This window comes from Rhipicephalus sanguineus, chromosome 7 (genome assembly GCF_013339695.2).
Source record: "Rhipicephalus sanguineus isolate Rsan-2018 chromosome 7, BIME_Rsan_1.4, whole genome shotgun sequence".
Lineage (NCBI taxonomy): Eukaryota > Metazoa > Arthropoda > Arachnida > Ixodida > Ixodidae > Rhipicephalus > Rhipicephalus sanguineus.
In genome coordinates, this window is record NC_051182.1 from 38,336,142 (window position 1) to 38,399,972 (window position 63,831).

At 45.5% G+C, this 63,831-nt stretch overlaps 1 protein-coding gene across 1 annotated transcript; it reads left to right on the forward strand.

The window, feature by feature from the left end:
• Positions 1-20,234: 20,234 nt before the first annotated feature.
• LOC125759100 (cytochrome P450 3A29-like) lies at positions 20,235-60,357 on the forward strand. The gene is made up of 6 exons (XM_049417373.1): positions 20,235-20,592; positions 22,190-22,374; positions 26,317-26,506; positions 54,722-54,930; positions 59,208-59,406; positions 59,516-60,357. Exons 1-6 carry the CDS (start codon positions 20,517-20,519, stop codon positions 60,355-60,357), a joined length of 1,701 nt encoding a protein of 566 aa, XP_049273330.1. The 5' UTR covers positions 20,235-20,516.
• The last annotated feature ends 3,474 nt before the right edge of the window (positions 60,358-63,831 follow it).

A 63,831-nucleotide genomic window follows, 5' to 3' on the forward strand; every position in this document is an offset into this window, starting at 1 on the left:
CCAAAAAGTAAAAATGCGGCGTAAAACACCGAAACAAGTATGTTGACTGCAGGAAGGAAGTCGTGTACAAGTTGCCACTCTCTTGTGGACGACCTTACATTGGGCAAACAGGTCGGTGTCTAAACCACCGCCTGCGTGAGCACGCGAACAGGGTGGAACGGGGCAGGGATGGAAATCTGGCCATTCATTGCCATGAGTGTGGATGCAAACCGTTGTATAAACAGTGTACTGCTGTTTTTCATGACGCGGATCAGCGTACACGAGAGATTGTGGAGGCAGCCAAAATGCAAAGGGAGGGCAGCAACTGCGTGAGCATGACGTCAGTGTCATTGACACAGAACGAAATGGCTTTCTTGGAAGGGTCACTGCATTTTGGGGGAGTGAGTAGCTAATGCGCGCTGACACACTGCACACCTGTGGCATTGGTGTTATTTGTTTTGTTTTGTCATAGTCATATTTGTATATATGTAGGGCACATGTTAATAATAAATTCAGTTGGAAGTTTGCGCCCGTCCGTGTCTGTTTCGTCCGTCGTCTTAGAAAATAATTTTGCGCAAGAAGTAGTGATCATGGAGTACCAACTAGCTCGAACCCACACCTTGTTAAAATATATTTGTTCAACGAGACCTCCTATGTGTTTGACACTGCATCCTGCAGTTTTAATCACTCTCATTGCCATAACAGTGTGCAAGTCGCGTACGTTTTCATATTGCCTTCGCCGGAGACAACTACCGCTGGAAGTGTGTGACCTGTTCGGAGGCGTTAGGCCCTCCGTCAACCATGGCAGCGCTATGTGCAAGATCCTACGCTCAGAATGGGAAAAGCAGGGTCGGTTCTACCGCGACGTACTCTTACACCAGCTGCAACTTCAGCAGGAGGAGCGTTCCCATGTTAAGAAGAGAAGGTGGCGTGAGTGCAACGCGCAAATTGGATCCGTAGCGGAACAGCTCTGGCGGAAGACGCTCTTTGAGCTCCGATCGTGTGGTTCCAGGACTACAACCGCCTCAGCGGACAATGTGTACACTGACGGCCGCATGGTCCTCCCGGAATACGTGCGACAGACGCTTAGCCTCGGACCGAAGTGTGCCGTGCAGCCAAAGGCATCCGCTCCAAGACTTCTGTCATATATAAGGCAAGTGTCAAACCTAGCGCCGGACAACGAAAAAGAAAGGTGTCTTTCAGAGGGCGTCGATGTTTTGATGCGATGTGGGCCTCCTAAGGTGGGACTACCCGTAAAGAAGGTCGCATCCTTCCTGAAAGATTAAGACCTGTGCCTGGTACAATCGGATAAGGAGGGCGGGTTTGGCGTTTTTCCGCGTACTGTGTTTTCTTCGAAGGCGCAGAATGCTATTGACTCGGTTTTTCGCGCATGTCAACAGGTATCGCTAACTAAAGTAAAAAAGGAGGCGAAAGATCTGTGCAAGAAACTTAAACTAGACACCGTGGCTAAACAGATTGAGAGTAGCGCTAAGTTGGGACTAGAAATGTTCTTCAGTGCTAAGACCCATAAAGAAGGGGTGCCCTTTCGAGTAATCGTGACCGAAAGGAATACTTGGCAGAAATCTGTTTCGCGGTTCTTGCAGTCTAACTTGAAGGTGTTGAAAGTGGAAGACCCGTTCGGTAACCGGAATTCCGAACAAGTGGTTGAATTTTTGGTTCAGCATGCCGGGGTGGGATTCAATGCCTTCTCTGTAGATATTAAAGAGTTATATTATTCCCTACCGCATAATCTAGTGTTGACATGTGTCGAAGAATCAATTTCGCTTTTTGGTGCAGTTCGGTTTCAGAATGAATGTGGAATATCTGTTCAGCATTTTCTGGAACTATTGGCGCTCTACCTTAATTCAACCTACGTTCAATGGAACGGTAGTCTGTACATACAGAAGACAGGAATATGTATAGGTTCCTGCGTCGCGCCTGTACTAAGCAACATTGTCATGGCACATTTGGACAGAGCTCTCGTCGACAAGTTAAGAGGCACAAGCGTGGTGAAGGTGTTTCGTATGTTGACGATTTTTTGGTTTTGCTAAAGAGTGCTGATGATGTTTTTTCCTGTGATGTGGCTCAGGCGGTGGCAATATTCGAGGAATCCTTAACACCCCTAGTGGTCACGCACGAGTTGCCCCATCAGAGCCGTCTCAGGTTTTTAGACCTCGGCCTCACGTTTTAAAGAGCTCACGTGTGTTGGATGTATGAACCGCGTAGCCAGAAACCTTTGCTGCCCTTTAGGTCCGCCCACACCAAATTGGTGAAGAGAGCCATAATCAGCTCCTGTCTGAACAATGCGCTCAGTAAGACGTGCCAGCACGCTATGAACCGAAGCTTCAACGCGCAGGTGTCTCGCCTGACGTCAGCCGGTTACCCGCAGGAGATGATAGTGGCTGTGGCTGACGCTATCAGGAGGACGCAGAAGAAAGCTGCGGCTGCTTCGCATGAAGACAATCAGGGTGACAATCAGGAGACCATGCGGCCTAAAAAGATGGCGGTGATTCCTTACTTGCACGGCATCTCGCACAATCTTAAAAAGATTGGTGCAAAATCCGGCGTACAGGTGGTCATGTCTGCGCCTAAAAACCTGTCTAAACTCTGCATTGCCACAAGCCCATTTATAGCCAAAAAGTAAAAATGCGGCGTAAAACACCGAAACAAGTATGTTGACTGCAGGAAGGAAGTCGTGTACAAGTTGCCACTCTCTTGTGGACGACCTTACATTGGGCAAACAGGTCGGTGTCTAAACCACCGCCTGCGTGAGCACGCGAACAGGGTGGAACGGGGCAGGGATGGAAATCTGGCCATTCATTGCCACGAGTGTGGATGCAAACGGTTGTATAAACAGTGTACTGCTGTTTTTCATGACGCGGATCAGCGTACACGAGAGATTGTGGAGGCAGCCAAAATGCAAAGGGAGGGCAGCAACTGCGTGAGCATGACGTCAGTGTCATTGACACAGAACGAAATGGCTTTCTTGGAAGGGTCACTACATTTTGGGGGAGTGAGTAGCTAATGCGCGCTGACACACTGCACACCTGTGGCATTGGTGTTTTTTGTTTTGTTTTGTCATAGTCATATTTGTATATATGTAGGGCACATGTTAATAATAAATTCAGTTGGAAGTTAGCGCCCGTCCGTGTCTGTTTCGTCCGTCGTCTTAGAAAAAAATTTGCGCAAGAAGTAGTTCTCGCATTCGTTAAGACACCGTAATAAGAGGTGTTTGATATGGCAAAGAGGAATGAGCTGGTTTGATTCGGTATCTCCGAAAGAATCCTAACAGACGCAGCAAGAAATACACTATGCTTAAGATGTTACGTTTGTATTGGACGCTGTAGCGATGTAGTGATATCAGATAAAGTAAATAGCACGCAACGAAAACGCGCTGATGCTGGTCATTCATGAATAAAATGTGGCCTAATCGCTTTATAGGGCACACTGGATATTTACCAAAGAGTGAAATGTTCTGAAAAACAAAGCTCACTATGCCCAAGAAGTCAGCGACACGATGAAAGAAACTCATATCACAGGCGTGCGATATATTTTTGTCATCTAAATTTTATTATAATAGAGGGTTAGTAAACCACCTGACGTGCTTAGTGAAAAAGCACATACACCGGAAAGCACACGCTGCTGTGAACAGCTCAGACACCTCATGCAGTCTTACGTGGCAAGGAGAGTTCACAATGTCACTTTGTCAAGGGCCCTCCTTCATACAGAGGCCCGCACTCATGCTCTTCGGAGGGCTGTCCTACACATGATCTATCGTCACGCAACAGATTGGTGCTGTTGGTCGGCAAGCGGCATTAATGAAGAGCGCCGCTTCGATCAGATGCGCTTCTTGTCACAAAGTACCAGCACGCGCCGGATGCCGGGCTATTTAGGGTGCTAAAATTACACAGCAGCAACGCCAGCGCGCTAGGGGATCACGCCGGGAGAAAGCGGTCGCGTTTCATGACTCGCGCTCAAGGTCGCGAAGCGCGCGTGACGTAGCTTCCTTCCCCCGCGTCATCCTTCCCTGTGTAGCCTCCAGTGCGCTCGCCGTGTCCAAATAAGGGAGAAAGCGCCTAAAGCGTGGGACAAATTTCTGTAACTCCGCTCGTTCTTGACGAATTCGTAAATTGTTTGCAGCGATCGATTCGTAGGGCAATAAACTCCGACATTGAGGGAAATCAATGATTACTTGAACAAGTGTTTCAGGATCCCTTTAAGGAAAAAGACGATGGAGAACTTTTTAGTTAACGTGAATGCAAAACAGCTAAGATGACAACATTGCTGAACAGTTCGTGTATTAGATATCGCGCTGATTCATTCGTTAGATTTCCTAAAGCCACGGAGTTTAGGTATGCGTTTGAAGGCTCTTTTGTAATCATCCCGACAGCAGCAAATTTAAGAATTGGGCTTTGTTGTCCTCCAACTGCCCAGCACAGTTTCGAGAACGCTGTGTTATATGGAGATTAGGATTTATTACTGCCTAGGCTTTCTTTTTAGGCACCAAAGCTACGCTGGAGCTTTTTGCGGCCCAGGCCTGGGAAGCTGACCGCCACAAAAATTACACCATCAAATAAGGCTTGAATACCACAAGGTAATCACGCAAAAGAAACGGTCGACATGCTTGGCCACCCCTGACGCCTAGCCTGACCGCTTATGGTATCCGTAGTCGGGTTGACATGACCATACAATGCTTCCTGTAGTGAAACCTTGCCGCGGTTACTATTTTCGTGCAGAATACGTATATGTCTACTAGTGATCCTTTTTTAAATGCGAAGCATTTCTTAGCGAACTTCTGCGACTTTGACCCTATCTATCTATCTATCTATCTAGCCGCCTACGACTTTGTGCTCTCCTGGCCGTTTCGTTAATCGGGTGTATACCAAAATTGGTGTGTCATAACATGGCCTTATTACGAACATACATGACAGGTCAGATCATGAAAATCATGAAACGCATGTCATGAACAGCATGATTTACATTCCACGACCTTAGGCTCTTTCGGCCGTTCCGTTTATTTCATATACACCAAAAATTGGTACGGCGTGACAAGAATTCATGACGAACATAATGACAGGTCCTAACATGCAAATCATGACGCGCATGTCATGTGCAGCATGATTTACATGACATGGTCTCTGGGCGCTCGCGGCCGTTTAAATGAAGGGATATATACGAAAACTGGTATGACGAGACATTTATGTATGACGAACATAACTGACACGTGGTAACATGAAAATCATGACATACATGCCATGTATGACATGATTTACATGCCACGCTCATGGCGCACTCGCGGTCGTTTTGCTAGATTGATATACACCAAAATTGGTATTGTGCTATGTGACTGTATGAAAAACATGAATAGCAGGTCGTAGCATGAAAACCATGACATCCATGACATGTATGTCATGATTTACATGCCACGCTCATGGCGCGTTTGCGGCCGTTTCGCTTGCATGATATACACCAAAATTGGTATTGCGCGACACGACCGTATGAGGAACGTAAGTGAGAGGTGGCAACATGAAAATCATGACGTGCAAGTCATGTACAACCCGATTTACATGCCACGCTCATGGTGCGCTAGCGGCCGTTTTAGTAGATTGATATACACCAAAATTGGTATTGCGCGAAGTGACTGTATGAAGAACATGAATAACAGTTGGTAAGATGAAAACCATGATATGCATGTCATGTATGTCATGATTTACATGCCACGCTCATGATGCATACGCGGCCGCTTCGCTAGCTTGATGGACACCAAAATTGGTATTGCGAGCAGCGACTGTATGACGAACGTAAATGAGACGTGGTAACATGCAAATCATGACATGCATGACATGTACGACATGACTTACATGACATGCTCATGGCGGACTCGTGGCCGTTTCGCTTGCTTGATATCCACCAAAATTGGTATTGTGCTATGTGACTGTATGAAGAACATGAATAACAGGTGGTAGCATGAAAACCATGACATCCATGACATGTATGTCATGATTTACATGCCACGCTCATGGTGCATTTGCGGCCGTTTCGCTTGCATGATTTACACCAAAATTGGTACTGCACGACACGACCGTATGACGAACGTAAGTGAGAGGTGGTAAGATGAAAATCATGACATGCAAGTCATGTACAACCTGATTTACATGCCACTCTCATGGTGCGCTAGCGGCCGTTTCAGTAGATTGAAATACACCAAAATTGGTATTGCGCGAAGTGACTGTATGAAGAACATGAATAACAGTTGGAAAGATGAAAACCATGAAATGCACGTCATGTATGTCATGATTTACATGCCACGCTCATGATGCATTCGCGGCCGCTTCGCTAGCTTGATGGACACCAAAATTGGCATTGCGCGCAGCGACTGTATGACGAACGTAAATGAAAGGTGTTACCATGAAAATCATGACATACATGCCATCTATGGCATGATTTACACGCTATACTCGTGGTGCACTCGCGGCCATTTCGCTCGTTTGATATACACCAAAATTGGTATTGCGCGATGTGACTGTGTGACGAACATAAATGAGAGGTCTTAACATGCGAATCATGTTATGCATGTCATGTGCGGTATGATTTACATGCCACTGTCATGGTGTGCTTCCGGCCGTTTTGTTAACTGGATATATACCAAAATTGGTATGGCACGACACGAGTGCGTGATGAACATAAACAACAGGTAATGCATTGTATATACCAGAATATGCGTTTCATTGGCATGGTGTATACTAGATTGTGCATGCATGCGTGCATGGCAAACATGAGATATATGGTGGACTTGATGCCATGGCATGAATGATTTCATTTGGCTCAAAGACAAACAAGGCGATGTATGCAGCTCTTTGCTGGCTGCTTCGCATTACATCGATTCCCACAGTGCGTGGGATCTGCCGAATTTCTTAAGTATAATCAGTATGAGTGCTACGAAAAACACGTAGCCTTGTTCGGCAATAACCAAATTGTGTTTCTAGGCAACCAGCCATTCGAAAGCTTAAAAACATGTATGGAGTTGCACTCAACGTGAACGCTGTAGTACGTGAGAATCAATGATTCGCCTGCCCTTCAGTGACGCTCACGGTCACACCTATAAATTGTAAGCGCAGAATCAGACGAGGACGAAAAACACGCATGACACACAGGCGCTGTGTGTCATACGTGCTTTTTGTCCTCGTCAGTTTCGGCGTTTAGAATTTATTGGTCGTGTCATACCGACACGCCCAAACCGCCATAATTGTCAGGGTCACAGGCAAGCAAGCGCTGGCGTTCAAAACCTGCGGCCTGATCGGCGTTCATGCCGGAAAATGAAACCTTCATTTGTAAAGCAGTGGCACCCTCTCCCCTCCTTCTTTCCCTCCTTCGTATCTTCACTTCCCCTTTTCACCCTCTTGCTGTATTATACTATACATCATCATCATCAGCCTATCTGCGCCCACTGCAGGGCAAAGGCCTCTCCCATGTTCTGCCAGTCAACCCGGTCCTGTGCTTTCTGCTGCCACGTCATACCTACAAACTTCTTAAGCTCATCTACCCACCTAATTTTCTGTCTCCCCCTCACGAGTTTGCCATCTCTTGGAGTCCAGTCAGTTGCCCTTAATGACCACTGGTTATCCTGCCGACGTGCTACGTGCCCGGCCTATATCCATTTCTTCTTCTTGATTTCAACTAGGATATCTTTAACCCCCGTTTGTTCCCTGACCCCCTCTGCTCTCTTCCTGTCTCTTAAGGTTACACCTACCATTTTCCTTTCCAACGCTCGCTGCGTCGTCCTCGTTTTAAGCTGTACCCTCTTTGTAAGTCTCCAGGTTTCTGCTCCGAAGGTAAGTACCGGTAAAATGTAGCTGTTATATACTATACTATACACGGCTATGCTATGCTTTACCGTCCCCTCCTCCTTTCCTTCCTCATCAATCCTCATCAAACTTACAACTCTCCTTCTCACCCGCACTGTCCTTTTCCGCCCCCTGGCTATACTGTACTGCACATGGCTAAGCTATGCTTTACCCTCCCCCTCCCCCCTCCTCAGCCTGACTAACTTTTCGCAACCCCTTGCTATACGGCTATAAAATTTTATGCTATGCTCTACCCACGTCTCGTCCTTTCCCTCCGTCTCATCTCCACATCACTCCTTATCCTGACTTCCCTTTACCACATCTTGCTATACTATAACACACTGCACATGGCAATGCTATACAATTCTGTCTGTGCTATGCTTTATCTTCTCCCTTCCTCATTTCCATCCTTATCACACTCACTTCCCTTTCCCGCCCTATTGCTATACTATACTATATTGTACAAGGTTGTGCTATGCACGGTTTTTCCGACGTGGCGCTAGGCGCCAAGAGATGAGATGACAGCATAAGCCAGCGTACGACAGTCCGGGCCCCTAAAGTGCTGCGCTGTTAAAACTTAGACGACGCTTGAGCTTCGCCTTCATGGGTAGAACGCTTCAGAATTATCGGGCCTCCTTCAGAACGCCTTCTAAATTGCTAGTCTTGCTTCGCGCCTCGAAGGACACCTCAATTGTGCCGCAAGAAAAGGAACGTTCCTGGGTGTAAAATTTAATGTGCACTGGGGGTTCAGTTGCGAATTGCCCACTACGCTATAAATCTTGCTTTTGCGAGTTGGCGAAGTATCCACTACACGTCCGTAAGGCAACATGAGCGCCTGCGCAGTGCACACATTGTTGATGATGTTCCCGATAATGAATATTACTTGCGCCTGTTCACTTTGTAGTTGATGGGCATTTAAACTACCGACTTCTTGCGGAATTCAAATGTTCGGTCGCCTGATGCGATTGTCCGCTTCTGACACGCAATATTACATGGGTTAAGGGCACTTCTCGCGTTACATGGAATTCGTATAAGGTTTATTTCTTTCTTTTCCTCGAAGACTTTTCAGTATCGTGCGTGGCTCTGTGGTAGAACACCTGCTTGTAGGCAGAACACGTGGGTTCGATTCCCAATAGCACCGAATAATTTTATTAGTTCTTTATTTGCATCGATCTCGAGTTTTCGCTCACGGAGAACGCTGATTTTTCTTTCACAAACAACGACGCCGACACTAAAATTTTAGGCGGAACGAGTTCTTTGACGCAATCGCGTTAAAATTTCGAAGGGAGAAGCTTGAACGTTTCAATCATTTTCGTGTAAGCTACGCATGACAGGCGTACCTGAATCAGACGTGTAGCAAAGGTTAAATATGTCGCGTGAATTAACTCACCCATCAGCTCGTAGCCTTGTACATCTGGAGGATACCACGAATTTCAAGCACGGCAACACGATGTGGAGCGCAGTCCTCTTGTTCTTCTTCTCCGTAAATGGATCATGCCCACTACGCAGAAATGGGCGACAGAAAAGCCGTTCTGACATGCCAACAACAATATTTGGGTCCTGAAAAAGTGAGATCTAGCCGAGGCCTTTTGTAAAAACACTTGTTGTATTGTGTTTGGCACACTTACGTTGATTTCCCACTGTAGTATGTAGTCGTCCTAAACGGCTCAAAATTAAATATGACGAGGCCATGTCTCATGATTAGAAGACAGCCTAGCAACTACTACGCAGTCAGATAGGAAGACTCCTTTGCATAAGTATGTTATCGAAGCATTTATTTTGGTGCTCTTATTGTGCCTAATGACATTTTCTGTCGAACGTGGCAATTATGTTGGGAGGTGCACAGAATCACTTTTTTTTTCGTACGTAAGAATGGATTGAACGAAGCTCAGCACTTACAATAAAGAATAAAATGCGAGCAATAACTGTAAGCCAAGTACACGAAGACCTTCGCACAGGCAATCGATATCAAGGCTGCAAAACTGTGAAAGGAAAAGTCACTAATCAAAGACGGACGATTTCCTAGCGCATGATTTTAGCGCCGTGCGCGATACGCAAACCAATTACTTATACACAGACGGGAATTGCCTCGGATCTACTAGCTGCACTTGTTTGATTTCTATACAAACGTGGTCACTGACCCTTTCGCTTAAGCGAACCTGCGTACTTGGTCATAAAGACGTAGTTATAAACTCAATAACAAATATATTTCCGGAATTAGACCTAGTTGTGATGTTCTCTCGATACATCCTGAGACGGCTTACATTGTCGCTGAAAGATTTCCAAGGTATCCTGCTACGATAAAGTAATTTACCTCATGGGTAATAAATTCTTGTAGGTGCTGACTTTTTCTAATTTTGAAGTAGAAATGTCCGCGCGCGCACGAAGAGATAGAGTTCCGTCTACTCGACTGTATATTTTACCACTTTCTTGAAGCCTCTTCCTTCACCAGTCTAGTCTGCCAGCTTATCCATCATCCCTATTATACTGTGACAACGATACTGTAGAACATTTAATATATTACGCAGTATTCATGTCATTTTGCGTGCTGAATATGTGGAACGTATTTTACACTAGGCCAGCAATCTCTCTAATCTTTAAAACTCCTCACTGCTTTCCCATTGTTGGGTTGAGCCATGTTTCGGAGAAAGCCAACCAACCACGCCGATGCCGTCCTTAAGATGCCTAATGGTGAACCACCTTGCAAGGATTCCGGCCTGCCGCTCGGGCAAGATGACGGACGCTCCAAAACACCCATGAACGTTTTATGGGCTCGTGCTCGCAGTTTTATTGCGATAGCAATTATATGGACACTCTCGGCTGGATTTTGCCGTCGCCGTCGCCGCCGTCATGCACCGTATATATATAAATATAAATATATATATATATATATATATATATATATATATATATATATATATATATATATTATATATATATATATATGAAAGTCCCAAAGAAAAATAATTCAGAAAAATGCTTCCGAAGCGCGGAATCGAACCAGCGACCTCTCGTTCCGCAGCGCGTGACGCTAACCACTACGGCAGAAAGCGCAGATCCTTCAGTTAGCTAACGGCGAGCGTTATATACACACCCTTTACCGCTGGCAAGACTCAGAGACGGCAGGCGCTTATAAGCGTTTCTTCATTACCAGCGAGATGGCGCGAAGAGCGCGACGGGCGGATTTAAAAGTCGTCGGCGAGCTCGCTCGCTTCTTCTTATATTTGCGCAGGGAGAACCTTGCCCTTCCGCTGTCTGCTCGCGCGGTTTTCTCGTGGTGAGGGGAAGAGGGATGTTTCGAGCTTTCACCGTGATGTCCGCGCTCATGTTACGGAGCGTACGAAAGTCACTCGAGCTCAAGGGACACCGCTAAACGAACAAACAGAAGATGAGCGCGAACTATCAAGTGTCGCACCTCGACACTTGAAGCACGCTAGTTTCCTTCGCTGCTTCGGCCGCCTTTGCAACAGGAGCGTTGTTCAAACTGAGATTATCCATTTGCGAGCCTCACTTCGTATAGCATTAGTTTCTTGCTATCGCATTCATTGCTTCGCCCTTGCGGCGAAACTGTGAGTTTTTTTAACAGCCAAGCAGTTAAGCCTAGTCGTAATTTGTGCGGCCTACGGGTATGAGCGTGTGGCTTACGCGAAAACTATCATCATCATAAAAGGGTATGTACTACATAAATTGCGTAAATCCCACTACTCACCATTGGTCCACTAAACGTCAAGAGCAAAACTATCATCATCGAACGGGTACACGGACAGACGCCAAGCCAAAGAGTGAACTCGAAGAGCTGTCGGCTCACTCTACCGACGACCTAGCTACAACCAAGTTCTGCCTAGCTACAACTAGAATAAGCCGCCCGTAGGTTTATGTGAGGTGCGAACGCTGGGTTTCAGTGCGAGGTTCTGTCTCTGGAGTATGGGCATACATACCATATCTGCGACTGTGTGTGGTTTAAGTCGAACCTCTATGCGCTAATAATCAACGTAGAAACAAGCTATCATCGCGTAGCTAAAGCCTAGCAACAATCTATAAGCAACCTAGAAACAACCGGCATCACGTTGCTAAGGCCTATAAACAACCTAGAAGCAACCAAATTCTTCAGATTTCGTCCAGTTTCGCTCTTTCAATCCTTGCGCGCCTTAGTGCAAACTTCGCCATTTTTTTTATCAGAGTGCCTACTATAAATTTATTAACTATGAGCTTTGGTAGTGGACGTACAACGAAATATATGTGCCGTTTTATCGGGTTAAAAAAATGTAGCTGCCTTAAAAAGAATGTGGCAACGCATTCGCACGGAAACTGCCAGTGATATGTACGTTGTATTATGGTAAGGCGGGGCAAAAGGCGACAAAAATTTGAAAATAGTGAATATCTTTTTTTCATTTCACGCATTACCATAAAATATCAACACAGGAACTTTCTTTTGGGTACAAGGCATGTGCTACATAAATATGGCCATGCTGTGATGGTTCCAAATATTATTTGAAAAAGCAACAAAAAATGCACCACATGTCTGATTTTGCCCCAACCTGCGGGGCAAAACGAGACGCTGCGTGAGGCAACACGAGACAGCGTGAATTTTTTTTTTTTTACTTTCAGTTATTGCAGTAGAAGCACTTCAAATTCACTTCGTGGGCCACCACGCAGTCTTCATGCGCCCAGTCTTTGCACTCCACGCATTGAATCCACACAGAACCCGGAGCTGTGCTGCTTCGAAACTCCTGAAAAGCATTCAGTGCTTTTTTCATGTCGTTTTTCTCCCAGGAATCTCTAGATGATATTCTCTTGTACGTCCGCACCATTCTTAACAAAAACATATCATATATAATAAGCGTAAATATATGGTTCACTTAATAAGACACTCTCTAAGGCAATTCAATGCGTTTTGTCGCGTTTTGCCTCTCTCACATACCCGAATTCAAAAAAATTTCCCCTTTGGCCGACGGCACCAAATGAACTAAACTTTTGGTGGCATGTAGCTAGTAGTATAAAGAAACAACATAAATAATTATATTGTTGTGCTGATGCCGGAGTAGCTTCATGCACGGATACGACAATTTGGCCGAGCAGAATTTCGCCCCTTTTTGGCGGGTCACGAATACACTGACATCAGCCGCGCAATTGTACCTGGGCGAACGCTGTGAGCAATCGTCAACTTTTACACATAAAATGTAAAAAACTACCGGCAACTATCGCTGAAATAGAGAAACAAAGAAAATGTACTTTTTGTATTAGCTGTAGATGGCGGAAAAGTCAAAATGTCGGAAAAGTCAAAGTTATTCAGCGCCCATCGCAGCCATTGCGGCGAGTGTGGAGCACTCTTTTTCTTCACATTTATATCGTAATCATTACAAATATTATCCCCTGTACTCTTGTTGGCATTTTTGTCTGTTAGTTTTCGTTATTATTGTGTTGAACAAAGAAAAAACAAGCCCTAAAAACACCCCTTCTTTCCTTCATGTACGTTGTATGTTGCATAAATGTGATTGCTTCTTGCATAACAACACTAGCAACACCAATAGTTGTAGAATGTTTTCCCGGGCTTCAAATTATGAAAACATCACAAACACCATGCTAGGCTTATCAACCTAATGTAAAAAAGGAGAGAACCTGCATGCCAAGTACTGTAATCGTACATCCAAGTGAAGGCAGATGAGGAATATGAGCATCTAGAAGTTGGTTAGACTGTTTCGGTTCATTGTATGCACACTACCTTAAATTCTACAGCAACTACAAAACTAACAAAACAATAATTTTTACGAGAGAGGGACATGGCGTTTCTTCTTTCAGCACTTTAACGGCGGTGATCAAAGCACAAATTTGGCATCCTGAGAAAAACAACAATAAGTCTTCGTTTTCCTTCAGGAAATCGCTTCGTTCCAGCCGTCGTTGAGGTTGGACGGCAAAGATGAAGCTGCACAGCTGATGATATTGCGTGAACATGAGAAAGATGCACAAGGAAAGACGTTACGTAGAGATAGTGAACATGGAAATAAGTCATGCGTCGCACTCACATTTTTGATAGCGTACTCTGTGTGTCTCTGGAGTCAGCCGCTGCAAATGGTGTGGTCTGAATTTCTTTGCACATGCATGTCTGGAGTATTCCCTGTTTACCACACAATCTTGTGTGGTGGTCAGTAATTACCTTTGCAGCAGTGGTACAACAAATACATTGGGCAAATCCTTATGGCACAGCACATTTTATTCGCGAACGTTAATGAAATATGCCACTATTCTTGAAAAACTTTCACAATATGAAACACAAAAATATGGCCTTGCTAACTTCTGATAAATTAGCAGATTAATGATTTATATTAAAGCGGCCCTGCAACACTTTTTAACCATGGTCAGAACGCGCTGCTGATCGGTAGTCGAGGTTCCTGAGAACACGCGAGCCAAACAGTATAACGCAGCACGTGACCTGTAATTTACAATTAATTCTCAAGGTAAGCTAGAAATTGTTCCCTCTGATCTCGTTAAATGATGCCATAAACCCAAATGACCACACCATAAACCAAACGTCCACGGCCATTGGCTGATTTGAACATCGGGAGCTGCATAATTACCGCGGCTGCAGTGGAATTCTGCCACGTGCCCGTGCACGCGCTCGCGACCACACTGAAAGTACGCCGCGTGTTGAAAGAAAAAAAAAATGTCCAAAAGATCATGACGCGTGCTGACGAACGCGCGTATCTTCTTGGCCCCTTGTCATCGCACCGCCCCCCCCCCCTCCCCGCGTAGGTACGGAAGGAGAGAGAAATCACTTGAGACGCGCGGCAAATCCCTGTGACTCCGCTCGTACTTGACGGATTCTAAAAATTGTTTTGGCAGTCGATTAATTAGGCAATAAGCTCCTCTAATGAAGCCATTCGATGATTACTTGGACAGCGTTGCAGGCCCCTTTAAGCGAAAACCTCTTTTCATTCTCGGGTTGTTTTAGAACGAGCGCATACTGAAGCCCTCTAATCACGATACGCAAGCTTTAACGGATGTGAAGCAGGATCTGTATAAAAAACGTCTTATACTAAAAAGTTTGGTAAAATAATATTCCAGCCTATCCTGACTAGGGACATGGCATCGCGGAAACCGCCGAGCCAATGAGAAGAAACACTCTTGTAATAGTTTTGTGAATTGAGCATATGAACATAGCCTACTGAAACAAATAGACAATAAAGGCAGGGAAAGTATAGGGGCCATTCATCTGGCGCCTCGGGGCTTGCCTGACACCACTGGGAGTTCATAATGCCATGGGAGACAACCTCGATAGCCCATTGCGTTGAGACGTCGAAGTGCCCTGTACGGCCCGAAGTATCGTCGAAGAAGTTTTTTTGCTGAGCACGCATCGGCCTATCGGCATCGATCCAGACGCAGACACGGTCGCCGGGTTGGCACTCTGCGCAGCACCGTCGAAGGTTCTAAAGACGGCTGTCTGTAGCCTGCCGGTTCTTTATGCGCATGCGGGCGAGCTGACTTGATTTTTCGCTACGTTGAAGGTAGCCGACAACATCCACATTTTCTTCGTCAGTGACCATCGGCAACATGCCGTCAAGCGTTGTTGCCGGACTCCTCGCGTAGACCAGCTTTAATGGTGCCATCTCTGTTTCTTGCACGGCCGTGTTGTAAGCGAAGCTCACATTCGCAAGAATAACATCCCACTTCTTGTGTTCGACGCCGACCAGCATGTCGGCGAGTGTTTTATTTAGATACTCGGTGAGGCCATTCGTGTGCGGATGATAGACGGATGGCTGGAGATCACTAGGCCAGCTGCATTGGAGAGTCTTTTCTGTTTGGTCAGTCGTGAAAGCCGTACCGCTATCGGTGATGAGAACTTCCGGTGCACCTTCACATAACAGGATCTTCTCGACGAAGGATTTCGCCACCATGGCAGCAGAAAATTTCGGCAGGACCGTCGTTTCGGCGTAGCGAGTGGGGTAGCTCGTGGCCACGACGATCCATTTATTGCCTGACGTATAAGTTATAAATGGCCCCAGTAAGCCCATTTCGATCTGCTCGAATGGTATATGCGGCTTTTCGATCGCTTGTAATAACCCGGATGGCTTAGTAGGCGGGGTCTCTTGTTGCTGGCAGTCTCCGCATGTCCTTACGCAATGACATACGTCGATAGTGAAGCGCGGCCAGTTATGATTTTCTTGTATCCTCGCTTCCGTGCACGCGAAAGAGCTGTCCAGCCATCGGGTCGTCATGGAGATCTCGCGAAATGTCTGGCAGCATTGTTAAGGGCACAAGAAGGTATGAACTTCAGTAACATTTGTTGGCAGGCTACTTGGTGATGCATAACTTCGTAGGTATAACAGCACGAACAAGAGGCACGAAGACCAGGGCGAAAACAGGACAGAGTGCTGCACTCCGTCCCGTTTTCTGCCTGGTGTTCATGTCTATTGGTCGTGCTGTTATACCTGCGAAGTTATAAAAGAAAGTAGTTGGCTCGAACTGGTGAAAAGTTATTCTTTCCGAAAACATCGTTTTTCAAGCAAAACGATGCCACTCCTCGGCTAAATACTTTAGGGCCGTAATGTCACGTAAAGCGAGACTCAGAGGCGTAAAATAAAAACCAGAAAACTGCCGGAGTTGTTTACTTTTAGAGTACCAATCACTCTAATTCCCAATTTCAAATCCGAGATGCTAGCTATGCAATACCCTATTACACCCCTCAGAGAGAAATGTAAGATCTTACTGTCCAGCCCATCCCTGGAAGACCAGCTGCGGCTCGTTACCAGGGACCAGGCGGCGAGAGGAGCATATGGATTGCCATGAAGAGGACAACACTATCATCCGGCGTTTGTGCCGTAAAGCTCATTTATGAAATTTTTCATTAGTACATTCATTTGCAACACCAACTTGAACAAATAATTTTAAGAGTTCTCAGCATAAAAACAGATGTGCAAAGCATACATTGGCGAATATTTCGTGATACTGCGACGTGTAACAAATCTCTATATGTCACAGTGTATGCGCGTAAACACTCTCCGCTGCGAATCAACATGCATGCCTCCGGAAGCGCATTTCACTTGAGTGAACGAATGACCGTTCGCAGCTTAATTTTGAGACTACCTGGTAGTGATTGCTATTGCCATTTTTAACTAAACTGCACAGCACAGATAGGTGATATGCACTAATTTGTGAGAAAAGGAGATCGCGACTTCTAAGTGGAGCCCGAAGAAAGCGACGATACAGGACGCAATGGCGGCACACCAGCCCGGAGTTTCTAACCGGAAGCTGATGAAGACGGCCGCGCAGCCCGCAATCATTTGAGAAAGTCAGGTTCTTGGTCTGCGCCTATACTAAGTGTGCTATCTTCGTGCCCATTTTCAGGTGTTTGTACTCGTTGCAGAAGTTCGTATACATGGCCGTTCTATAGTGCTTTTTTAGGGCAAGAAAGGACACCACAAGAAAGAAGACAGAACACAGCGCTACTCTCAACTGACATGATTTATTGCGTCACTCCGCTCTATATACCGACCAGATACCGGTAGCACATGCGTCGTGCACACTATGCGCACAACCACCACAACTTTGTCGCCTGAGCGCATTCATGATAGTGAATCCAAAAAACAAAATTCAGTGGTAAAGAAGGTTATGGAAGGCACACTAATGCACTGCGAACCCAATGACTGAATGTCATCAACTAGCCCGCCAACGCATTCTGACGACCATTCCATTCCCTCCGTGCAGAAATTTTACCGTCAAGCACAGATGTTGGTCACTCTCGATAACGCCTTCTCTATCGGCATGTTCTTCGGCTCAGACTATTATTATGACGCAGGAGCGAGGTGGAATGGCGATGCTATCTTCGAGCACATTCAAGGCACGGTAACCGAAGCTCGAGGTGGAATGGCGATGCTATCTTCGAGCACATTCAAGGCACGGTAACCGAAGCTCGTATTTGACGCTGTCGCTTCGTGCGTGGACAGCGTTATCAACTTAGATTTTAAGAGACAAAGACTGTCATGTTTGCTTAAGAAGCCAATGCCGTAGATGAGCCTTCTCCGCAGTCATTCTTGACGGGTGCAAATAGACGTTATTTCTCTCCCTCGAAAAATGCATTCAGGTCACAAAGCCATTAATCATGACTCTTGCTGTGCAGATCCTACTAGCCGGCGTTATTGGGTGAATCCAGGTTTCCGGCTTTCAGGGCCTTCACAAGCGGTCTTTACTTTCCTGAGCTTCGAAGCGAGCGGCCCACTGACGACAGAGTAATATGGTCCGGTATCCTCAAAGGCGGTGATATTGTGGTCACCGAAAAGCACGTCGATGTTGCATTTCGGTGTGGTCGTAGCGTCGGATGACAGCTGGCTGTGTCCGCTCGTTCAGCTGCTGACACGTGGAGTCGTCAGGTCTTCTTTCTGCGACGAAGTATGGTTCTCGCAGCTCGGTTTGTAGGGGGACGTGTATTTGAGGTTTCGTCGCAGCGACGCCGTCGGTGGTGGGGGATCTTCGTTTTTTTTGCGACGGACAGCAACCAAATTTCCATCAGTTGATGCTTTCAGCTTTCCGGATATGGATTGCCGACCTGCCCCCAGTTGAGACAAGTTACTATCGACGTTGCGGTGGCAGGTGCTGTTCTGGCAACGGAGAAAGCGACGGATGTCGATGCCTCAATTCAGTTGCAGCTAGGTAGTCAGCGATGTCCCGCGGCCGCTCTCCGCTCTGTGGACGCGGACCGCTGACGGCGTAACCGAGAAGTCCCAGCTCGCGGTACTTGCAACGACGTTAGGTGTAGCCGGCTGCCCGCAGTGGTATCTGAGTAGACGGTTGTCAGAGGCTTCCCTAATGTCGGTCTTCTGCGGACTGTAGCGCGAACCGACAGGCGGTCGGCATTGCGTTGGTCACTGCAGCGTACCTCCCGATGTAAGTGCGGCGGTGCTGCGTCTTCACATGGTCGCGGAGGGAAGCATGACAGCAGACTGTACCAGCGTAGCTCATAGCTTGTTGCTGCGGCTGTGCTGGCTGAGCAGCACCCAGTAACTGCAGGATTTCCTTGCGCACTACTTCAGCCCTTCAAGTTACGGAAACGTGAGAGCTTCCGCAGCTCCTTTAGCACGACGTCTAGGATGATTTCGTGGAGGTTATTACAGCCGTGCCCTTGAATGGTTGAGCTGTCTGTAATGAAGAAACGATCGTGTTGTCGGATGCGCATTTGGAGCGCCTTCTCGATCGTTCTCGCCTTCTCGAAGTAACTCAAAGTACAAGTAATACCAGCTGTGCACAGACAGCCACGATCACAGTCATCGGCCGGCGGTGATCTGATCGTCGGAGGAACACGCTGTCTTTTATGGGTCAGTGGCGGAACCTTCCAGAGTTATCACTGGTGCTCGCGCAAACTGCAGAATAGACTCGACTAGTAATGTCCTCCGCGTAAACGGCGTAGCAGAACAATCTGAAATAGTGGCGAGGCTGCCCGAACATTGCTGCACGGTCTGTGCCGAGTGCTGCTAACAGTTTTTGTGGGTGAAACCCGGTCACGTATAAAATAAAGAGATAAGGGCGCGTGGCATTATGTCTGATTTGTACATTAAGTGATAGAGATGCGGAGATGAATTCTCGTTATTTCTTCCAACTACATTCTCGTTATATATAGCTTGTGTGCTCGCTTTTCTGCATAATACGATCTTTTGTTAACTAAATCGAGCTTGTTGCTCGGTAACATTGTTCATACTCGACTGTTTCAGAAACGAACAGCTTAGTACAGGACACTGAAGTAGGCGCAATTTAAGCGTAGGGCTACAAAATGGGCCAGTTGTTTCATGTTGGTGTGGTGATGCGCTTATCGTAAGGAAACGCTACAAAGAACACACTACAAAGAAACACAGTTTAACAGGACGAGCGCGGACTCCAACTAATTTATATTTCATTCGTAGTTGGCATAAATAAAAATTCAAGGCACGTGCTGCAGAGTTGTCGCCCGTTCTGTTAAACTTTGTCTTGTGTTCTTCGTAGCGTGTTCTTTGTAGCGTTAGCCTACCATAAGCGCATCGCCAAGCCAATATAAGCGATTTTTCTGCGTATGCTGTCACGGTCCTGTTCAAAGTTTCGTGCTGTCAAATGCTGCGAATAGCTTTCGTGCATTGGCTGACCTGCTTTTTTTTTGCGCTCGACGTTTCCAAAGTGACAACGAAGGCTGGCGTGAGTGGAAGGAATTTTCAAGCGAGCCGCTTTCACTTTGAAGCGTTGCATTCCTTGCGCGTGAGCTGTAGGTGCCCGCTAGTTTTGCAATTTATCACCTTGATTCACGTGTGCTATGCTCAGTGTTTTTAAAAGAGTTTGTGGTGGACGCAAAGGCGCACATATGAAGCTGTAGTACCACTTAAATAACCTTAGAACCAATAACCCTCGTGAGAAGTTATTATAACTTCTCACGAAGCATGGTAATGCAAATCATTGTCAAATTCGAAGCGCCGCGTGCGTGGTGAGTGTGAAAATGTAAGCAATTATGAGAGGTCGGTGGTCCGCTATAAAGCTTATTTCGCTATAAACGAACCCGCCATTCCGCAATAGAACATCGTGTTGGTTGCGGGAGAAAATTAGCTTTCTGCAGGAGGGGCTCTACAGGATGTGCCACACACGCTAAGTTGAAAGATATCCCGTACATTTTTATGAACTCCGGTTGAACACCGCCTGTGCGCACTGACGCGTTACTTTATGTGAGGGTTCGGTTGCGTATAGATGATATTACTATTCAAGGTGAAAGGCAAAGCAGAGCATAAAGGGAAGAGCACCCTATTCATCAGCCTCTTCAAAGGTACGTCTCATTTTGCCGCAAATTATTTATTTTTGGCCACACACTTAGAATGACATTGCGATAGTAACAAATAGACACCAGAGAAAAGCATTACCATACACACTGATGTCTTTCAGTTCACGTTGATCTACTCTGTTAGTTTTACGGTAGCGCTCTTAGTCTTAATATTTACAAACGACTGCTCCAAATGTTGTGAAAAAAATATATAGCTTTATAATTGCTCAAAATCAATTATGGTAGTAACGTTACTGAAGTCTATATGCACAATTCTATAAAAGAAGTCCGGCAAAGCCTCTGAATAGACACGTGGTTCTCTACCATTTACCGATGCCAAGACGGTTAGCGATCTATTGCTGTAAAAATTCATGCACATACAAATTTAGCCTAGTATTGGTCCTCCAGCGGTATCTAGATACACTACCTCGCAAGATTATACGGTAAGTGGCATGTACAAATGCTCTTCTGTAAAGGAAAAAGTGGAAGATGCATTTTCACCAAGAACTAAAAGCGACATTAAATTACCTTAGCCTAGGTATATTTGTTGCTGAAAATAATTTTTTTGAAGGTTTATTAGTGTGGGTTTAATATTAGAATATAAAATGAAGCTGAATGTGTGCCCAATTTCGGGCCCTTATTCTTCAGACACACGTGATTTTGACTTCCGTACTTAAAACATTCTGGCATATTTTCGCCACGTTGGCTCAGCGAAAGACCCCAAATCTCGCTATGTCAACTCTGCGGTTCTCTCACAAGACTTTTGCCGGTAATCCGCAGGGTCCGGCAGACACCGTTAACATTCTTACTACACCGCGAGTCACTGCGGTAACTACGAAATAATACCAAAGAGTTATATACCGTTATATGCAGAACGATAGTTTTTTTTGTGTTCCTTTAAATTTCGGCGTACAGAGAGTTTTAATAGAAAAATGCCTTCTGCTGTGGAGCTTGAATGCGATGTGTTTTAACTAGAACGTTTTTTTTAAAATGTTATTGTGGAGTTAGAACCAGAATCGGAAGCTTAACTTGAATTCTAGTTACAAAGTGCCAATTCTACTTATACTACAGGGAGGTTACCTATTTAAAATGTCTCGTGCTACTTTATCAACGCTGATTTGTCCGCATGGGGCTCCTCTTTTAATTTCACGTAACCGTATTTCCGATATCTTACGGTTAGCCCTTGAAAATTAACGTGATGTTCGTTAACCGCTCATGTCTACCGCCGCTCCCCTTCTCAGAGCAGCGTGGTGTGCAGGGAGTGACGGAGGCAAAGACGAAGCAGTTGAATGAGGAAAACTTCTATTGATTTATGTTGTACATTGTTATTTCTGATCGAAAATAATTTTCTCGCTCATGAGTAACAATTGGTTGGCCGACGTTGAATACTACTACGTAGAGCAATCTGTTGTAGTAAACTGCGAAAATTATTTTCAGGTGAGCCGGAGGTAGTTCCAGCTGGCTAACCTGCAAGATGGACGGGGGATTATTTAGGAAGTATTTACTGTTGCTACTGCTACCGCTTGAGTGTCACGCGCTTTAAAAGCATGCGCTGTATTGCACTCCTTGGGGCTGAGACAATCAAAAGGTTATTCTATTTCAGGCTTCATAAGGAAAACACACCCAATGCTTCCACAAGCATCATTTGTTCTAGCAGTGACTGGTGTCCTTATTTGGGTGATACGACGTCGTCACCGGCATGGTCTGTTTGCAAGACTCGGTGTACCTGGGCCTAAACCAGATCTACTCTGGGGAAACTGGAAGCAGCTCAAGAAAGATCGTATACGGGTCATCCTCTTTCTTCTTGCTTGCGTTCGGAAAGCTCAACAGTTATTCTGTATACGCAATGTATATGTGCTTACTAGACATCTTAGTGCGTGCAAAGCTATCACTTATAGGAGCGAGCGCTACCAAAAAGATCACGTGAAATGTTTCACACAATCAATTCCAAAGTTTCAATGTTCAACCATCAGAACTAACTGAGTGGTGTGTTTGTAACATCTGATATAATTTCTCCAAGCCGCATTATTTGCTGCGACCTACAATGGGATATTTAAGAAGAAATAACACAGATATTCATCTGTGTGTTTGTACATGTGAGTTTTTCAAGATATGGAAAAGCACTGTGCATAATTTACAGGAGCTTTCAATTAGACTTCAATAATTTCTGTTTCGGAGATTTTGAGACTTTAAACAGGACGCTTGGTAATTGTATGCGCCACAATAAAAGCAATTTTATTTAGGACACAAAAGTGTTGGTTCCCACTGATCAAGACCTGTCTGGGGGAGCTTGATAGCCAAGGCGCTTAATGAGAAAAAGAGGCAGCGGATGTGACAAAATTCATATTATAAATAAATACAGATATTTCATGCAGAAAACAAAGGCGTACGAGTACAGGTACCGCATGCAACACCGCGCCATCGCGGTGTTGCATTGCACTATCACGGGTAACATTTCAGAATTCTTAAAGCCGGAAAAAAACAGTTGAAGTACTCTTTTATAAATATTACGAAAACGTATTCGTGGGAGCGTTAAACGGGTGAATGGGAAAAAGAAAAAAAAATATTCGACCATTACGATACTGCCAAATCCTACATATGAGCGCAGCTGTTTAGGCATCTTGAATTCGCGATAATTTGAGGCTCGACTGCCTCGCCTACCAGGGGACCGTGGAAGGCTGTGCGTGGGTGCCTTCCACAACAATTGCCGCAGACAGGCCTACGTTCATGCAACGCTCTATTTCCATATGTGTTATCGGTATGTGCCATCGCCGCATACCTTAGTGATGGCATCATCGGCGATCGCACGACGGCGCGCACTACTGTGGCACTGCGGGTGGCCGCCGCCGAGCCTGTCGTCTCGCCACTGTCATTCTCTTCTCTTCGTGCTCTCCTCGCTATCGCCGTCTTTTATCCGCCGCTGCACTCCGCGTTCGCTCTCTTTCATCCTCGCTCGCTGTGCCGGTTTCGACGACGCCGACGCCACTCAACGCAAGGACCAGTGCCTAAGATGCTCTAAAACTTGTTCATTATGGGGGAACTTGTGCCCGGAGAACCACATAAAAACCAAAGAGTCCGCTAGGGAGGATGAGGTAAAACATTATTTGACCAAGAGATTTGGACACGTCCGTCCCAGGGTCCCCGCACGACCCCAGCGCGCTACGCATTCATGAGTTCATGCAGTTCCATGACGTGGGTGGCCCAGTCAGTGGCGATCTTCTGCTTGGTGAGGTCCGTCGAGCGCAGCAGGGTCTTTCATTGCTCCCATGTGGTCAGTGGCTCCGGGCACCGCGGGGGAGGGTCCGCCGGGCATTCCATGAGAATGTCGGTAAGGATAGCATGGGGGTGAGCGCATTGAGCACAGGACTGGTGTGTGCTCCCGGGTAAATGCCGGAAAGGGAATAGGGGGAGGGAAGCGCGCTAGGGCGTTGCACACACAAAGTGTCCTTTCGGCTAACGCACGTCTTTTTCTCCCAAGCCTCGCAGGTCAACTCACTTTCTTGTGCCCGTGCGCCGGAGGTATGCGTTGCGCTGCTACAAGAAGCGCGAGCAGGCATGAGCCATTGCAGACGCTAACACAGCGGCTCGCTGCGCTCTGCATTCGCTCTCTTTCGTCCTAGTTCGCTCTATCGGTTACGCCGACGGCGGCGGCGCCGCTCAATGCAGGAACGAGCGCCTAGGAGCTGCGGTTTAAAAGAACTGAATGTTGTAAAAAATTGTAGTGGCTTAACTCGGCTATGCCAGGATAAACGTAGCGTGAGCTAAGGTTCAGCTGATTATCCTTAGCTCTCCTGGATGTCTAGGAATAGCCTGGTTATCATGCTTAATGCTGCTTCAATGATACACAGATGGTGTGCCCATTACGTAACACATATATATTTATTTTTTGCTCAACGCCATTACTCTATTGCCACAAAGACGGCTCGGTGGTCAGTGTATTAACACGCTGCCGTCTCTATGGCCCTTAGGCACGGCGCAGCGCCGGCGTTGGGGCCATAGAGATGGCAGCGTCTCTATGGCAGCGTCTCGTGCCCGGTCCCAACGCTCGACCCGCGGCTATGACGTCACTCCCCTGGAGTGCGCAGATCGGCGAGACGCGCGCGACGGCGGCGGCTCTGGTGCGCCAGCTGTGCGCCGTGTGGCGTCACTGCTCCTCGCGCATACGCAGCATGGCTCTTGTACGTGCACGCGAAACGGCTCCGGCTCGGCCAGTGTAGCTAACGCTACAAAAATGTTCGTAGTTTCCCCAGGTAGCATGATACATTCTACTTCAACGTGCTGTGCGAGGCATATAAATTGCTTCTTGTACCTATTGAATTGTGCGATTGTCTTATGTGATGTTTACAAGACCTATCGTAATTTGTGCTTGCGCCTGCCGGTGGTATCAGCCGCTTCGGTATGCTATAGACATGCAGGGTACGTTTCGATTCTCTCGTAAAAATATCTCTATATTAGTGAAAAGATACTATAAAATTGTAATATATAGAAGTATTCAGCATATTATACTTATTACATACAGGAAGAGTTAGTAGTCGGCTCGCGTGTCATCAAAACTTGTAACACCTTCTTTTGTTACCAGTCCAATTTGCAGCAGATTGTGGCGATCGCACTGCCGAATAAAACGGTAATTCAAGTAGCAGTGACTGAAAAGAGAAAAGTACGCTTATTTCTGCAGCCCATAAGGAAAAACATGCGCATCGTCGCATGGGAAGGGTTAAGGCGAGTTAGAGAAATGAGAGAGAAAATGAAAAAAAAAAAAAACAAAGAAGCGTTCGGTGGTGGCACAGTGTGACAATGACATGAGGCGGAGCGAGGCCGATGTTCAAGGGTGGCTGCCGGTCCGGGTCGTCCCCTCCAACTGAAGCAGGCTGAGCATCGCAGGAGGGTGTGGCGAGCCGTGCGCATCTATTGTGTGAGGGTTGCAGCAGGAAAGCCGTCTTGCCTGCAAGCAGTAGCCATCTGAGAGCCTTCATGGGCCAGGGCTGGCCACGCAAAGGAAGCGCTCAAAGATCCCTGGGTCTGTGTTAAAGTTTTCAGGAAAAAGTTAGCGTGACATATGTCTCCGTTTAGCCGAACTGCAAGTAATTCTGTCTGTTTGTAGAGGCAACCAGCATCTCGCGTAAATAAAGCATGAGCTTTCCAACTTGCGCGTCACAAAGCGTTCCAAAACATGCTATCTGGAGGTCGTGTTTTCGTACTGGCACTTGTATTCTGCAGCAAAGTAATACCTGCAGGTGAAAAAATCTACGTCATTAAATGTGAAAATTTGCCTGTTAATAAAGTAAGCTTCCAGCATACATCAGTCGCCGAAACATGGGCTCCCGTATGTGGCTTCCTTTGCTCAGTTTTTGTTGATGCTAACTCGGTCTCTTGCATCTGGCTCTATGCACATACACAAATAAAAATTAATATTTTTAGGCAGTGGAAGAGGCCGTAACTTTTTCACAGTTACAAAAGGTTGTAGTTTGCTTATACGAAACATATTCTCATGTGTGGATGGGGTAGCCCCACCTAGGTTCCCAAAACAGTATATTTATGCAAAAGTTCGCTTGAGGCTGTGGTCAGTTCTGATCGCAGATGCGCATGTATTTGCCATGACACGCACATTGTAAGAGACGTTTTGCATTCAACTAACCAGCTTACTGAAAAAGAGTAAGCTGATCTTTTTGAGCATGCATTGAATGTTCCTGCAATGGTACAAGCCGATGTTGATAGCAATACTGATTTCAGGTAATGGAACAGTGGATTCAGTGCTACGGCAAGGTCTTTGGGATATACTTGGGTGACAAGCCCTTCATGGTCATCACTGATGAGGAGATTGTTAAAGAATGCCTCATCAAATCTACAAAGATATTCCAGGACCGTCCAATGTATTCTGTTGAAGTGGAACCAATTATCAGCGCACTACTTTTATTGCGTGGTCAGTATTGTCACTTGAAAGTCTTAATACACCCATCTTCGTGTTTTTCAAATTTTTTTGTGGTAGTATTGCGCATTCACATTTAAGACTTCGACACTGGCAACGACAGACAAAGCGGTTTGAGAAGGGCTATATTTGAATTTTAGGAAGCTCCCTTTTGTGCATTTGCAAAAGTTAACCTGAAGTTTTTCAACGTTAAGAAAAAACAGCGATCGCGAATGGCAGACAGGTTGCCATGTGTGAGTACCGATAGGCGGTTCTGCGCTAAGGAAGGTGGTAACGGAAAAAAAGTCGGCAGATCCCACGCAGTGTGGGAATCGATGTAATGCGAAGCAGCCAGCAAAGAGCTGCATACATCGCCTTGTTTGTCTTTGAGCCAAATGAAATCATTCATGCCATGGTTTCTAGTCCACCATATATCGCATGTTTGAGATGCACGCATGCATGCACAATCTAGTGTACACCATGCCAATGAAACGCATATTCTGGTATATAAATGCATGACCTGTCGCTTATGTTCATCACGCACTCGTGTCATGCCATACTAATTTTGGTATATATCACGTTAACAAAACGGCCGGAAGCGCACCATGACAGTGGCACGTAAATCATACCGTACATGACATGCATAACATGATTCACATGTTAAGACCTCTCATTTATGTTCGTCATACAGTCACATCGCGCCATACCAATTTTAGTGTATATCAATCTACTGAAACTCCCGCTAGCGCATCATGAGCGTGGCATGTAAATCAGGCCGTACATGACTTGCATGTCATGATTTTCATGTTACCACGTCTCACTTACGTTCGTCATACAGTCGTGTCGCGTAACACAAATTTTGGTGTATATCACGCAAGCGAAACGGACGCGAATGCACCATGAGCGCGGCATGTAAGTCATGACACACATTGCATGCATGCCATAGTTTTCATGTTAGCAACCTGTTATTCATGTTCGTCATGCAGTCGCGTCGCGCAATACCAATTTTGATGTGTCAAGCAAGCGAAACGGCACGAGTGCGTCACGAGCATGACATGTAAATCGTGTCGTGCATCTCATGCATGTCATGAGTTTCATGTTACCACGTCTCATTTACCGTCGTCGTACAGTCGCTTCGCGCAATAGCAATTTTGGTGAACATCGAGCTAGCGAAGCGGCCGCGAATGCATCATGAGCGTGGCAATTAAATCATGACATAGATGACATGCATGTCATGGTTTTCATCTTACCAATTGTCATTCATGTTCTTCATACAGTCACATCGCGCAATACCAATTTTGGTGTATATCAATCTACTGAAACTGCCGCTAGCGCATCATGAGCGTGGCATGTAAATCAGGCCGTACATGACTTGCATGTCATGATTTTCATGTTACCACGTCTCACGTTCGTCATACAGTCGTGTCGCATAACACCAATTTTCGTGTATATCACGCAAGCGAAACGCACGCGAATGCACCATGAGCGTGGCATGTAAATCATGACATACATGACATGCATGTCATGGTTTTCGTGCCACCACCTATTATTCATGTTTTTCATAAAGTCACATCGCACAATACCAATTTTGGTGCATATCAATCTAGCGAAACGGCCGCGAGTGCGCCATGAGCGTGGCATGTAAATCATGTCATACATGATATGCATATCATGATTTTCATGTTACCACGTGTCAGTTATGTTCGTCAAACAGAAATGTCTCGTCATACCAGTTTTCGTATGTATCCCTTCATTTAAACGGCCGCGAGCGCCCCGAGACCATGTCATGTAAATCATGCTGCACATGACATGCGCGTCATGATTTGTATGTTAGGACGTGTCATTATGTTCGTCATGAACTTTTGTCACGCCGTACCAATTTTGGTATATACGAAATTAACGGAACGGCCGCAAGAGCCCAAAGGCCGTGGAATGTAAATCATGCTGTTCATGACATGTTGTCATGATTTTGATTATATGACCTGTCATTTATGTTCGTGATAAGGCCATGTTATGACACACCAATTTTGGTATACATCCGATCAACGGAACGGCCAGGGAGCCCAAAGGCCGTGGAATGTAAATCGTGCTGTTCATGACATGCGTGTCATGATTTTCATGATATGACCTGTCATTTATGTTCGTAATAAGGCCATGCTATGACACACCAATATTGGTATACATCCGATTAACGGAACGGCCAGGGAGCCGAAAGGCTGTGGAATGTAAATCATGCTGTTCATGACATGCGTGTCATGATTTTCATGATATGACCTGTCATTTATGTTCGTAATAAGGCCATGTTATGACACACCAATTTTGGTATACATCCGATTAACGAAACGGCCAGGAGAGCACAAAGTCGTAGGCGGCTAGATAGATAGATAGATAGATAGATAGATAGATAGATAGATAGATAGATAGATAGATAGATAGATAGATAGATAGATAGATAGATAGATAGATAGATAGATAGATACGCTCAAAGTAGCAGAAGTTCGCTAAGAAATGCTTCGCATTTAATAAGAAGTGACCAAGAGAGCTTCTACAGAGCAGAGAAAATGCAGACTAATGGGACGCAGCTTGCATAGCCTGTCACACAGACTGTGAGTCCTAAGATAACTTGCCCTTCCGTAACAGAAAGTATATGTCGGCACGCACAGTCTACCAATAACCTTACTAAGTATTTTGAACTGAACCTTGCTGGAAGTCTCGTCTCGGACAAACACCACCCACGCCGCGCCGGACGCTGCTGGTGCGGTCACGCAGTGACGCGCCATCTCTCAAGAGAGCGGCGCAATACCAGCCCCGCGAAACTGACGAACCAATGACGTTGACGAGAGAGTAGGCGACCATGCCTCAGCACCAAAAGATGACAACCAAGTGATTGGTAGCTTGTATCTGCATCTTAAGCGTCAGTTTCGGAAATGACAAATGAAACATCAGCACGCTACAAGTTACAGGTTTATGTACATTGAGCGCAAACGTTAACTCAGAAATAATATTTCGTAGCCTGTTTGGGCAGTAACCAATGTATGTAATGCGATGCTGAACTAATGGTTGGGGGCCAGAGACCGCCGTTTCTTAATTTCTGGCTGGTTGCCCGGATGATGTGGTTCTGTTCTCGCAATGATGCCCGGACGTTTCTGTTTGAGGCCACGGATAATAGCTCTCTCTTTTCAAGTCACTTGAAGGTCACCAACAATTGGACCTTCAAGATTTGCGTGATTATTATTGCAGTAGAGCGTTTGAAGTCTCAAGCTACCAACCAGGGTTATGTGAGCACACTGGCCTCTCTTTTGTTGCTGTGGGCACTATCGGCTGCACTATATGGACACTATCGGCTGCCTTTTGCCGTCGGCGTCACCGTCGCCGTCATGTTTCATATATATATATATATATATATATATATATATATATAAAACAGCCGAAAAGAAGAATAATTCATAAACATACTTTCTGAAGTGCGGATTCGAACGGACGGTGCCTCGCTATGCAGCGTTCGGCGTTACACGGCTCGGCCATAAACTGTACGTCGCTCCACACACTAACGGCGAGCTATTTATATACACAATTTACCCCTGGCGGTACGCCGATCTTGGTGGCGTTTCGGCGTGTTTGCTGCATTACCAGCGAGATGGCGCGAAGGGCGCGCTTTAGAGGTTGTCGCGCCGCTCGCTCGATGCGATGCGCGTGCTCCGGTACCTTTTGTACTTTTCCCTCAAGGGCGTAGTCGCCCGTGCGCCCGTCCTTATCTGTTGATGGGAGCGGTTTGTTCGTCTTGTGATTTCACTGGAAAGTTGGCGTTGGTGTTACAGAGCGCACGAATATCACTTCGCTTACTGCAGCGGCCGCGTATGCGAATGAAGCGCGCTGCTCAAATACAAGAAAGTAAAAACTGTGACAGTTGATAGTTTGCGCTCGTCCTGTATGTACCTATACGTTCGTTTCATGCGTCTTTCATGGTGTCTGAGCAGCGCGCATTAGGTGTCGAGCTGTGGACGTTGTTAGTTCGCGCTCGTTCTGTTTGTGTTCTTTTCATGCGCCATTTGTGTTTCATCTGCGCACTGCACGTTTCGGGCTGCTGCCGTTCTTCGTGTGTCATTCTAATTTGTTGCTATCGCATTCATTGCTTCGTCCTAGTGGCGAAACCGTCACTTTTTTTTCTTTTGATTGCCACAGCCGCAGCCTCTGAAAGGATGGTTGAATGTTACGTGGCGAATGCGTGTCTTGCGTTCGATGCTCCCAGCCATCGCTGTGCGAAGCGCATAGGCATTAGTGAATGCCACGCCGTGTCACAGGTTACACAGAACTGTTTCTGCTTTGCTTCTGCTATATCTGTTGCAAGACAGAGTTTCAGATATGCATTTAAAATAAGGACTGAAATCTTGGGGCTACATCGGTTCTCTACGGTTGTCATGGAATAGAGTGGATGCCTTTACAAGCCGATAGGGCACCCTCATTCGTTCTGTAACTACACATAGTGCCCCCATCTCTGAAAATCGACTGATAATTGTAGAATTTCTTGTCGATTGCTTGCTGAAGTAGTCCCATGTCCGCGATTACGTGTTCAGTTTGTCTTTGGCGTCATGGTCACAAGAGACTCCGATGAGAGCTAGGGGGGAATAGCGTCGGACGAACCCACGACACAAGGAAAATGTACAGACTCATGGCGCAAGACACGCTAGCCACGAATATAATGCACTAACAATGCTGTCTTTGAACGCAGCTTTCATTGGCGTTTGCGATGAGCGTAGCTGTTGGTTAGGAACTGTTTTCACGAAATACTATATAGTGCACGGCAGACTGAGGGGAAGTAAACACGCACGGAAAACACTGACAAAAAAAGGCACACATGTACCGGCTGTCCCACCTAACTTGGACCAAGACTTTAAAACATTCCATGAGCTCTAGGAAAGTTCTAATTGTTGCATATTAGTTGTAGTCGTGTATGCATACAACCTGTATTTTTTCATATCCGTTATTAACGCGAAACTTAGCCGACTCCTGAGTGACGACGCCACTTCCCGGGCTCTCCCTCCGTACAGCAAGCGCCCAAAGTATTCACCCTACAGCGGTGTGCACAGCCCGCGTCATGATTAAGGATGCTCTGTACGCCGTCGAATTGATCATAATTCCAGCATGCTCTCACGACGTCATCATAGGATGGGATTTTCTGTCCCACCACGACGCCGTTATTCATTGCGCACCAGCCTAAACAGAGCTCTCACCATTCTCTGATCTGACGCCGGCTGACAGTCCATCGTCTGTGAGCAAGGTACTAGTCAAAGACGACACCAAACTGCCTGCATACTCGTCAGCGGCGGTGTCCGTCTACTGCGCCAGTCTCTCCGACACCTTCGCACTCCTCTCGCCATCCGACCGTGTTTGCACGAGGAAAGGCTTGCTGGTGCCCTTCGCGACCGTGCAAGTCACTCAGGGCAGCACGTCAATTTTTGTTATCAACCCATCTCCGTACAGTGTTACGTTGGTGCGAGGAGAATATCTCGGCAGCGTGGAATCCCTCGAAGACGCACAAGTTATGGACGAACCAGATGGCACGCACTGCCCCAGTTCTGGCACGCTCAGTTCTGTTACCACGTCTGGTTCATCGCCCGCTGATGTATTTGCTTCTTCCATTGCTGACAACCTTACGCCGTTCCAGCGTTCCCAGCTTCTGGACCTCTCGGAAGAATTTCGCGCTTCTTTCGATGTTGCTCAAACTTCTCTCGGCCGCACGTCCACCGTTACGCATCGCATCGACACTGGCGCCCAACCACCACTGCAGCAACGTCCATATCGCGTATCTCCCACAGAACGCCGCGTAATCAACGAGCAAGTCGACGACATACTTCGACGCGATGTTATTCGACCATCTAACAGCCCCTGGGCGTCTCCTGTCGTTCTTGTTGCGAAGAAGGACGGTTCTGTGCGGTTCTGTGTGGACTACCGACGACTCAATAAGATGACTCGTAAGGACGTGTATCCACTACCGCGAATAGACGACGCGATTGACAGCCTACAAGGAGCCGAATTCTTTTCATCTATCGATTTGCGCTAAGGATACTGGCAGGTACCTATGGCTGATGACGCTCGACCGAAGACCGCCTTTGTCACGCCCGACGGCTTGTACGAATTCAACGTCATGCCGTTTGGCCTGTGTAATGCGGCCGCCACCTTCGAGCGCATGATGGATACTGTTCTCCGCAACCTGAAATGGCAGACATGCTTGTGCTACCTCGACGACGTCGTCGTTTTCGCTCCAGACTTCTCCACGCATCTTCAACGCCTCCGGCATGTGTTGACGCGTTTGAGCGACGCTGGTGTGCAACTGAATCTAAAGAAGTGCCGATTTGCAGCACGGCAGCTGACAATACTCGGCTACGTCGTGTCCAAGTTCGGAATTCTCCCCGATCCAGCCAAACTTCGGGCCGTGACCGAGTTCCCGAAACCTACGTCCGTCAAAGAACTGCGCAGTTTCGTAGGACTGTGTTCCTACTTTCGGCGCTTCATTCGAAAATTCGCGACTATCGCATCACCGCTGACGAAGCTCCTCGAAAGTAACGGACCCCTCCATTCGTGGTCGTCGGAGTGCGACGAAGCTTTCGCAAAGCTCCGTCGTTTGTTGACGTCGCCTCCCATAGTACGCCACTACGACCCTACGGCCCCTACAGAGGTACACACAGACGCCAGCGGTGTTGGCCTTGGCTTTTCTTGCTCAGCGCAAACCAGAGTTCCCTGAATATGTCGTGGCATATGCAAGTCGTACGCTTACTAAAGCCGAGACCAATTACACCGTCACCGAAAAGGAATACCTGGCGATCATATGGGCCCTTACAAAGTTCCGACCCTATTTATATAGTCGCCCATTTGATGTCATCACCGACCATCATGGACTATGCTGGTTGTCGTCATTGAAGGTTCCCTCAGGCCGCCTCGCCCGCTGGGCACTTCGCCTACAGGACTACGCTATTCGCGTGCTGTACCGCAACGGACGCCAGCATGCTGACGCCGACGCCCTCTCGCGCTCCCCCTTGCCTGACTACGATGCCGACTGCTCGGTACCTAACAATTTTGTTTCTTCCATCAACGTTCACACCATCGCTACCGAACAGCGCAAGGATAAATGGATCGCCTCGCTGATAGACTTGCTGACTGATCCGTCGGCAACACCAACCAATCGCGCGTTGCGTCGTCAAGCCCACCATTTCACCATTCGTGACGACCTACTGCACCGACGCAATTACAACGCCGACGGCCGCCAGTGGCTACTTGGGATACCCCGCAGTCTGCGTTCTGAAATATGCGAGTCCTTCCACTCTGATCGACAATGCGCGCACTCTGGGGTGTCCAAAACATACCACCGCATTCGACAACGATATTTCTGGCAAGGGATGTACCGCTACGTGCTGAAGTTCGTTCGCTCCTGCCTCGATTGCCAACGCCGAAAACCTTCAACGCACGTGTCACCCGCCGGTCTACAATCATTACCTTGCCCGAACCGTCCGTTCACGTGCGTGGGCATCGACTTGTACGGACCACTTCCTCTGACATCGGCTGGTAACCGCCGGGCCATCGTCGCTGTTGACCATCTAACGCGATACGCCGAAACCGCCGCTCTCCCAGCGGCTACAGCGCGCGATATTGCCTCCTTCCTGCTACACCGATTCATGCTGCGTCACGGTCCACCCCAGGAGCTTCTCAGCGATCGAGGCCGTGTCTTCTTGTCGGAAGTCGTCGAAGTAATTCTAAAAGAGTGCCATGCTGTTCACCGGAAAACTACTCCTTACCACCCGCAGACGAATGGTCTCACCGAACGCTTTAACCGCACGCTCGGCGACATTCTGTCAATGTACGTCGCCGCCGATCACACCAATTGGGATGCTATTCTGCCCTTCGTCACCTACGCTTATAATACCGCCCCTCAGAGCACTACTGGTTTTTCACCCTTCTTCTTACTGTACGGAAGGCACCCGTCGCACACCATCGACATGATACTGCCATACAAGCCGGATCCATCTGCGTGTGCGCCTATTTCTGACACAGCCAGGCTTGCTGAAGAGTGTCGCGAGCTTGCCAAGACATTTACGACGCAGGAACAAGAGCTGCAGAAGAGGATTCGCGATGGCACCACCACTTCTGAGCCCACGTTCCTCCCTGGAGCGCTCGTATGGCTCTCGGTCCCTACCACTGCAACCGGCCTCTCTTCAAAACTACTGCCGAAATACGAAGGCCCCTACCGGGTCGTCGAGCGCACATCCCCGGTCAACTACGTGATCGAACCCATCGAACCATCTTCGGACATGCGCCGTCGAGGGCGCGACATAGTCAACGTGGAGCGCCTCAAGGCCTACTATGACCCACTCATAGTGACGAGCTGTTAGGTCGCCGGACGGCTCCCTTTTCGTACCCGGGGTAATTGTAGCGAAGCCTTTAATGAGTAATGGGTTGCGCTCTCTATAGCCTTCTGTTGGGTCGTCCTCTTTGGCTCTTCGCGCTCGCGCTCTGAGTCCGTGTTTTTGCCTTGACTGTCGCCATTGCATATCGTCGCCGACTACCGTCCAATAAACGCCTCAACAGCTCATTATTTGATTAACTTTATTTAGCCAGCCTTTTTGTTCTTGCTCGAATCGGTATAATATTGGCCTTATGTTGTACGTCGCCTCAAATTACACAAGGATCAAGCATTTATTTTTAGATGAAACCTGCCTGGTTGTTTTCTTCCGAGAAAAAACAAAAACGCGCGAAACACGCCAAATATGCAATAGACGCGCGCTCACGCGCCGCTACTTAGCGATTCCGAGCGTTCCTTAGTTGATGAACACGCATCAAAACACGCTGCTGACGCGTCCATCACATATCATAAAGCCTTTACAATGAACGAACGCAGCCGTGTAACGCTGGACGTAGAATCATTATACACTAACGTACCACATAAGTATGGTATTTATGCTGTTATAAAGGCCTATCAAAGTTCCAGAGAACGGCAGCATGGGCTAGTTGGGGATTGCATTTGCAGAGCGGCCACCCTTGACATTGCAAAACAGGAATTTCTTATAACCAGGCTCACCGTTATAAACGTTTATGCTCTGACCGTACAGATTTCATTGAAAATTGTTTCAGGCTCAAAAGTTCCCCTGATAAAAGTAAATACCCAAAAAAAAATAATTGACGACGCCATAGCCCGAGCCGACCAGCTTAACCACGCTGACATTATTAAAGCCAGTGAAGGGAACGATTGTTCTGCCCAAAGTAATCTTATTCTAACATTTTCATAGTCAACTTCAAAGGTTCCTGCTATATTAAAACGGCACCACAACATCCTAACACAAGGTGATCACCTTAAAAAAAACTTTTCCTGGGCCACCTCGTGTTGTTTACCGATGGTAAAAGAACCTTCGCGACACGTTAGCGTCATCGAAAATTGGTGCCCGTAAAGATAGTGGCCGCGCTCCTTGCAACGAACCACGGTGCAAAGTTTGTTTGCACACGCAAACCACACAGAACGCCGGAAGCACGTCGTCCGACTTTAGTATAAATATTCGTGGCACGTTTGACTGCGACACCTGCAATGTCGAGTACATGTTGGAATGCGGTGCCTGTTCAATATAATATATTGGCCAAACGGAAGCTCCATTCAGAATACGCTTTAATAACCACTGATAGCATATAAATAATTGCCCTAATCTACCATTATTACGACATGTTCGCATGCCAGGCCACTCGTTTGGCCAAATGAAAGCAACCATTCCCGAATCTGGTTTTCGCTCAAATCATGACCGCGAGCTCCAGGAATCATACCTGATGTTCAAGTTCAACACTCTAGCGGATGGTATCAATGAGGATGCAGGCACATCGACGTGTCTTCCTTCCGCGTAATTTATCTTGCTTTACAGTAACAATAAGTGTATGCTAGCCTGCGTCTTTATTACCATCCATTATGATGACAGTGGCATTTGTCTTCCGAGAGTGCGTTCTACTGAGAATGTAGAACATTAAAAAGCAAGAAGTTTTGTAATACTGCTCAATGTCTCCGCTGTATTTCCGTTATTATTACGTTTACTATTTCAGCGATCTCACTATTAATACTTACTTTATTTTTTTAGTTTTGTTATCTTGAACGCGTACTTTTCCCGCACCGACTGTGATTACTGGAAGTTGTAATAAAACGCTTATGCTATTCGTATCGTTGCCGCTATGTACACATGTATCCCGTTAAGCCACCTTACTTAAGTGGCCAATGACTGACACATGGGGATATCACACGGTACTGTCTTTTTGATCAGTGAGAAACTTCTTTAAGCTGATATAGAATTGCTTTGTTCATTATACAAGAACACGTGTTTGGGGGCCCGCGATCCTTGGCACAGGGAACCCAAGCTGAAGTTTGGGCGCGACGATAGCGCGGCTGAGCTATACTTTACTGGGGGCAAACGCTGCCCACGAAGACGGTTTTCGCCATATTTGTCAGCGGTGACGGCAAGGACACGTGCGCGGATGCGCTCGTCATTCGGCCCGAGCACTGCTAGTCAGCAACAGTTATATTGTGACGCACCACAGATGCAATACGAGAGCTTGCGCGTGCGCGGAAGCGGGGGCGGCAGTGTTATGTCCGTGGATGCCTTCAGTTGCGATAAGAGCATTGGCGCCTTTCGACATTGCTTTGGAAGCCTGTACATAAGTGTGCGATTTTTTATGCTATGTATGCCTAGACGAAGGCCGGTCCCACGGCCGAAACGTAGAAATGAACTGTGCTACGAGTCTACGACTCTACTGTGATTCGACTTATGCTGTCGAGCGCTCTCATTTCACCTGTTAATATGTACGTCTCATGAGCTGTAATTCGTCTCCCGCGTTAGTCATCAATGCAATGCCATCAGCGAATCGCAGGTTACTGAGATACTCTCCATTAACTCTTATCCCTAATTCTTCCCAATCTAGGGCCCTGAAAACCTCCTGTAAACATGCGGTGAATAGCATTGGAGAGATCGTGTCTCCCTGCCGTACGCCCTTCTTTATTGGGATTCTGTCGCTTTCTTTATGGAGGACTATAGTGGCTGTGGATCCGCTGTAGATTTCTTCCATTACGTTTACACAGGCTTCGTCGATGCCCTGGTTCTGCAGTGCCTGCATGACTGCTGCTGACTCCACCGAATCAAATGCCTTCTCGTAATCTATGAAGGCTATGTATACACTCTTAGCAAACGACCGCTTAAAACAACGCATATAAGGTGGAAAGTAGGTCAAATTTTCGACGCTTATAAATGGCTCTCTAAGCGGCCTACTTATACGGCTCTCTCATGCGGCCCTTCTTTATATGGCCTCTGGCTAAGCGGCTCTTTGTTATGCGGGCTAAGTTTATGCGCCTCTTCCATATGCGGGGCCATCTCGTTGCCAAAAGGCCGTTTAAAAGTGACCGCTTAAAGTAACGCATACCGTCAATTCGGTTAAGCGGTATTTCAGGTCAAATCAGTCCGGCTTATGTACGGCTCAATATGGGGTAGAAATATATGCGGTACTTTTCGCTAATTTTTAGAAAAAAAAAAGAAATTCTTCTACATTGTAGTTGATCGTGCAGTGTTCCTCTTTTTTTTTCTTTTGTTCTTTTCAGCCTTCCAAATCATGAATATGCGTTTACACATCACAACAACACTGCACAGAGAGTCACAAGCCATGTATCAACACACACACACCACCACGGGGACACGGGGATTTGAACCCAGGCCAACCGCGTGACAAGCAGACACTGTAACCACAACGCCACCGCACCACACGATCTGGGTGGACTTCCGTGGCTTGATATATGCACTTCACGTTATCTTGGACGATTTTACGATCGGCTACAACGCTATAATTTTGCATATATGAGAGGCATCGTTCGCGTATAATGCGCGTGTGTACGTGTGCATGACCTTAAGCGAACCCTCGCGGGCAGTCACAGTCAGTTTTTTTTTTTTTTTTTTCAAATACTGTTGGCCGTCATGGCCGTAACAGGGTGGGTACAGTGATTTTAATGATAACACAGAATATAGTAAGTAGAACATAGTATAATGAAAGCAAAACTGTAGAAAAGAATACATATTTTTCAAAACCCAATAAGAAACTGTAGGAAGAAAAAAAAACATATCGACAGACATTTGGACGATGTTACAGTATGCAATATGAAAAGAGAAAACTACAGAATTTCGAACGTCATGGGAACTCATGACAATGTACGTACAACACAAGCAATAATCATTTTTGTTATAGATTTTTAATTCGCTCTTCAAAACATTCAATGCTCGTTTAAGTCAATACAGACACTGGCAACTCGTTCCACTCTTTTATCGTTCGAGGAAAAAAAGAATACGCGTACACATCAAGACAGCATTTTGGAACCAAGAACAAAAATTGATTGCTTGATCTGACGTTGCTGGTTTGCCTGGAAACAAGATAAGGCTTAGTTTCAATATTAAAGTGTCCTTTTGATAACATAAAAAGAAATTTAAGTCTAGCAAGTTTCCGGCGTTGAGCCAGCGTAGGCAATTCAAGCAATCGAAGCATTTCAGAAACGGAGTCATTTCGAGAATACCGGGATAAAATTAGCCTAGCGGCTTTTCTCTGAATTTTTTCAATGCGATTTGTCAACCCCGATTGGAACGGATCCCATACTGCACTGGCGTACTCTAGCGTTGGTCTTACGTAGGTCAAATATGCAAGCAGCTTAACGGATGGTGTTGCTAGCTTTAGATTGCGGCGAAGGAACCATAACTTTTTGTCTGCAGCTGTACAAATTTGGTTTACGTGTGGTTTCCAACTTAAGTTATTTGAAATTGTTAGGCCTAAGTATTTTACCGTGTCCGCTTCGGTGAGAGTGGTGGAATTCATTTCGTAATTACCTTTAATAACGTGCTTTTTTCGCTTGGTAAGCCTGAGCATGACTGATTTAGATTCATTGATTTTCATTTCCCATTTAGCGGCCCAACCTTCTACTGCTATAAGAGCTCGCTTGAGTGACGCCTGATCATTATAATTATTAATTTCTCGATATATTAGGCAATCATCTGCGAATAACCTAACAGTTATGTCGTCGCCTATGTCATGAGCAATATCGTTTATATAAACCAAGAAAAGAAGGGGTCCTAAGACGGATCCCTGTGGTACGCCTGAGGTTACTTTCAACAGATTGGATTTGCTACCATTTATTTCGACGTATTGTGTACGACCTGTGAGGTATGAGCGGATCCATGCAACAACTTCATAACTTATATTCATTTCTATTAGCTTATTTATTAATTTCATATGCACGACCCGGTCAAAGGCCTTGGAGAAATCTAAACATATAGCGTCTATCTGTTTTCTGTTATTCAGTGCAGTTGAAAAGTCATTAATTGTTTCTACCAATTGTGTAACGGTGGATAGGTTTCGTCGAAAACCGTGTTGATGAGAAAAGAAAGCCTTCTTGTCTTCAAGGGAACTATAGATTGACTTTGATATTATATGCTCAAGAACCTTGCAGCACACACACGTCAATGAAATAGGCCGATAGTTTCCAATGTTTTGCTTTTCACCAGATTTGTGTACCGGAACAACTTTTGCAACTAGCCAATCATCTGGAATCTGTTTTTGTGCTAGCGATGCCTTAAATATTATCTCGAGATATCGGGCTACCCACTCCGCATACCTACGTAAAAACGCATTTGGTATACCGTCTGGTCCGATAGCTTTCTTGTCTTTAATATTGAGACAAAGTGCTACAATGCCTTCATATGATACCTCTATATCAGGCATCTGTGAAATGTACGGGGATTCTAGCGCGAAGGATGAAAAACCATCTGCAGAACTATCGGTAAAGACGGATTGAAAAAAATCATTAAAGCTAGTTGCAATGCGAGAGTAGTCCAACACAAGTTCATCATTGATGACAATGTCCCTGGGGCCTTCGTTGTCCAGTGACAAATGGCGCCAAAAACGGTGCGGATCATCCTTCATAAAATTAGGCAATGTCACATCATAAAAAGTTTTTTTTAGCAGCAGTCATCTTCGTGCGCAATGCAATGCTTAGTGCGGAAATTTTATTGTGATCTTTTCTTGTCTTCTTTCTTTCACGGCTAATTTCCCGTTTTAAATGTATGATTTCTCGTGTTATCCATGGGTTGCGTTTATTTTTTTTCTCCTTTCTCATGGGCACAAACTTATTGACACAGTGAAATAAGACTCCTTTAAATTCGTTCCACATTGCATTGACGTCATTCGTCTGACTGAAGCTATCTAAACATAGCGAAAGGTGATCAACAATGCTTGTGTCATCGGCTCTGTCAAAACATAGGACATGCGTACTTGTGCTATCAGCCCTTGGGCATACGGTGGTCTGTTTTATCTCTAAATAAACTAACTTATGATCTGAAAGACCGGCCTCTATCGATACATCATATTCTTCAAAGCGCCCGTCTAGAAACACTAAATCTAAAATCGACCCTGCTTTCCCAGCTACGCGTGTGCACCCTTGAACTACCTGTTGCAAATCATGACTGAAAGCTATCTCTAGTAGTAGTTCACATTGGATTTCTCACGAGACTGTGCGCTAAGCTCGGACCAGTCGATGCCTGGTAAATTGAAATCCCCAGAAATAATAATTCGAGAGCTACGGATCCTTAAGCCTTCTAAGTAAAGCTGTATGTCTTCGAGATAGGAAATCGGGGAGTTAGGCGGACGATACACAGCGCCAAGAATGATCATTGTGTTATCTAGTTTAATTTGGCACCAAACACTTTCATGTGTTGGGATGCCAGGCATTTGCACACAGTCGATATCAGCCTTGATCACTACAGCAACTCCGCCCCCACGCGCATCGCGGTCTCGACGAATGATTTTATAGTTCGGTGGTACAAGCTCTTGGTCTTGTATTTCGGGCCGTAGCCATGTTTCAGTAATCGTAATCACATGAGGATCGTAGTTAGCCAGGATGTATTCCAGGTCTCCAACCTTGTTAATCAGACTTCTTGCATTTACATTGATCAAGCGGAATGCACTAGAATTATATTCTTTCCGTCAGTCATCCTTAACAGCAGCAGCGCGTCTTTTAGGACGCTGAACCTTTACGCGACTGCTCTTTGAATGATCCCACGTGTAGACGTCAGAGTCTACATGCAGTTTGTCGTAATTCAGGCGCACATGGCGCCCGCTGTCTCTTTCTTGTTTCGCGGAATCCCAGAGCATTTTACGCTTCGCCAATGTTTCTTCCGAAAAGTTATCCGATATTGAGATGCCGCTGCCTTTCAGCTTCCTGCACTGTTTGTACACTTCGGATTTTTCCCTGTAGTCATACAACCTGAGAATTACAGGGCGAGGTCGGGCGCTCTTCTTCCCTATCCTATGTATTCGTTCCACGGTGCTCAAGGTGACACCAAGCCTTTCTCGGAAAACGTTTACTAACACTTTCGCTTCAAGATCGGCTACAGATTCCTTCTCGCTTTCTGGTATTCCAAATACCATTAGGTTATTCCGCCTGCTTCTGTCCTCAAAGCTGTCCATTCTTTCCTGCTGCTTCCGAAGAGTAGTCTCTAATTCCTTGACTGTTTTTGACAATTGAGCTATTGTGGTCGCCTGTTCTTTAATAACCTTCAGGCTATTTTCAACTACCTTCAGTCGCTTGCCTAAGTTCTCTAGATCGGCTTGTATTGCCCTTTGGCCATCACACAACTCTTTCAACATTGTTTTTGTTTCTGGTCCGGGATTCATTTCAACGTCGCCAGAAAGCAATAGACACAATGATGCAAAGCCGGAAAAGATCACTCTTGGGCACGGCAGCACAACTACAAAGCGGTCATCATTCTTGTAGCCGTAATAAGTGTAATAACTAACCTGTTCAAGGAACAGAAGGCGATTAGACGACATTGCATGCGCTGTGCCGCCGTGCCCACTGAGGCTGTAGGTTGATGCTCGCTGATTTATAGTGTCAGCCATGATCCGTGTGGCTTGCCGTTGGTCACCGTGTCCGAGAGTGCCGTCGATAGCGTGGTCCCCCTGAGTGCCGATCCGTTCCGCAGACGGCCAGATGGCACACTGGTTCCACGCGTGCAGTTGGTATGATGCGGCAATCAGCATTACCTGTTCAAGGAACAGAAGGCGATTAGACGACATTGCATGCGCTGTGCCGCCGTGCCCACTGAGGCTGTAGGTTGATGCTCGCTGATTTATAGTGTCAGCCATGATCCGTGTGGCTTGCCGTTGGTCACCGTGTCCGAGAGTGCCGTCGATAGCGTGGTCCCCCTGAGTGCCGATCCGTTCCGCAGACGGCCAAATGGCACACTGGTTCCACGCGTGCAGTTGGTATGATGCGGCAATCAGCATTACCTGTTCAAGGAACAGAAGGCGATTAGACGACATTGCATGCGCTGTGCCGCCGTGCCCACACGTGTGTGGGCACGGCGGCACAGCGCATGCAATGCAATTAAATATGCACAGTTTGTGTGTGGAATTATGTTTCTCGTCCGACAGCTTCCGCATCCCGCACGGAGACAGAGGTGAACAATGAACGATGCGTTTCCGAGTGCATTTCCATTTGCTGGCGTCATACAGCAGCCAAACGTGCCCTGATGTGCAATCAGCCGCCAAAGAAAAGTTTTCTGCGATGTTTGGCGCAGTACAGGCGGTGGAAGTCAGCTGATCTCATCTCTACTTGGCGAAGTACAGTCTCCCACGTCCTTCGCGAGCATCGCGTTGATGTCGGTGCGTTTATACGGAATGTATTGTGTAGAGGTTCATCTCAGGGAATCGGATTAAAACACATAATCGCTTATTCGCGCAACAGATGGGTTTGGTGTAGTGCAGCGCGTATGAGGCGACGGACCAGCTTTCAGAACGGGAGCGCTCATTTCTCTCCCGAGTATATATCATAGACGATGAAGAAACGTTGTTGTTGAGTTGAAAGAACAACGAGCCTTCGCAGAAAAAGAATGCAGTCTCCCGAGCTCGAGGCTGACGGAGCCGACGAGCGATGCCGTGGAATTGTCATGCTGGGGAGGACGGCGGGTCTGAGGTTCTTCATTCTCGTGGCTCGTTCGTTGTTGACAGTTGGAAGTGATGCTCCCATTGGCTTCCACAAACGATGAAACGAATAGTGCATGACTGGCGCGGAAAGAGCACGCATGAAACAGCTTGCATCACTCGTTAGAACATATGTTTTCTGCCAAGCGTCGCATCAAAAGAAGCTAGCAATGCTTGAAATCGAATGAAGTCACAATATGATCCAGCTTTCAAGGATAAAACCATGCTATTTCTTCAAACGTCACAAGTGGCCTGAAGGATTCAGAAGGATCATGTCAACAATTATACTGAATAATGCAAAGATTAACTTGAAACATTCTAATATTTAATAGGCACTGTTAAATCTAAATAACAACCCCAAATTAAATATGCACTTGTTTTGCACCTTGAAGGTTCATGAATATTAAGCTCTATAACATGCCTCAGTTGACCGCATATCAGCGCCGAAGAGCGATCTGGTGGAGGCCCTGTGTTGGGGAACATGGCAGGTTGAAGATTGTTTTCGTATTCCACCCATTGTCGACGAGTGAAAGTGATTTTTAGGGGCGAAGCTCCTTAAACCGGTACCCGTTCGTCCCTCGTAGTGCGTAAACAGTCGTAACGCTAGTACCAGATCTTGACCTCCAAGGTGGCGCCGGTGGGAGATTTCTCCTGTGCGTTGTTGAACAATAAAAAATTCGCAGCGTGCGCGTTAACTAAAAGCCGAATTCTTCTCTCTCTCATTCCCCATTAGCAGCCATTGGCATGTTCCAGTAGGAAACGTTAGTAGAAGTAGAAGTGTAAGTGTTAGCTAAAAGCCGACTTCTGTCTCTCATTACCATTAGCAGCCATTGTTTACCTCCAAGGTAGTGCCTGGTGAGATTTCTCCTGTGCGTGATTAAACAATAAAAATTTTGTTCAAAACGCCGTTGATTGATGAAATAAACCAACGAATGACGCCAGATGTTTTCTAAAGCAATGGTTTTCTAAACAATGAAAATTCACAGCGTACATGTAAAATTAAAGTGAGCTGCAAGTCGTCATAACTCTCATCGAACCTTTAGTATAAACGCGCCCGATATCACGTCGGTGATGATGTACTGGGCAGAATTCACGGAAGATTCACGGTTTACCGATGAACCTCCGCAGCTTCGCCCACTCATCATCATTCACTCCGTGGATATGCTGTGATTTTTTCCTTGGCTACGAGATGTGATCGGAGCGACAACGGCCAGTATTACTCCACTCCATGTCATCCAGTCGAGTATGCTTTGAGCTTGACGCTTTAACGTATAAACTAGCAAAATGCTAGAAGTGGCTGAACTCGGGCAGTAATCTTGACTTCTAGGAATAAATGTTCACCTGTCTTAAAAGTGTGCAGTCAGTAGCATCCTGCTTGATTCGGATCACGGGACACGACATGCAAACGTATAATACTAAATAATAGATATAGAGGAACAATTATACTCAGTAGGTGTCATAATTGCAAATAACAGCTGCAAATAAAAAGCACGCTTTCACACAAATAGCACACCCATAAATGTTGAGCTTTACGTGTCCCAGCCAACCTCCCTCATGTTCAATACCGGGGGCGTAGCGAGAAAGTTTTTTCAGGGTGGGGGGGGGGGAGTCACCCATGGTTTATGTATGTTTGTGTATGCGTTTGCATGTCTGTGTGTATATATACGCAAGCAAAATTGAAAATTTTGCTTGCGTATATATTTTGCTTGCGTATTGCGTAAAGCTACATGGTATGGAACAGGGGCTACGCCCCTGTTCCATACCATGTAGCTTTACGTGCACCTTTATTTAAATATAAGGTGTCATGCAACATCCTTAGCTTTGGCTGGTACAGCATCTAATACAAACTGTGCTTGAGAATTCAAGATTTATTGCCAGTACCAACACTATCTATAGACGAAAACATTCTGTAGTAGTTCAAGCGAAAGTGTTGCAGCTTTATTTCAGAATTAGCAGCTCATATAGTGCTCACATAAGCATGCAGACGTACACGTCTAAATGTGCAGCTATTATTCTTTTTTACAAAGAACTGCGCGAAATAAAGTGGCACAAGGAGACGCACGGACAAGCGTCTTCCTTGTGCCAGTTTATTTCGCGCAGTTCTTTGTAGTCATGAATTACCAACTTGCCCAGCGATCAATTCTTCGATATTATCCTTTACATGCTGCCCACTTCCATGGCAGTTACCACGGCACACTATCTGTCAGACATCGTGCCACATCAAGCGTATTCGCAAATAGTACTAGACTTGTCCTTCACTAAATGTTGAGATCTGAAATGTATTTGTTCTTTTTCTGGCATCATTTCAAAACATGACATTTCCCTTGCAGTGTTGAGGCATATCTTTGCAGTAAGTTAGGCATTGAGTCCTAATCCATCACTGTGCCAGCCTGGCACTTATTCATGTATGCATGGGTCCCTTATTTCCATTCTGTGCTCCAAGTCCTTTCCTTCACCCATTACTGTAGAACTGTGGCATTTAGGTGTTTCATCTGGCAACGCTACTTGTTGTTACATTTTGTGCCATTTCTTCGAGTACCCATGCCAGTATTTATTGCATTAAGTGAATGAAGGAACATGTTATGTTGCTGCGCAGCTGCACACTGAGCAGAACAATGAGATGCAGAGCCATGAGAGAAAATATAGAGAACATTGTCAAGGCACAACGCAAGCACAAGACAGTGAAAAGTTCTACAAGAGTAGGACAGCTTGTTGACAAAAAAATGGTGGGCACAAACATGTCTAACAAGACAGAAACTTGGGCTAGTTGGTTGTGCTTCATGATGAACCAGCAGCACAACCACACACGGACGGAGGAAAGGTACACGAAACACAGCACTCTGTTGTGTACCTTCTTTCCTATGTCCATGTGTGGTTGCACTGCCGGTTCATCATGGAGGACAAACATGATGTCTTCGGCAAAATCCCAAAGACGTACTAGACATTGATGTTCATTGATGTCCCCATTGTCTTTCTCACCTGCAGAGCACACGCGTCAATACATATACAATAGGGTGCATCGTAAGGGTTTTTCACCTATATGCTCTGTTGTTGGAGTAATAGGGCATTGGGTGAACAAAATAATGAATGTAAAAATAAAAAAATAAAATCACCTTAATATATATGCCATATTCCTTATTGCTCAATTCTGAACCTCCACGTGTTGCAATTCAGCACCTGTGCACATAATGACCCCCTAAAGGATCTCGGCAGTGGTTTCTCTGAAATGGTTTTGAAAGCTGTTATTGGATCAGATTAAGCTAACTGAATCTCATGAACGTATATTTCAAAACAAATAAGGGGGCAGTCCACTTCTTATTTTCTAGCCAGCTACCTTAGCAATGTGGCCTTGAACATGTGCACTTTCCTTGCAGTTGTGTCCCAAACAGCAGTCAGTGGCCTATCGGTTATCACTAAAATTTTTCTTTATGAACAGTCTTACAGGTTCAGTATTGCGGCATTGTAATGGATGTATCATTCTGACGTACATATAGTTTAGGCATTCAAAACTCTTCAGTTGAAATTCCTAACCAGTTTCTCTATCAGTAATGACCACAATTGCTATACAACTCTCGGTACCATCATCTGCATGCATGGATTGATGCATTCTGCAATGCTTTAATCAGGCATCTTATCAGTGGCCCTGTGATCTCTCAAGTCACCTGTGTCCTTCTCTAGACAGTAACAGCTACAAATATTTTGCATAACCAGTTTTTTTCCAAACAGCATAACTTACATCTATTTGCACAGTCAGTAAGCCTGAACACACAGTGCACACTTTTGTAGTTTGATATATTTTATTTTCAATTACAAACAAAACTGTGCAACAATGTATACACCAATACAGCGTTTGTAAACTAATAAGTGAATCTTACACTTTTACAGAAACAAGGTAAAAAAATAACTGCGAAAGAGGTGATCAAATAATTGAACAGAACGATTGTTGTTTTTCTACGCTTTAGGGGTTTCAGGCCTTCTCATGTCACTAGAATTAGTTGATAATGACCTAGCTTGAGTTTCAGCACCCCTATACGTAGAAAAAACTCTAGTTTCTTGCAGAGTGCATCTAGGAGCTATCTAAATATCTAAATGCCTTCAACTATAATAACTTTACTTAAACACAATAAGATAACACAGAATTGACTAGAGTAACAAAAAAGTATTTCAAGTAAGTGGGCCTTGATCGACAACATATATTTACTTAAACACAATAAGATAACACAGAATTGACTAGAGTAACAAAGAAGTACTGCAAGTGAGTGTGCCTTGATCAGCGTCATATACGTAGCCTTGGAAACAGACGAAGGGCTTGAGGTGTGCTTCCTGCCTGTTTCTGGCACTTAATTTGCAATATATGCGTAGAATACACAGTGAAAAAAATGTGTTCTATATCATGAGCTGTATAGTGCGCGTAGGTACTATGATTTATCACAAATGTATGACTAAACTACATACCCTCTATATTAGTAGGCCTGAAGTTTGAGGACGCAGCTTTTCTGTAGGTAGTGGCTAATAAAATTTCAAAACATGGGTATCAGGTGTGCATGAACGACAAGTGATATGCTAATGTAATGCCCTAACAAATAAGACTTTTCATAGTACATGCATCAGAAATAATATGATGACTGTGTATGTTATACTCTGAGGAAAACTACAACATGAACAATGAATATGTATATATGAACACATGCACACACACATACATACAGTTGTTATTGCACATGATGTCTGCCACAGATTCCAATGCTAGTGTACCTGCAACTCAGGTATCCTCAAAAGAGAGAGCATTGAAAAGTATGTGAACATAAAACAAACTTAAATGTCTCTAAAGTTTGTGAAAATTCAGCTAGCCAGCAGCCTTATCTACCCAGCCTAACAATGTAACAAAAACACACGAACGAAATAAAACTGCACAAAAAAAAAACATAAGTTAGGCGTTGTCCTTGAGCTTGTCGAGAATCTTCAGCAGTTTACTGCTTGCCCAGCAACGTCGAAAACTCTCTTCCTTGAGCAGCAAACTTTGAATTAGTCCCAATGTTTGGGCGAAAGCGGACGGGTAGGTACCATTCTTTATCTAATGTTCGGTCAAACACAAGAAAAGTGCCGTTTCAAGCGTGCAGTCATCTTTCAGGGTAACACGCTCGTCCTCAGCACAAAAAATAAGCTCCAAACAATCATCGGCCCTGGCAACCCATGGACATCTGCAAGATACTGAAAAAAAAGTAATAAAAACTTATATGTTTTATGTTCTGCACACGACATCTTTATACAAAAAGCTAACAATTCAGAGGTAGTGGATGGATGAGCGCTTGCACTAAAACATTGCAAGCTTTAGAGCAAAACCGTGCATAAATTGAGATTTTTATGGGCGTGCTTTATGCCACAGTAAATAAAGCAGTTTCAGCAACCCCGATATGTAGCTGCTTGAAACCCTGATATGAGTGCCACTGCTTGAAATTTTGCTAATGAATTCAAAGCAGCCACATTTACAATGTCAGATCTCACAAGTGTATAAACAAGAGTTTCTTTGTGTTTCGCACGCAATGTTCATATCATATATCTGTTCCATGAAAATTGGTAAAACAGCAGCCAAATGAGTGTACTGAGACCATAAGTTATGGAAAGCAGAGCCTTGGCTTGCTTCAATAGTAGGCTGAAATGGAGGCCTGAAGCCGCTTCTAAATGATGACATATCACAGGTGGTGACAGATGGCATGTGTGTTGGGCATGTCCTTTTACACTAAACTTGAGTGCTGTAGTGCCACGCTCACAGGGCAAACCTGGAAATACCTTGTTTCTCTTTCTGTTGGGAAATGGAAGTACCACAGGACAATCAAAAAGGCTCGAATAGATTGCCTACATTGACTTACATGATTGCTTATGTGTGTACGCCTTTGTGCATACAGATGTACTTGAACTATCTTAAACTATTTTAAACAAAGGAATTGACTGGGCCCTATTTAATGGCAGAAAAGGAACTCTGCTACAAACAAGGTGGACGTACCGACAGAGTCCACATTGAAAAAACTAAGGGCCATGTCCACCGTAGGATACATAGCAGTTCCCAGTCATCATGTAAGGCAACTACGCATGTAAGGTGGCTACACATAGGCTAGTATCAATATTCTTTGCAGCACAAAGGAAACAAACTTCAATTCCACATGGATGTTCTAATACTGAAATTTGACACATAATCTTTCGTTGAGTGAATGATACAAATTACATTCAAAGTCAATGTCAGAGTACTTTAGCAGACTCAATGGGCCCACTTTGTGTAAACAGATGCATGCAGTGAATGTAGCTGTTGTATATAGACTAATATCACAACTTTCCAGGTCCTTTCGGCTGTCAATGCACATGTCTGAGAGTGGTGCCACCACCTGCTTATTGAATATTGTCTTTCTTTCATTGAAATTAAAGCTCTTTTGCAGAAAAACATTCTTCTATTCAAAAGTATTTTGTGTTTGCATACAGCATAATTGGGCCTAAAATTACCCTGACTATCTCCTTTCGACGAGGTCTTGACAAACATGTATTTGTCGTCTGTTCAGACATAGAATGGCTTTTTTTTCATATGCTGCGCCAAAAATTGCTGCATAATTGTGACAAAATTGTCGTGCGAAAGAAAATTATTCAATGGAATGAGCTAGCTATAGACTTAATTGTAATTTATCAGGTGTCCACCAGAAAAAATATCTAAGTTATATCTGTTGCAGTACCTAAACGCAGATAAATGGTTACATTGTTTACGAACGTTTTACGATAGTAAAACGTTCGTAAACATGTTTTACGATAGTCATGCACGCACAATACTGATTCCGTTTTTGAGCAATATATGAGAGATAGATCCGCTTCAGGTGCACAATTGTAGATGCTGCTTGATATCGTTCTTGATTCGCGAACCACATAATAGTGAGCAACAGTGTTTCGCTTTCTGACAATTTGCGACCTTCATGCATTTCGAAGAAAAGGTCCGAGCGAGAGGCTCTTCCGATGCGCCTTTCACAGATCTATAGAGACTCGTTAGGAGCGGTGCTTTGTTTCTAACAGCAAAACACAAGAGTGGGAGCATCGAAATAAACTCAACCAGTCGCGCATGGTTCACGGGGCAGTGCCCGCAGTAGGATCACCAGGCAACTTGATGTGGCACGCCTGGTTCCCCTGGCTGGCGGCTGTACGCGAGCAATCTGGTGCACTCACACTGACATCGCACTCACACGTGCCATCATAACTGCACGCTCCTCTCTCAATGCCTTTGACGTCGGTGGAGGTGTACATCCCACGCAGCAGGGCCTGATCGGCACTGCCGAAACGTTGAAGCACGCCAAGACGATCGCGGGACCGAATTCTCAACGAAAACAGAGAGACCACGCAAGGAGCGGGCGCAAAAGAGACAGACACCGCTCGACGCGCTTGGGAGAGAGAACTGTAGGGGGAATAGTAAGCAGCGTGAGCAGGGAGAGAACGCGATCAAAGGTGAAAACTTCCTTCGCACGTTGAGTTTGTAGACGATCGGCCAAGGTCAGGGAGGCGCTGGCTGTATCAGCTGTATCTCGAGTTCACCGGCCGCATTCTGCGCCAACACAGGAAACACTACACGACGTGAACGTGGACTTCGAGCCTTGAGCCACGGCCGCTGGATAAAGAGCGCTTTCTATCCAACGGCCGTGCTTGAGCACGCTCGCTCGGCGCTGTTGATATATAAGTTTCTCTCTCGCTTCTCGCCGCGGCGCCGATCTCAATTTCCCGCATAAAACAACGGGCCCTGTATAAGCGTTGCGTCCGCTCGAGACATTTTCGCGTCAGTGAACACCAGGCTCCATATAAGCGTTGCGTCTGCTCGCGGCCGCATATAGCGGGCCCAGCCCGTCACCGCAGAATTTGTCACGCTTAATGGCGATTGAAGGGCCGCTTATATGGAGTACCTTGAGGTGGAATAAAAATGGGCCGTTTATGTGCCGGACGTTATACGGGACTTGAATAAGAGTGTAGGGGCTGGTTGTATTCCGCGCATTTCTCTATCACCTGATTGATAGTATGAATATGGTCTATTGTTGAGAAGCCTGGTCGTTGAGAATTCTGCCTGGTCCTTTGGTTCATCGAACTCTAATGTCGTATTAATTCTGTTCGCAATTACTTTTGTAAATAGCTTGTAGACAACGGACAGTAAGCTGATGGGCCTGTAATTTTTCAGGTCCTTGACATCCCCTTTCTTATCGATCAAGATGATGCTGGCATTCTTCCAAGATTCTGGTATCCTCTCCGTCGAGAGACACTTCGTATACAGGATGGCCAGTTTTTCTAACATAATCCCTCCATCGTCTTTCAACTGGCCTGACGTTACCTGATCCTCACCAGCGGCTTTGCCTCTTTGCATTCCCTTTAGGGCTTTCTTTACCTCTCCTGTCAATACTGGTGTGATGTCAGATTCTTCTGGGCTATTACTGCTTCTTACGTTATCACCTTGACTGTCTCTGCTGCTGTACAGATATCTGTAGAACTCATCCGCTACCTCAACTATTCTCTCCATATTGTTTGTGACATTGCCTTCCTTGCCCCGTAATGCATACATCTGATTTTTGCCTATGCACAGTTTTGTCTTCATAGCTTTGAGGCTTCTTCCGTTTTTTAGAGCATGCTCAATTGTCTCGATATTATACTTTCTTATGTCGGCTATTTGACGCCTATTGATTAACTTCGAAAGCTCCGCCGGCTCTATTTTTTCTGTTGCATTTGAGGCTTTCATGGCTTGACATTTCTTAATGCGGTTTTTCGTCTCTTGGGATAACTTGCTAGCGTCCTGTCTAACGACTGTACCCCCAACTTCCACTGCACACTCCTTAATGATACTAGTGAGATTGTCATTCATTGCATCAACGCTAAGGTCGGTTTTCCTCGACTAAAGCCGCGTACCTATTCTGAAGTGAAACTCTAAATTTCTGTGCTTTCCCTCTCAGAGCTAGTTCATGAATCGGCTTCTTGCGAATCAGTTTGTGCCGTTCCTTCCTCAAGTCTAGTTGATTTCTAGAACTTACCATTCTATGGTCACTGCATCGGATCTTGTTAACCACTTCCACATCCTGTACAATGCTCGGGGGGCGCACATTATGAAGTCTATTTCATTTTTATTTTCGCCATTAGGACTCTTCCACGTCCACTTAAGAGTAGCTCGTTTTCTGTAGAAGGTATTCAAGATCCGTAAATTATTGCGTTTTGCGAACTCTACTAGTAACTCCCCTCTGGTGTTTCTAGAACCGATGCCATATTCCCCAACTGCATAATTTCCAGCCTGCTTCTTGCCTACCTTTGCATTAAAGTCGCCCATCAGTACATTATATATTTTGAATTAAAGTCGAGTACTGAACTGGATACGGAAAGTAGAAGAGTAGGTCTTGAAATGAATATGCATAAAACTAAAGTAATATGGAACAATCTTGGCACAGAACAGCGCTTTGCGATAGGTGGCGAGACACTAGAAGTTGTAAAGGAGTACGTCTACTTAGGACAAGTAGTAACCGCGGAGCCGAACCATGAGAGTGGAATAACTAGAGGAATAAGGATGGGATGGGGCTCATTCGGCAAGCATTATCAAATCATGAATGGTGGTCTACCACTATCCCTCAAGAGGAAGGTATATAACAGCTGCATCTTACCGGTACTTACCTATGGAGCAAAAACCTGGAGACTTACAAAGAGGGTTCAACTTAAATTGAGCACGACGCAGCGAGTGATGGAAAGGAAAATGATAGGTGTAACCTTAAGAGACAGAAGAGAGCAGAGTGGTTCGGGGAACAAACGAGGGTTAAGGATATCATAGTTGAAATCAAGAAGAAGAAATGGATATGGGCCGGGCATCTAGCACGTCGGCAGGATAACCGGTGGTCATTAAGGGTAACTGACTGGATTCTAAGAGAAGGCAAACGCGTGAGGGGGAGACAGAAACTTAGGTGGGTAGATGAGATTAAGAAGTTTGTAGGTATAACGTGGCAGCAGAAAGCACAAGGCCGGGTTGATTGCGGAACATGGGAGAGGCCATTGCCCTGCAGTGGTCGTAGAGAGGCTGGTGGTGATTATGTACGTCTTCCAACTACCCATAATCATGGTACCCAATCGCGTTTTTTGGAGTCTGGAGCTGTATCTTGTGCCATCTGCATTCGTATACTCTTTTATTTTCTTGAAACACGTAATACCGAAAGTATTTTTGATGCGCATTGCAGTTCTATTAAACGCAGACACTATTGTCCTGTTTCTTGAAAAGTGGTTTCAAGCTATTTAGGAATTGTTCGCGCATTACTCTGACGAAGGCTGGTCCGCCAGCTGAAAACTTTCAGTAACAATGCTTCCGAGAAGGTTTCGTCATACCTCCATTCCATATATGTATATGTATTCTCACAAAGGTCGTGCCATGGCCGACACGTAAACCAGGAAAAATGTGCGATTTTCGTAAGTGTGCTCCTTCATGTCTTGGACATGTCCTCTGGACCTCCAGGACTTTCTTTTCAATAAAGCAGCCAGCAACAGAAGGATAGTGCATTGCCGATCCTAGGTATTATTGTTTTTTTATATTATAACGATTTCATATTTCACTTGTCTCGTAGGCAAAGAGAAAGCTCTTCATAGAAAAGCAGGATGATTAGTAAGCGTTTATTTGCCTACTTGCTATTGTGCAGGGAGAGGGGTGGAGAACAAAAAGGCACTAGCAGGACGTACGCTGAAATATATGTAAAGAAACAAAACAAGATGCTAGACTTGTAATAGCTGTCCTAACCCTTCAGTGAACAGTCTCGACACTAAGGTAAAATGTGAAAAATAATTCAACAAAAGAAGAAAGGAACAGTTAGCGGCACAAAACACACTGTCTTGATTAAAGGATAAAAGTGTGCTGAGAAGACCAATATGTTCAAAGTACGTGAGCAAGAAGTTTAGTGCTTTTCGCTGTTTCGATGGGGAGGTCGAGAGGCTTCCCATAGAAACAGCGAGAAGCCTTGGTTGGGCTTTTCTAGGTTGTAGTGATATTGTTGCCGGTTATCTTAATATGCTGGGCGCTCGAATAGTGCAAACATGCTTCGTATTCATCACATCACACGACACTTCACCAAGGAATCCTACTCCGCAGTGTTGTTTCGCGCATGAAATTGAAACGCGGCTGTAAACAACGACTACTTGTGGTGCACTGTAAAAATTCCCTTTCCCATGCTGCAGGAGAGAAGTGGAGAAGAGTCCGCTCAGTGTTCAACGCCTGCTTCACCGCTGGAAAAGTGAAGACGCTCTGTCGCAGTATCGACGGCACTGTGATGCGCCTTGTCCTAAAATTTCACGATGCTAGCCGTTTTGGTGACGTCATCGACGCCCATGAAGCCGCTCGTTGTATGGTATTGGAAACGTTGACAAGGACTGTGCTTGGACGACAGGTGGGTTACTGACTACACCTATAATCGCGAATGGAAAGACCACAGCACTGAAATCGGTTGTGATTTCTTTATTGGCCGACACTGTGCCCACGAAAACGAACAACGCATAGTACAATAATAGCTGCAAGCATGATCGCCTGTTTTTGTGACTGGCAATCGGGCGAGTCCAGATAAGAAAGAACAGGTGGTCCTGGTCACCATTAACGACTTTGATGCAACTTACTTTAGATGCACGTTTGAAACTACGAACTTAGTTTTGTGAGAAAAAAACGTTGTTTTGCTAGAAAATTACACTGTTTGGCCGCCGAGAACACTTTCCACCAATTTCTCGCTTTCTGAATTTCACCGCACTTAGGGAAAGAAGTTTGCACATTTCTTGTTCGCAACATTTTTCCCAACCAAGAATAAATGAAGCGGTGCCTCATGAACATTTCATTTCTCTTTTTTATGGAAAGAATATCGAACAGAGTCAAAATCAAAGGTAAATGGCCCACATAAGATGAAATTATGGAATTCCTTGCTTTATACGAATGAAAGGAAAAATGATAAATCCGGTAGATATCGACTTTGGTATTTGTGCTTTCCTTCACCAAATCGATTTTTTTTGCTGTTTTGCCACGTACCCTTGCACATTGCTTGCTATAAAAATGTGCTCAAGCATACCTGGTTTATCAAAAACATCAAAGATTGATTTATTTATTTATTTATTTATTTATTTATTTGAACTTACTGCTAGCCTCACATTTGAGGCTGTTGCAGGAAAGGGGGTAAAATACATAGTCAAAAGAAGCAATTTAGGGTAGGCGCATACATATTTTGAATTCAACTGGATAGTACATATGCTCTCCGCCTTAATTGCACAACGCTACAAGATGAGAACAATAATAAAACGGAATGTTACAAGGTAATACACATATGCAAAAGAACACCGTTCAAGTAGGGGCGCACATCAGTCGAATTGAACTGTCGGTACATACATTGCATTAATTTACAAATCTACAAGAATGAGAGAAACAGCGATGAACAGCGTGTTACAAGCTTAGCGCACGAAAAAAATATTAAAAAGAAATTATAGATAAATTAGACATTTTATTGCACTAGAGACAAGGCTCGGCAAACGCTGACGAAATCATGAACAGTATAAAATCAAGGCAAGAAAAAAAGACATACTGTGAAGGGAAACAGATTGTCATTGCACAACGCAGCGAGCCTGCATGCCGATAGTAACTAAGAAGCATTATTTGAAATCTTAGCAATAAAAGCTTCGAGTGTTGTGCACTCGACAGCATCGTTAGGCAAACTATTCCAATCTCGGATTGCTTGCGGAAAAAAAGAGTACCTGAAAATGTCGTTGTGAAATCTGTATTCAGCTAAGTGCTTGGTGTGTTTAGTTCGGGAACTGGTTGTATTTGAGGGAAGTAAATAGTTGCTCACATTGATCTTCATGCTGCCTTTGAGAAGAAGGAAAAGCATCTTAAGACGAAGTAGTCTGGCTCGATTTTGTATAGTGGGAAGATCGGCTTGCTTTAATAGTTCTGTAGGGGAGTCACGTCGGCGGTACCTATTAAAGATAAACCTAAGTGCTTTTCTTTGGACGCTCTCCAATTTTGCTATGTACTGCTTACGAAAGGGAAACCAACATATTATTGCATATTCAAGTATAGATCGAATGAGTGTCACGTATGCTAGGCGTCTAGTATCTACGGATGCGCACCTAAGCGAGCGTTTTAACGAGTACAGAACTGCCAGTGCTTTGTTAACAACATAAGTTACCTGCTTGTCCCATTTAAGATCTGATGAAATTATGAGGCCTAGATATTTGTACTCTTTCACTTTCTTTAACATCTGTCCTTCTAAATAATATGGGAAGTTCATGGGCGTTTTTTTATTCGTTACTGTCATGCAAACCGTTTTTTCAGTCGCTGACTAGCGTGAAGGTCATTTTTTTACCATTCTGCTTAAAAGAACGTTTCATTATTCATGTTCCTAAAGAGTTACCCTTTTTCTGCAAAGGCTAAGCATTTAATGCGATAGCGACATATTGGAATGTTATAGAAAGCAAAGCTCATTCATTGATGAAACCAGGCCGCTGCAGTGGTCGATGTGACTTTCGTGCTGTCGATCGTTTGAGCGCAAACCCTTCGATGAGAGTACAACACGTACACAGGTATGAGAAGTCTGCTGAAACCCTATGAAACCCTCTAGTGACCATGCCCGGCCGGTCATAGCATGCATTTCCTGCAAAAGGCATGCATGCACCCCCCCCTGCTTTTACATACATGGCCTCTCGCGCGACGGAGACGGTAGGCATGTTTCATATCTGCTTGAGCCGCTCTTGTCGTAGCGATCGCGCGCTTTCACTCGCACTTAGATCATAAGACGCGCGGAGCGATGTTATTGATTTGCATTCTGTACAGAACACAACGATGGACGGCGACGAAAAAATTTGCGCAGCTTGCACTAAGCCTTACAAGGCTGGGTCACAGCAGAGCTGTGGGCACCTGGTTAGTACTGGCTTGGCTAGGCTTTCACCCTGTCACCTATCGCTTCCCGCCCCTTACTATACTATACTGTACATGGCTATTAGTGGGTGCCCGTTTCAGATTCTGTTGTTAACCATCTGTACAGATTGGGCGGTGACTCAGCGAGTGCCGGTTCATGATGATGATGATAATTTCCGTTCTACGACGCACGGCAAACCTCGAGCTTAACAGCACTGCTGTAAAAGTGCGCTTGGAGGGTCCATGTAATTACTATGGCAATATTAAGTTGAAATGTGCCAGCCCAGTCTAGCGGCCACCGACACCACCGTTGTGCTAGAAATCGGATGCAAGTTGTAAAAAAACTTTGTCACTCAACAACAAGCTGTTAAAACAGTATCAAATGCGCAGCCAAACAGCGTCACTCGGCAAGATTTGCCTTGCGGTCCACCGCATAGCAAACATGAGTAGACGATCTGTAGCAACGGCACTCTAGGCTGCGGGCCCTCCCAATCGAAGCGGCACTGAAGCGGCGCTTCAGTTGGGGCTGAGTTCCGGTTCCTCGCGAAAACGACGTTCACAGCTTCGATTATGTAACCAATGTATTACTATAAACTTTATTATTCCGCTATTCGCCACGAAGGCCCGTATCATGCAACGAGATCAGCCAGTTCGTTGCAGTAAGCGCGTTCAGTTAAGCACTCGTGTGCTTCTTCCTCTGCTGTGGGGCCCGAAGCCCCAAGTTGGAGGGGAAACGCTTGTCTAATGTTCCGTATCTGCAGAGGTACAAGAAGAAAATTTTTGTAACAATCGGAAGGAAGGAAGAAACAAGCGGAAAGACAGGGTGGTTAGCCAGTTCTTAGACCGGCTGGCTACCCTGCGCAGGGGGAAGGGGTAAGGCGGATAAAAGATGATAGAAGAGAGATGTTACAAAAAAAAAGTAGAGCAAGAAAAGGTAAAAAAAGAGAGAAAAAAGAAAACGAAAATATGACACTCCTTAGAGTCTGTCTCTAAGACCAGTTGTCCGCAAGAAGCGCAACAATGCTTTTAAAGCCTTCTGTGCTGACATCTGCCTCAAACAAGTTTTCCGCCACGAGATGCGGTACCGCACTATGGGTTGTTAGCCAGTGCGCAGTGGGAGCATGTATTGATGCTTTCTGTTGATGTCACACTCTCGCTCCTCAGGGAACCCTGTGTAACATATGACGTGCCCATTAATGAGCCCTGTGTATGTTGCCCAGATTTACTATCCTCATTCAGGCCGATGATACACCAATTAGGTCCTTCGAATTTCTCAGTATTCGCCGAGTATGATTTGAAAAACATCAAAATATTTATCTCTTAATTTTCTTCTTACAAATTATCGAAAATTCGCTATGTCCGTACCTCTCAATTTACAGTCCTTATAAACGTGTTTCATACAAACTAACGTTTGCCTAAAATATATTATTGAGATAACGTTCACGGAACATTATTGCGTAATGCGGTCACTCGCACACCAGTTTTTACTAAAAATATTGCAGAAAATATTTACGGTGATTACTTATACCACGTTTCCAAAACGTTCCTAGAGCAGGGGTGGCGAAAACAGCGCTTAACAAAAACTTAGTTCGTGACAATTGTGAGCGACTGCAGTCTTTTGAATTGTGCTGGCCTGTAGAAAGCTAATGCGCCATCAAGAGGAAGTAGATGGATTTGCACTGAACAGAGAAAATTTGCATGTCGGTTGCTCAAAGCATAATTTTGTCACGTAGAAAATTTCATTCCTTGTGCAGCGTGTCGTCTCTTTCGTTACAGGTAGGCTGCCAGACGAACAGCAATGACGTACCACTCAAATCATTCGAAGTTATATTCCGAGAAGTCGACGACGCCTTGTTAGAGAGTGCGTTTGCCTACCCCGGTCTTTACAGCATTCTTCAGCTCCTTTATCCCTTCACATCGTTCTCCAAAGCGGTGCAGAAAGTTATGGATGACGCGTTGATTACTCTACACAAACGTAGGAGTGGCGCATGTTATCGATGCTCAAGAAGGGGTCGGAAATGTTTTGCCCACAGCTAGCGCTAACGTGCGTTTTATTGATGACCATATCTTGGTATGTAACTTAGCGATACTTATTCTAGCTGGCTACGACACAACATCTGCCTCCCTCGCTTTCCTGCTGTATCTTCTCGCCAAGCACCCGGAAGAACAGCTAAAAATACGAGCTGAAATTGTGAGTGCCCTCCGTCATAAGGAAAACTCAGATCGTCAAGCTTTTGCGGAAACTGAACGTACCGCCACCAATTTCGATGCGAAGCAAGACCTTGAACCTAAGGGATGGCAGCCCAGCGACAACGTTCCCGACTTGTCACCTCCACATGCCACAAATGATGTGGTGAGCGAAGCAGTCAGCTCGGTGCACGAAGCGTTGCATGATTTATATGGCCAGCGAGCAGATGTGCCACAGACGTCCTCGAATGCAGACGCAGTGAACAAGGAGCTCGATGAAGACGACGTCATGCAGCTCCAACGCCTCGACATGGTTGTACGAGAGGGTCTGCGCTTGTACCCAACAATTCCGATCAATGTAATGCGCGAATGCATGGAGGACACGACCATCCTGGGCCAATTCATACCAGCAGGAACGAGCATTTTTGCGCCACCGTGGCACATTCACAGGAACGCGGATATCTGGCCTGAACCGGACCGATTCCTACCGGAACGCTTCTCGCCTGAGCACCGCGACAACGTGGCATCTTCTTACTATCCATTTGGCCTCGGCCCCAGGACGTGTGTGGCACATAGGCTAGCGATGGCCACGTTGAAAACAGCGCTTTATAGGATAGTGCGAAATTTCGACATTTCCCTCGCTGAGGATTTGGCGGACCCGCTACCTGTATGCGTGCACAACATTGTTCTTAATCCCGCAGTAGCCATAAAACTTAAGGTGACGAGGACCAATATATAGCAGACCCAAAAGCACTCACCTGTGGCATAAATGCCCCTTCTACTATTGTTTACACAGCCTGTTCTTTAATCCATTGCAGTATGACCAGTTATTCGCAAGGTGTTTCTTATACCTTTGCCTCGTGCCTTGAGGCTCGTCCCTTGACTGATTCATTTACCGATGATACGTCTAATAAAACTTTTCCCATCCTCCACACGCTTGCGCGTGCTGTTGTGACTAATTTATTAATATCTCGCACTTTCACGAGAGCATTTCCGCTTCACATCACCTGCACCACTGCTACATCTCCACATTTTCATATTTTGCTTATATAGAAAAATGTGAACGAGGCAATAAACACGAATCACGCAAAATAAAAGTTTAATTACAGTGCACGCCTTCTTACTTATGTAATGCAGGATTTCTCAAGATCGTGCGCCTAATGGCTTCTTCTTGCTGGATCCAAAGCGATATGTCCGAATATGAGAAACCCTTGCTGGGCGCATTTCGATGTTGGCAAACTCATATTCGCAGGTCCCTTATGTAAGACTAAAAATAGTGCTATTATATATATCAGGCGGTACGTGGACAAGCACAGCTATTACGCCACAAAGTTACGTCGTTCAAATACGAATCACAATTCTGACAACGCATCTCCGTTCCAATGCTCATTTTAAAGTATACGGTAGTTAGGGTTAAATTCGAGTTGCTTTCGAGCCACTAAAAAAAATGTCGTCGTGATATACCTGCTCCATCACTGTTCCAGAAACTCTTTCATACCAGCATGATGCCATCTGTCCGCTTTAATCCAGCTCTTCCAACTTTACGCAGACCACATATCTTTATCTTATCACGGAATTATGGTGAAACTGGCGTTTCACCCTATCAGCTCTTCAAGGAGCTATTCGTTAGTCGAATGTCCTACTGGATAACCTTGCGTCAGAGCGAGATCACGCAAAGTTCTTGGACAATCCTAAAAATATATCTATGCACCAAAATCTGGTATATGACATTTCACACATTCATCCGTGCATATCGGACAATTCTTGATAAGGTTTTTACTTTGGATTTTCCATTCTGTTTTATTTTTCCTTCATTGTTTGCATTTCTTCGGGGAAAACAATCTTTTGTGAGTTTTTTTTATTTTCTGTTGTACTGTTGCTGTTTTATTAATTGTTTTTATATTGTGTTTGTACAACACCTTCAGACACTATACCTTGCTTGTCTGACATATTTTCATTCGGGGGTTCACTTGCATCTTCTGCACTAACTGACCTTTTACATTGTTAAGGTGTTATGGTATAATTATCTCTATTATATATTTGCTGCACTGTCCCTTTACACAATCTCCCGCGAGGACCCCTTTAGGTACTGACAAATGGATAAATGAATAAAGAAAAACATTACTAACTAAATCAACGAAAAAAATTAAATAAATATTTTCTGACTTCTCTAGGTCCACTTTGTTTGGCTGGTACCGCTGCAGCATACAGAAAGACAACGTCGCTTCTGCGTCAGCATTAGTTAAACACACTGGCACTCGCCCTCACAAATATAGTATTTTCGTCGACCTTCGTCTTCACTCACGCAAACCGGAAGACTTACGACCAGAGCCCGTCATACAATAGCTCAAGGTTTTCCATGTCGCTTCTGTGAACTGTTCTTAGTTCACGTTCTTATACCCAGCACCCGGTCATGTGAACCATCTAAGCTGGCAACGGCCGTTCTTATATTCTTCAGAGGATTCTACAAGGTGCGTAAATTGACACCCAAGGGTTGACCACTACCAGAATATCTGTTAAAGGATCCGTGAAACGGTTTTTTGACATTTTGTTTTTGCTAAGACCATTACTGGAGAGCAAATCATTGGCACCATAATTCAGTCAAAACACACTTTATGAAGGGTACTGCGCATAATAAATAGCTTCCCTCCCCCTCCACTCCGTCTTTCACCCTCAACTTTTCCTTCGAGCGCTCGGTGCTAAGCTCCGCCTTCATGAGGCTCTCTGTCACGATGTGATGTGTGAGAACGCTTGCGTGCCGCCGCGTCATCTACTTCCGGTAAGTCGAAGCCAGCGCAGTAGCCACCGGTGGGTCAGGCGCTGGGCCGCTGGCTCGCCATATCGTCCGTCTCCCATAGAGTAACAGAAAATGACAAGAGTGGACACACGAGCCTACAAGCGGCGGAGCTACGCAGCTTCTCGCCAGCCGTTAGACGGCAGCACGTCACTCCCTGTTTTCCAAGAGAACGCGCGTACTAGTTATTACTGCAGTACCTTTTCTGGTCACGATACATCTACTTGTCTTTGTCAGACTATGTGGCTGCGGCAGTGGCTTCCGCTGGCTCACAGTGCGGCTCTAAATCCGCTTTATCGTCTGCGATTGGACAGTTCGAAATCATCGATTGAGCTGTCATGACATATATGGTCAGGATTGCCGGCACGGCAGACGACGCGGCATGAGCGGCGACGCATACAAAGTTGGCTCTACTTGCTTCGGTGGAATTCGCTGGGATCGTCTGCCGGGAAGTCACTCTGCTTGGCGGCTGCTACGGTAAGAACGCCTTCATTAGGTTCTTTTTTCCCTTCATTACTTTGCAATGTATTTGTCGCTTACAGCTTTAAGTTGACATTTGACGCACTTTGTGTTTTAGCGCCGAAAGCTTCTTTGTGCTTCACGCTTCGCGTGTGATGCTCTTGAATTGCTTTGCATTAAGAAATAGCAACTTGAAATGCTGCGCAGCACGTTAGCGAAGAAATCCTTTCTTGGCGCCAAAATGAGTCGCCGCTTGCGTCCGTAAGGTTTTCTTTTACATACAATGCCGTACACGCAGTTCTAATTCACTGCATGGGTGTGCAAATGTGTGAAGAGTGCAGTTATACTTGGAATCGTTATTTGTGGTATTCGCAGTTTGCTTGACGCCTATGTTAAGAGCCGAATTAGAGAGAACTTGAGAAATGAGAACCGTGTTCGTTGGCCGTGGCTACGACGTAATATTCTCGTTAAATACTGCCTCAGTAGTTCATGCACCGAAGGTTGCTTTGTTTCACTGCGGCAACTGCTTGGGACTGTTTTTCGCGAAAGGGCGCTGAGAAGTGCGTCGGCAGACAATTTTTTGCGAAGGCCAGAGAAAATACGGTAAACATTTTTCTCTTTTTCCAGGTCATGCCGTCCGGAGTCAAGTACTACGGCAGCTACTGCTGCGCTGTGTGGGTGCAACAACGGCAGGATAGGGAGAGAGCGTGGTACTAAGTGGTTCAGGATTCCGCGAGACGACAGGTAGCCCTTTGCACCTTTCCAAGATGTAATTTTGAAGTTGTGGTTGTCATTAGCTAACTATCAAAGTATGTCCGTATCTTTCGCACTATTTTGCCGTTCAGCTAGTTAGTGTTTGGATGGTCATAATATCTTCATTCGCTTAAATCGAGTGGCCCCTTTTCCTCTGAATCCCTTTTCCTCTGTGATGCTAATGCTGTCTTCTGCACTTTATTGTAT

Coding starts and splice junctions, on each gene's coding strand:
- LOC125759100 (XM_049417373.1), top strand. CDS start 20,517: ATGATATTACTATTCAAGGTGAAAGGCAAAGCAGAGCATAAAGGGAAG. Junction 20,593..22,189: donor ATTCATCAGCCTCTTCAAAG/GTACGTCTCATT, acceptor ATTCTATTTCAG/GCTTCATAAGGAAAACACAC. Junction 59,407..59,515: donor GTTGATTACTCTACACAAAC/GTAGGAGTGGCG, acceptor TATGTAACTTAG/CGATACTTATTCTAGCTGGC.